The following is a 72,089-nucleotide window of genomic DNA, read 5'->3' on the forward strand; positions in this document are numbered from 1 at the left end:
AGGGTGCAACGTTTGGATTTCTTTCGTAACGTTTATAAATGTTTGGCTTATATCGCTAAAAATTTGAAACGTTTGGATTTGTTTCGTAACATTTGTAAACATTTGGCTTAAATGGCTAAAATGGGGAAACATTTGGATTTGTTTCGTAATGTTTATAAACGTTTGGCTTAAATCTCTAAAAAGGTGAAACGTTTGGTTTTGTTTCGTAACGTTTGGCTTAAATTGCTAAAATGGGGAAACATTAGGATTCGTTTCGTAACTTTTGTAAACGTTTGGCTTAAATCGCTAAAATGGGGAAACGTTTGGATTTATTTCGTAACGTTTATAAACGTTTGGCTTAAATCGCTAAAAAGGTTAATCGTTTGCATTTGTTTCGAAACGTTTGTAAACGTTTGGCTTAAATCGTTAAAAAGGTGAAAACCTTGGATTTGTTTCGTAGCGTTTGTAAACGCTAGGCTTATATCGCTAAAATGAGGAAACGTTTAGATTTGTTTCCTAACGTTTATAAACGTTTGGCTTAAATCACTAAAAAGATAAAACGTTTGTTTTGTTTCTTAACGTTTGGCAGAAATATCTAATAAGGTGAAACGCTTGGATTTGTTTCGTAAACTTTTAAACGTTTGGCTTAAATCGCTAAAATGGGGAAATGTTTGGATTTGTTTTGCATCGTTTATAAACATTTGGCTTAAATTGCTAAAAAGGCGAAACATTTGGTTTTGTTTCGTAATGTTGGTAAATGTTTGGCTTAAATCGCTAAAAAGGTGAAACGTTTGGATTTGTTTCGTAACGTTTATAAACGTTTGGTTTTGTTTCGTAGCGTTCGTAAACGTTTGGCTTCACTCGCTAAAAAGGTGAAACGTTTGGATTTGTATCGTAACGTTTGTCAATGTTTGGCTTAAATTTCCAAAAAGGTGAAACGCTTGGATTTGTTTCGTAGCGTTTATAAACGTTTTGCTTAAATCGCTAAAAAAGCGAAACGTTTGGATTTGTTTCGTAACGTTTTACGTGATTGCTTTTCTTTCGTATCATTTGTAAACGTTTAACTTCAATCGCTAAAAAGGTGAAACGTTTGGATTTGTTTCGTAACGATTGTAAACGTCTGGCTTAAATAGCTAAAGAGGTTAAACGTTTGGATTTCCTTTGTAACGTTTGTAAATGTTTGGCTTAAATTGCTAAAAAGGTGAAACGTTTGGTTTTGTTTCATAACGTTTGTAAACGTTTGGCTTCAATTGATAAAAAGGTTAAACGTTTGGATTTGTTTAGTAACGTTTGTAAACGTTTGGCTTAAATTGCTAAAAAGGTTTGATTTGTTTCGTAACGTTTGTAAACGTTTGTCTTAAATTGCTAAAACGGTGAAACGTTTGGATTTGTTTCGTAACGTTTGTAAACGTTTTGTTTAAATTGCTAAAAAGGTGTAACGTTTGGATTTGTGTTGTAACGTTTTGAACGTTTTGTTTTGTATCGTAGCGTTTGTAAACGTTTGGCATAAATCGCTAAAAAGGTGAAACGTTTCGATTTGTTTCGTCACCTTTGTAAACATTTGGCTTAAATCGCTAAAAAGATAAAATGTTTGGTTTTGTTTCGTAACGTTTGTAAACGTTTGGTTTTGTTTTGTAATGTTTGTAAACGTTTGGCTAAAATTGCTAATAAAGTTAAACGTTTGGATTTGTTTCGTAACGTCTATATATATTTGGCTTAAATCGCTAAAAAGATGTAGCCTTTGGATTTGTTTCATAACGTTTATAAACGTTTGACTTAAATCTCTAAAAAGGTGCAACGTTTGGTTTTGTTTCGTAACATTTGTAAACGTTTGGCTTAAACTGCTAAAAAGATGAAACATTTGGTTTTGTTTTGTAACGTTTGTAAGCGTTTGGCTTACATTTTTAGCGATTTAAGCCAAACGTTAAAAACGTTTCACCTTTTTAGCGATTTAAGTCAAAAGTTTACCTGCATTATGAAACAAATCCAAACATTTCACATATTTAGCGATTTAAACCAAACGTTTACAAACGTTACGGAACAAAACCAAACGTTAGAAAGAAATCCAAACATTTCACATTATTAGCAATTTAAGCCAAACATTTACAAACGTTACGAAACAAAACCAAACGTTTCACCTTTTTAGCGATTGAAGCCAAACACTTGGATTTTAAACGTTTGAAACACTTGGATTGTTTTTGTAATGTTTGTAAACGTTTGCCTTCAATCGCTAAAAAGGTGAAACGTTTGGATTTGTTTCATAATGTTTGTAAATGTTCGGCTTATATTGCTAAAAAGGTGAAACGCTTGGATTTGTTTCGTAACGTTCGTAAACGTTTGGCTTCACTCGCTAAAAAGGTGAAACGTTTGGATTTGTTTCGTAACGTTTGTCAATGTTTGGCTTAAATTTCCAAAAAGGTGAAACGCTTGGATTTGTTTCGTAACGTTTATAAACGTTTTACTTAAATCGCTAAAAAAGTGAAACGTTTGGATTTGTTTCGTAGCGTTTTAAGCAATTGCTTTTGTTTCATATCGTTCGTTTAAACTTCAATTGCTAAAACGGTGAAAAGCTTGGATTTGTTTCGTAACGATTGTAAACGTTTGGCTTAAATAGCTAAAGAGGTTAAACGTTTGGATTTCTTTTCTAACGTTTGTAAATGTTTGGCTTAAATTTCATAAAAGGGGAAACGTTTGGTTTTGTTTCATAACGTTTGTAAACGTTTGTCTTCAAACGATAAAAAGGTGAAACGTTTGGATTTGTTTAGTAACGTTTGTAAACGTTTGGCTTAAATTGCTAAAAAGGTTGGATTTGTTTCCTAACGTTTGTAAATGTTTGTCTTAAATTGCTAAAAAGGTGAAACGTTTGGATTTGTTTCGTAACGTTTGTAAACGTTTGGTTTAAATTGCTAAGAAGGTGAAACGTTTGGATTTGTGTTGTAACGTTTTGAACGTTTGGCTTTGTTTCGTAACGTTTGTAAATGTTTGGCATAAATCGCTAAAAAGGTGAAACGTTTCGATTTGTTTCGTCACGTTTGTAAACGTTTGGCTTAAATTGCTAAAAAGGTAAAATGTTTGGTTTTGTTTCGTAACGTTTGTAAACGTTTGGTTTTGTTTCGTAACGTTTGTAAATGTTTGGCTTAAACTGCTAAAAAGATGAAACAATTGGTTTTATTTTGTAACGTTTGTAAACGTTTGGCTTACATTTTTAGCGATTTAAGTCAAATGTTTACCAACATTATGAAACAAATCCAAACATTTAACATATTTAACGATTTAAACTAAACGTTTACAAACGTTACGGAACAAAACCAAACGTTAAAAACAAATCGAAACGTTTTACATTTTTAGCAATTTAAGCCAAACATTTACAAACATTACGAAACAAAACCAAAAGTTTCACCTTTTTAGCAATTGAAGCCAAACGCTTGGATTTTACACGTTTGAAACACTTGGATTTTTTCGTAATGTTTGTAAACGTTTGCCTTCAATCGCTAAAAAGGTGAAACGTTTGGATTTGTTTCATAATGTTTGTAAACGTTCGGCTTATATTGCTAAAAAGTTGAAACACTTGGATTTGTTTCGTAACGTTTGTAAACGTTTGGCTTAAATCGCTAAAAAGGCGAAACGTTTGGATTTTTTTCGTAACGTTTGTAAACGTTTGGCTTAAATCGCTAAAAAGGCGAAACGTTTGGATTTGTTTCGTAATGTTTGTCAACGTTTGGCTTAAATCTCTCAAAAAGTGAAACGTTTAGATTTGTTTCGTAGTGTTTGTAAACGTTTGGCTTCAAACACTAAAAAATTTAAATGTTTGGATTTGTTTCATAAGTTTTGTAAACGTTCGGCTTAATTTGCTAAAAAGCTGAAACACTTGGATTTATTTCATAACGTTTGTAAACGTTTGGCTTAAATATCTAAAAAGGTTAAACGTTTAGATTTGTTTCATAACGTTTGTAAACGTTTGGGTTTGTTTCGTAACTTTTGTAAACGTTTTGCTTAAATTGCTAAAACGATAAAATGCTTGGAATTGTTTCTTAACGTTTGTAAACGTTTAGCTTAAATTGCTAAAAATTTGAAACGTTTGGATTTGTTTCGATACGTTTTTAAACGTTTGGCATAAATCGTTAGTAAGGTGAAACGTTTAGATTTGTTTTGTAATTTTTGTAACGTTTGGCTTAAATTGCTAAAAACGTGAAATGCTTGGATTTCTTTCGTAACGTTTATAAATGTTTGGCTTAAATCGCTAAAAAGTTGAAACGCTTGGATTTATTTTGTAATGTTTGTAAATGTTTGGCTTAAATCGCTAAAATTGGGAAACGTTTGGATTTGTTTGGTAACGTATATAAACGTTTGGCCTAAATCGCTAAAAAGTTGAAAGTTTTGGTGTTGTTTCGTAACGTTTGTAAACGTTTGGCTTAAATTGCTAAAAAGGTGAAACGCTTGGATTTGTTTCGTAACGTTTTAAACGTTTGGCTTAAATCGATAAAATGGGTAAACATTTGGATTTGTTTTTTAATGTTTATAAACGTTTGGCTTAAATCGCTAAAAAGGTGAAACGTTTGGTTTTGTTTCGCAACGTTTGTAAACGTTTGGCTTAAATTGCTAAAAAGGGGAAACGTATAGATTTGTTTCGTAACGTTTATAAATGTTTGGATTTGTTTCTTAATGTTCGTAAACGTTTGGCTTCAATCGCTAAAAATGTGAAACGTTTTGTTTTGTTTGGAACGTTTATAAACGTTTAGCTTACCTTTTTAGCGATTTAAGCCAAACGTTCACAAACGTTAGGAAACAAATCCAAACTTTTCACCTTTTTAGCGATTTAAACCAAAAGTTTACAAACGTTACGGAACAAAACCAAACGTTTAAAATGTTTCACATTTTTAGCGATTTTTGCCAAACGTTTACAAATGTTACGAAACAAAACCAAACGTTTCATCGTTTTAGCGATTGAAGCCAAACAGTTGGATTTAAAACGTTTGAAACGATTGGATTTGTTTCGTAATGTTTGTAAACATTTGGCTTCAATCGCTTAAAAGGTAAAACGATTGGATTTGTTTCATAACGTTTGTAAACTTTTGGCTTGAATTGCTAAAAACGTGAAACACTTGGATTTGTTTGGTAACGTTTGTAAAATTTTGGCTTAAATCGTTACAAAACAAATCCAAACAATTCACCTTTTTAGCAATTTAAGCCAAACATTTTAAACGTTGCAAAACAAATCCAAACGTTTCACCTTTTTTAGCGATTTAAGCCAAACGTTTACAAATGTCACGAAACAAAACCAAACGTTTCACCATTTTAGCGATTTGAACCAGTTTATAAACGTTACGAAACAAATCCAAACGTTTCACCTTTTTAGAGATTTAAGCCAAACGTTACGGAACAAAAACAAACGTTTCACATGATTTATGCCGAACGTTTACAAATGTTAAGAGACAAAAACAAATGTTTCACCTTTTTACGATTTAAGTTGAACGTTTACAAACGTTACAAAACAAATCCAAACGTTTCCCCTTTTTAGCGATTTAAGCCGAACATTTATAAATGTTTCGAAACAAATCCAAACCTTTCACCTTTTTAGCAATTTAAGCCAAACGTTTACAAATGTTACAAAACAAATCCAAACGTTTAATTAATTTTACAAACATTACGAAACAAAACCAAACGTTTCACATTTTTAGCCATTTAAGCCAAATGTTTACAAACGTTACAAAACAAATCCAAACGTTTCCCCTTCTTAGCAATTTAAGCTAAACGTCTACTAACATTATGAAACAAATCCAAATGTTTCACCTTTTTAGCGATTTAAGAAACACGTTTACAAACATTAAGAAATAAATCCAAACGTTTCACCTTTTTAGCGATTTAAGCCAAACGTTTACAAACGTTACGAAACAAATCCAAGTGTTTCACCGTTTTAGCGATTTAAGCCACATGTTTACAAACGTTACAAAACAAATCAAAACGTTTCAGCTTTTTAGCAATTTAAGCCAAACGTTTACAAACGTTACGAAACAAATCCAAAGGTTTCATCTTTTTAGCTATTTAAGCCAAACATTTACAAACGTTACGAAACAAATCCAAACTTTTCCCCATTATAGAAATTTCACCCAAACGTTTAAAACGTTACGAATCAAATCCAAACATTTTTTAACATTTACAAAGATTATGCAACAAAACCAAATGTTTAGCTTAAATCGCTAAAAAGGTTAAACGTTTAGATTTGTTTCGTAACATTAGTAAACTTTCGCATTCAATCGCTAAAAAGGTGAAACATTTGGATTTGTTTTGTAACATTTGTGAACGTTTCGCTTAAATTGCTAAAAAGGTGACACGTTTGGTTTTGTTTTGTAACGTTGTAAACGTCTGGCTTAAATCGCTAAAAAGGTGAAACGTTTGGATTTGTTTCGCTACGTTTGTAAACCTTTGGCATAAATCGGTAAAAAGGTGAAACGTTTGGATTTGTTTCGTAACGTTTGTAAACGTTTCGCTTAAATGGCTAAAAAGGGGAAACGTTTGGATTTGTTTCATAACGTTTGTAAACGTTTGTCTTAAATCAAAAAAAAGATGAAACGTTTGGATTTGTTTCGTAACGTTTGTAAACGTTTGGCTTAAATTGCTAAAAAGGTGAATCATTTGGATTTGTTTTGTAAAGTTTTAAACATTTGGCTTAAATCGCTAAAAAGGTGAAACGTTTGAATTTGTTTCGTAACATTTGTGAACGTTCGGATTCAATCGCTAAAAAGGTGAAACGTTTGGATTAGTTTCGTAACGTTTGTGAACGTTTGGCTTAAATTGCTAAAAAGGTGAAACGTTTGGATTTGTTTCGTAACGTTTGTAAACGTTAGGCTTATATAGCTAAAAGGGTGAAACGTTTGGATTTACTTTGTAACGTTTGGAAACATTTGGCTTAAATGGCTATAAAGGTGAAACATTTGAATTTGTTTCGTAATGTTTGTAAATGTTTGGCTTAAATCGCCAAAAAGATGAAATGTTTGGATTTGTTTCATAACTTTTGTAAACGTTTGGCTTTAATCTGTAAAAAGATGAAACGTTTGGATTTGTTTCCTAACGTTTGTAAAGGTTTGGCTTAAATCCCTATAAAGGTGAAACATCTGGATTTGATTCGTAACGTTTTAAATGTTTGGCTTAAATCGCTATAAAGGTGATACGATTGGATTTGGTTCGTAACGTTTATAAACGTTTGGCTCAAATCGCTAAAAAGCTGAAACGTTTGGATTTGTTTCGTAATGTTTGTAAATGTTTGGCTTAAATTGCTAAAAACATGAAACGCTTGGATTTCTTTCGTAACGTTTATAAATGTTTGGCTTAAATCGCTAAAAAGGTGAAACGCTTGGATTTCTTTCTTAACGTTTGTAAACCTTTGGCGTAAATCGCTAAAAAGGTGAAACTTTTGGATTTGTTTCGCAACGTTTGTAAAGGTTTGGCTAAAATCGCTAAAATAGGGAAACGTTTGGATTTGTTTCGTAACGTTTATAAACGTTTGGCTTAAATCGCTATAAAGGTGAAACGTTTGGTTTTGTTTCGTAACATTTGTAAATGTTTGGCTTAAATTGCTAAAAAGGTGAAACGCTTGGATTTGTTTCGTAACGTTTTAAACGTCTGGGTTAAATCGCTAAAATGGGTAAACATTTGGATTTGTTTTGTAATGTTTATATACATTTGGCTTAAATCGCTAAAAAGGGGAAACGTTTGGTTTTGTTGCGTAACGTTTGTAAACGTTTGGCTTAATACGCTAAAAAGGTGAAACGTTTGGATTTGTTTCATAACGTTTATAAACGTTTGGATTTGTTTCTTAACGTTCGTAAATGTTTGGCTTCAATCGCTAAAAACGTGAAACGTTTGGTTTTGTTTTGTAATGTTTGTAAATGTTTCGCTTATATCGCTAAAAAGGTTAAATGTTTGGATTTGTTTCGTAACGTTTGTAAATGTTTGTCTTAAATTGCTAAGGTGAAACATTTGGATTTGTTTCGTAACGTTTGTAAACGTTTGGCTTAAATCGCTAAAAAGGGGAAACATTAGAATTTGTTTCGTAACGTTTTAAATGTTTGGCTTAAATCGTTAAAAACGGGAAACGTTTGGATTTGTTTCATAACGTTTGTAAAGGTTTAGCTTAAATCGCTAAAAAGGTGAAACATTTGGATATGTTTCGTAACGTTTGTAGACGTTTGGCTTAAGTCGCTAAAAAGGCGACACGTTTTCATTTGTTTCGTAATGTTTGTAAACGTTTGGCTTAAATTACTAAAAAGGTTAAACGTTTCGATTTGTTTCATAGCGTTTGTAAACTTTTTGATTTGTTTCGTAACGTTTGCAAACGTTTGGCTTAAATTGCTAAAAAGGTGAAACGTATGGTTTTGTTTCGAAACGTTTATGTTTGGCTTAAATTGCTAAAAAGGTGAAACGTTTGGATTTGTTTCATAACGTAATAAACGTATGGATTTATTTCGTAATTTTGTAAACATTTGGCTTAATAACTAAAAAGGTGAAACGTTTGGATTTATTACGCAACGTTTGTAAACGTTTGGTTTAAATTGCAAAAAAGGCGAAACGTTTGGCTTTCTTTCGTAGCGTTTGTAAACGTTTGGCTTAAATTGCTAAAAAGGTGAAACATTTGGATTTGTTTCGTTACATTTGTAAACGTTTGGCTTAAATCGCTAAAAAGGGGATACGTTTGGATTGGTTTTGTAACGTTTGTAAACGTTTGACCTAAATTGCTAAATAGATGACACGTTTGGTTTTGTTTGTTAACCTTTGTAAACGTTTGGCTTAAATCGCTAAAAAGGTGAAATTTTTTGTTTTTGTTTCGTAACCTTTGTAAACGTTTTGCTTAAATCGCTAAAAAGGTGAAACGTTTGATTTTTTTTCATAACCTTTATAAACGTTTGGCTTGAATCGCTAAAAAGGGGAAACGTTTTGATATATTTCGTAACTTCTGTAAACGTTTGGCTTAAATTGCTAAAAAGGTGAAACGCTTGGATTTATTTGTAATGTTTGCAAACGTTTGGCTTAAATCGCTAAAAAAAGGTGTAACGTTTGGATTTGTTTCATAACGTTTTAAACGTTAGGGTTTGTTTCATAACGTTTGTAAACGTTTGGCTTAAATTGCTAAAAAGGTGAAACGCTTGGATTTGTTTCGTAACGTTTGTAAACGTTTGGCTTAAATTGCTAAAAAGGGGAAACATTTGGATTTGTTTCGTAACGTTTGTAAACGTTTGGCTTACATTGCTAAAAAGGGGAAACGTTTGGATTAGTTTTGTAATGTTTTAACAGTTGGTTTTGCTTCGTAACGTTTGTAAACATTTGGCTTAAATCGCTAAAAATGTGAAATGTTTGGATTTGTTTCGTAACGTTTGTAAACGTTTGGCTTAAATCGCTAAAAAGGTGAAACGTTTGGTTTTTGTTTTGTAACGTTTGTAAACGTTTGGCTTAAATCGCTAAAAAGGTGAAACGTTTGGAGTTATTTCGTAACGTGTAATATCCCGTATTCTTATAAATCACGTGTAAGGATTTTATTAGCCGGGAATACGTAAATTAAATTTATGCGTAAATTGAATTATAAGTATCCCTAAAAGTATATCGTAATAATAGAAATTTAAAATTTAAATCGGGGATTTAAATTTTAATAAAGGGATATGAGCGGGACTAATAAAACAGAAAATACGACTGGAGTCGTAAGATAAAAATATATTGATAATTAATATATCAATATACCATTTTAATTGGAGAGTTTAATTTTTCGGATAAAACCCCGAAATTAAAATGTCAAAACTCGGAAGTCCCGACGTGTTATTAAAAAATATAAGTTAAGATATATATATAATAAAAAAAGAGAAAAAAAAAAGAGAAATGAATCATATGTGTGAGGCGGTGGTGAAATGGTGATAAGAAGGAAAAATGTTTCCTTTTAATCCTTTGATGCTTTATTTTAATTAGTTTTAGTTATTAACTAATTAAGTATTATTTGTTAGTTCAAATTCAAATAAAATAATTTATAAGTCCCGAGCGAATAATTTTAATGTCATTATTCGCGAAATAATTTGACGAAACTACCGTCAAATTTTTATAAAATTTGGACGTATTAATTTTTAGTTAAGCGGGACTGATTTGCACCTAATAAATCTTCTAGGATTTATTAAAGATAAAATATAAGTCGGATTTTATATTTTATCAAATTTTTTGGTAAATTTGTACGAAATTCGAAAGCCGCTTCTGTTTGAGTTACAGACGACTATTTAAGAATTTGAGTTAAGTGATAAAATAACCAAAACCTAAATATATATGCCTAATGCATAAGAAATGGTTACAGAAACCATTCTTTCCAAAATTGGAAAGATAAGAGAGCTACTGCTCTCTGAAGAAGATCGCAAAGAGTTAGGGTTTCGGCCGATCCGTCCGTTTTTCGATTCTAACTCCGTTTCTTCGACGATTACTCAAGTAATCGGGGTATTAAACCCGTATTAAACGTTTATTTTAATATATTTCGATATATTTCGAATATATATTCGTTTATAAACGGTTACCGTATCGAACGACCGTTTTATACGTCCGAATTGTGATTGGATTGAGTATATGTGAACTAGGACGTTAAAATAGTGTTTTTGCAGCGTTTTAAAATTTATAGCACGTCGGAATGGGCCGGGAATCGAAATTCCCGAGACTGGCCTGCTATGCGCCCGCACAGCACTAGATGTGCGAACGCAAAGTTAGTCAGCTGTGCGAACGCACAACTGGCTGTGCGAACGCACAGCCTGTCACGCGCGGACGCACAGTGACTTGTCGCGACGCGAACGCGGGGACTTTTTCGGACTTAATTATCGGACTTTCGAGGGGCGATTTTGAGATATTTTCGCCTAGTAAGTCGTCGTGTTGTCTGACCAAACCTAAAATATTTTAAATAAATATTTTTAAACCTAAACCAAAGACTTTTAAAATGAGATTTTAAAAGTAAAGTTAAACGTTTAAAAAGGACTTTAAAAGAGTTAAAGTCGACGTTTAACCGGTTTAAAAGATTTAGCAAATGATGTTGCTAAATAATTAGTATATGTTTGTGAATTGCTTTGACAATAAAGTCTATACTATTAAATAATTTTAATTTGGTATTGCTATACCTAAAATGACTTCTAGAGAGAAGTCAAAACGTTTTCTCGAGGTGAAAACGATCGATATGGTTTTTAAAAATAAAAAGACCATAAGTATTATGTGTTATGAGAATTAAATGTTTTGTCTGGACCTTGGTTTCAGGACCTAGATGTTTATACCAGAAATAGATATTGATGTATTGTCTTGTGTATTTTGTACGTTTGATCCGACTAGCTGTCCAGCAGTCAGACCAGGACTCCAGGGAGTCTGTCACACATACGGCAGGGCTAAGTAGTTACTTAGCAGTACTGTGAGTTTACGTGTTTACTTTTGAATATTAGTGTTCAATTATTTTAAATCCATAAATCGCAGTAGTATAACTAGCCAAGAAAGGTCCATTGGAACGAGCTACCTATTGGGCAGCAATAGGGATGCGTTATCACCAACACCGATTTCTAGATGTACTTCTGTCGAGGTATATAGAGGTATGTCTGTCGTGTAAGTCACTGGGAAAGTAAATGCCCTGACTTCACGGGTAAACCCTGAGACGAGTAGTACAGTTACGGTCGCGGATAAAACCGCGATGGCAGTTTCATGATTACAGTCCAGGTACCAGAGATGCAGAAGTGGACGGCAGTGACTCGGGTCACGGTCTTTATTCTGTTGTCTATAAGCTCGAGATGAGTGTGTCTGTTAGTACAATTGTGGACTAGGGTTTCATATGGATCAACTTATTGGTAATATTTTATATATATAACTATTTTATATATATTATGCGATTTTGGTATTTATTTGTAAACTGTCTACTCACTCAAAAATATTTATATTTCTGACCCCTTTATTGTTTTCCAATTTTTCAGGAAACAAGCTTTGAGGTCAGTCGAGCTTCCACATCCCTTTTTCAGGAAAGGTCTTCTTTGGTAATGTACATAGGATTTTGTACTCTTAGTATGCTGCAATAATATAAGTGTAATGTGCCAGCAGCCGTGCAACTAGTCCTCTGTTTAGAATCTCTGATAGGATCTAGTGCACGTGTGTGTACCTTTTGGGTGGCTGCTTAGTGGCATATTGTATCTAGTTACAGAGTCGGCCCCGTGTGTTTTTGGGAGGATAAAAAACAATATGTTTTATATACGCCGGCTAAGTGTAACCGGTCCGCTGTGTATTTTAATATGTTTAATACCACCGTTGCGAGACGTAGAGGTGTCCGCTATATTTTATTAAACATATTAACAGTGGCGTGTGGTTGGAAACAGGGAAGCATGTGTGTTACGGCAAGCGAAAGATAAGTCCTTGGTTTCCAGTAATCACCACGCCAGGTTTTCAGAAGGAATAAAAACCAGATTTTGCTTATATGTATATTTTTAGAAATGTGTTTGCGTTAAACGAGAAAGGTTTCAACGGTGTTTTCTGAAAACGGATCGCACGCGAGGTGCGATCTTTTAATAATATTTGTGAAATTTTTTTAGAGGTTCTAGGCTTGCTACGGGTTTCGGAACAACCATTCCCATTCCCTAGCGCCGGTCATGACTTGAATTAGAGTGGAATTCGGGTCGTCACAAAGGTGGTATCAGAGCAACGTTTGATGTACTCGACCATCCGAAGTACTGTTGCTGATACTTGTAAGTAAGATGTGTTACTAATTGCGAGGATTCCTAGTATACTATTGCAAAAGCATAGGATTCGAGTCATGTCTTGATCAGTTTTCAGTTGTTGAAAACATTCAACTATAAGTAGCAACCAATACACTATATAGTCTGTACATGTGATGTTTGATCGGGAACATATGAAATGTTCTTGTGTTTGAAACGCGATGCTAACGAGGGAACATGTGAGATGTTCCTGTGTTCGAGACGCACTATTATAGTAGTACGCAATGGTCAGATCAATTGACCAATATTTAAAGAAGTTGATTCTGTTCGAATACAGAACAAGGCGAAGATTCTAGAAGAATTGTTTGTTCGAGAAATAGTTAGATTTCTCTGAACTATATGTGTAATTGTTGTGTGCTTTGTTCTATGTGTTCATGCTGTGTTACTTGTTATATGAAAAATGTGTTTTTGTGAGAGATTTATGAAAGGCTTGGGTCCAAAGTTCGAGGAAGTGTTGGCGGAGCAATCTGACTCAGCGATGTATTTTGCTGGACGTGCCATACAGATTGAGCAGCGATTGAGCTAGTCGTATATGAGCTGCCGCCAAGTGGAACAACCCTTTCTCTGTACAACAAGGAGGGAAAGGAAAACTTGCGCGTAGATGCGGACGAGGAAAATGGTCCGATGATTCGAGAGGCACTACCGCCTCGACAATCATCCTCATGTAACATTTAGATATGTGTCTTATGTTTAAGTTAAGTACATTTATGTGTTTTAGTATGAAATACTAAAACTAGAAAACCTAAAGTACAGATAGAGAATATCCTTAAACAAGAACACATATACTAATGAATAATCATTGTTAATTATCAGCCTGATAATGAATAATAACATAAAATGTTGAATAAAGAATGATAAATCCTAATGTGAGGATTAGGAAACCTTGAAATGACACAGAGAAGTAGTTTGAAAAGAAACTTGTTAAAGTTTTGTTTCAGAGTTGAACGTATAATTGTGCTCAGATGCATTAAAGGTGCATGTTGCGAAAATCACAATAGAAGAAGCATACCTGAATTATATATATATATATATATGATATATATTACATAAAATGATTTTGATTAGGGCATGCATCATATATCTTGATATATCAGTATATCAAAGGAAAATGAATTGAGATAGCAACTCTTTGGGGATGAGAGATGTCATCACCCTGAAGCACAATTGTATGAAAAAGGATTTGAACCGTGAATTTGAGAATTCACAATTTGTTGAAAAGTGAGATTTAAAAAGGCCTGCAGGCAGGGGCAAATCATAATTGTCTTAGAAGGGACAACTTGATTTTTTTAACAAATTGATTTAAAATTGTTGAGCGTCAGTGTACGCGAGACAAAACTGTATTTGTTCAAACAAAAACTCTGTCATAGTGACAAGGTAGATGGGAAAAAGGGGTTAAAGAATAAAGATTTTTACTATAGGAATAAATATTAAAAACCTAAATTCTAATGTTTCATACCGAGACATTAGAGATTAATGAAAGTATGGGAAGAGTAGAGAAAGTGAGAATCTATATTCTTACTCAGAAATTGACTGTTAGAAGTCTAGTAGTGAACTTTTAAGGTAAATAAAAGTTCGAGAATTGACAATAGCGAATTGTCACGATTAAGATAAGAGAGTAGGATCTAATTGAACACGACTTGGTTTGTTTGACTTTAAGTAGCTATATGTGAACGAAGTCATATGTACGTATTTAATTAAACGAATTGAAGATTGGTCCTACAGACAGAGCAGATGTCAGTAATGGACATATCTCTTGAATCCATACGAGTGGTTAGATAAACCACAATTCATAAGTCTGAGAGGAGTAAACCTCAACACTTAAATGATAAATAACAATGAAATATCTAAGAGAAAGATTATGAAAGGAAGTATGAGCATTCTCAGAACCAAGTAGATACACTACTAGTTCTGATATAAGCAAAGAGGATTAATGAATATGTTAACGAATGACGGAGTTGGTTAAGCCGTGTTAACAGATATTCATTAAGAAAAGGGTTAATGTTATAAAAATTCACCAACTTTACACGTTTTTTCATTATAATCACGTAGTTTAAATTTTCTCATTTTCATGCACGAACTACCACTTTTTCTCAAATTCATGTAAGGTGCTGAGGTGTCACGACTCCATTGGTGTAATTCGCTGAGGTGGAGGTCATTTTACATCAATGAATGAGTGCCACCTCAGCGCCATGCATGAATTTGGGAAAAAGTGGTAGTTTGTGCATGAAAATGAGAAAATTTAAACTGCATGATTAAAATGAGAAAACGTGTAAAGTTCGTGATCTTTTTTGACATTAACCCTTAAGAAAATGATTAACAAATCATAAAACGAATAAATAATATACTTAAAAAGTATATCAAACCTTGAACCAACATTAGATGAAAATGTTATCAAGTTGTAACGAAGATGGAGCTAGTAAATTGGACAAGTGAGTTTCAGAAGTTATATGGAAACTAGCAGGGTATAGTAAAACCCTAATAACTTATGATCGAACCGTTAGATCGGTTTGATATTGGGATATGACAATCCCAAGACGGTTATCTAAGTTTTAACTGTTGCGATCGTCGAACAGAGAGGTAGACGATGCTTGATGATGAAGATATTGTCGTGGAACTTGCACGAAATTTTGGCGGTAAATCAAAAGTGCAAGTGACAATGATGAGAAGTGTAAACTTTAATTAACTTCGAATTATCAACATAAGCTCCATATATGCATGTAAATGAATTTGAAAACTATGATGAGATGGTAATTTCAAAAGATGAAAATTCCGAGAACCGAGTCTTATGACTATGAGGTCTAGGCTGCCTGGTAGCGGAATATACATGTAGTGTACATGTATATTGAATGTCGGGCCAGAAATGTGTAAAGTATGGCTGATTAAAAGTGAAAAAATGTTTAATAAACATTTTATTTTCAAAATGAAATGTTTTGTAAATGGAGCTTAAGTTGATAGTCAGTTAATTAAACACGATAATAACAGCTATAATACAGTTATGATAACTATTAGCTGTGAATAAGGAGAGTGTGTGTATAGAAAAGAGGTTAAGAAATCTAATTAACCTTGGATATACCGAAAACTAGTGACGAAACACAGTTTTGTGGTGATTGTGGAGCAAATTAGTAGATGTTCTACGGGGAGATAGTTAGGTTATAACTTACACCTACACCTAGATGATCACATCATTAATGAGAGGAACCCAATAATTCAATCTGTAACAGGAAGTTACTATAGAATGATGAGGAAATAAAAGACATTCTATACAAGATATAGAATCATGAGAGAAGTATATGATGAGTACTTTGTTTTTGGAAGAAGAGTTCAGACAGATGAAGAGGGTAAGGTTAGAGATTAAAATTACTTAACCAACATTACCCTAAAACGAGTAAAAGATATGAAAAATTTATAATAGGATTAAAAATCTTAATTATAAAAGATACAATAAAATGTACAACCAATAATAACAATGAACTAGAAAGTTCAAGGAATAAAAGAAAAAAAAATACAAGTATGGCCAGTAGCTAACTTTTAGGGTGATTTCAAAAACCGAAAAGAGGTCGGATTACGTTCGACTCTTCACGGAAATTGTAGATTGGATGTCAAAATATAGGAATATGAAAACATATTTGGAAAAGACTGGTTTAAATGCTTGGTTCATTGGCTTCGACAACAGCCATGACAGCAGTTTTGCAGTCTTTCAAAATTAGCTCAAAGAGGCAACTTTGAGGTCAATTTCCGATACCGTCGAGAAAGAATCTTTACTCGAAGTCTAAACGGAAGTTTTAGAACGCATTGCTGACTATAGGAATAACAAATTTATTTGGTAAATAGACGCTTCAGAATAAGTGATCCAGATAGCCAAAGTAGGCTCGAAGAGAGGAGACATAAGGGAATAACACGAGGTTAATGAATACCAAGATTTCTGATAACAGAAGTCGAGGTTATAGGTTGAGAACCTATAAATGAAAATACAGAGAGGTGAGATAATTGTGATTGAGAGATATAAGACGCAGTTAGAGGAGAACTGCAAGAGGCTAATGTAATCTTTCGTATACTAGTAAAGAAAAGTATACGGTCTATTAGGACAAGTAAATATGAGATGAAAAGTTAAAATACAAGAAGATAGTGCACAGCTGTGCAATTGTGTCATAGACGACAGCAGTTATGCGACAGACAACGGCGGGAATGTTTATGCTATGAAAGCATAAAACATGATTTAGAAAAAGTATTGTTGGCTGTATAAGTTAAAGAAAAAGTGTATGTAAATTCGAGGACGAATTTATATAAGGGGGAGAGAATGTAATACCCCGTATTCTTATAAGCCACGTGTAAGAATTTTATTAGCCGGGAATACGTAAATTAAATATAAGCGTAAATTTAATTATAAGTATCCCTAAAAGTATAAAGTAATAACAGAAGTTTAAAATTTAAATCGGGGATTTAAATTTTAATAAAGGGATATGAACGGGACTAATAAAACAGAAAATACGACTGGAGTCGTAAGTAAAAATATATTGATAATTAAGATATCAATATACCATTCTAATTGGAGAGTTTGATATTTCGGATAAAACCCCGAAATTAAAATGTCGAAACTCGGAAGTTTCGACGTGTTATTAACGAATATAAGATAAGATATATATATATATATATATATATATATATATATATATATATATAATGAAAAAAAGAGAAAAGAAAAGAGAAATGAATCCTATGTGTGAGGCGGTGGTGAAATGGTGATAAGAAGGAAAAATGTTTCTTTTAATCCTTGGATTCTTTATTTTAATTAGTTTTAATTATAAACTAATTAAGTATTATTTGTTAGTCCAAATTCAAATAAAATAATTTATATTTCCGAGCGAATAATTTTGGTGTCATTATTCGCGAAATAATTTGACGATACTACCGTCAAATTTTTATGAAATTTGGAGGTATTAATTTTTAGTCAAGCAGGACTGATTTGGACCTAATAAATCTTCTGGGATTTATTAAAGATAAAATATAAGTCGGATATTTTTATTCTTTTTATATTTTATCAAATTTTTGGATATATTTATACGAAATTCGAAAGCCGCTTCCGTTTGAATTACGGACGACTATTTAAGAATTTGAGTTAAAGTGATAAAATAACCAAAATCTATATATATATGCCTAATGCATAAGAAATGGTTACAGAAACCATTCTTTCGAAAATTGGAAAGATAAGAGAGCTAGTGCTCTCTAAAGAAGATCGTGAGAAATTAGGGTTTCGGCCGATCCGTCCGTTTCTCGATTCTAACTCCGTTTCTTCGACGATTACTCAAGTAATCGAGGAATTAAACACGTATTAAACATTTATTTTAATATATTTCGATATATTTCGAATATATATTCGTTTGTAAACGGTTACCGTATCGAACGACCGTTTTATACGTCCGAATTGTGATTGAATTGAGTATATGTAAACTAGGACGTTAAAATAGCATTTTTGCAGCGTTTTAAAATTTATAGCACGTCGTAATAGCCCGGGAATCGAAACTTCCGGGACAAGCCTGCTATGCGCCCGCACAGCACTAGCTGTGCGAACGCACAGTTAGTCAGTTGTGCGAACACACAACTGGCTGTGCGAACGCACAGCCTGTCACGCGCGGACGCACAGTGACTTGTCGCGACGCGCACGCGGGGACTTTTTCGGACTTAATTATCGGACTTTCGAGCGGCGATTTCGAGATATTTTTGCCTAGTAACTCGACGTGTTGTTTGACCGAACCTAAAATATTTTAAATAAATATTTTTAAACCTAAACCAAAGACTTTTAAAATGAGATTTTAAAAGTAAAGTTAAACGTTTGAAAATGACTTTAAAAGAGTTAAAGTCGACGTTTAACCGGTTTAAAATATTTAGCAAATGATGTTGCTAAATAATTAGTATATGACTGTGAATTGCTTTGGCAATAAAGTCTATACTATTAAATAATTTTAATTAGGTATTGCTATACCTAAAACGACTTCTAGAGAGAAGTCAAAACGTTTTCTCGAGGTGAAAACGATCTATATGGTTTTTAAAAATAAAAAGACCATAAGTATTATGTGTTATGAGAATTAAATGTTTTGTCTGGACCTAGGTTTCAGGACCTAGATGTTTATACCAGAAATAGATATTGATGTATTGTCTTGTGTATTTTGTATGTTTGATCCGACTAGCTGTCCAGCAGTCAGACCAGGACTCCAGGGAGTCTGTCACACATACGGCAGGTCTAAGTAGTTACTTAGTAGTACTGTGAGTTTACGTGTTTACTTTTGAATATTAGTGTTCAATTATTTTAAATCCATAAATCGCAGTAGTATAACTAGCCAAGAAAGGTCCATTGGAACGAGCTACCTATTGGGCAGCAATAGGGTTGCGTTATCACCAACACCGATTTGTAGATGTACTTATGTCGAGGTATATAAAGGTATGTCTGTCGTGTAAGTCACTAGGAAAGTAAATGCCCTGAATTCACGGGTAAACCCTGAGACGAGTAATACAGTTACGGTCGCGGATAAAACCGCGATGGCAGTTTCATGATTACAGTCCAGGTACCAGAGATGCAGAAGTGGACGGTAGTGACTCGGGTCACGGTCTTTATTCTGTTGTCTATAAGCTCGATATGAGTGTGTCTGTTAGTACAATTGTGGACTAGGGTTTCATATGGATCAACTTATTGGTAATATTTTATATATATAACTGTTTTATATATATTATGCGATTTTGGTATTTATTTGTAAACTGTCTACTCACTCAGAAATATTTATATTTCTGACCCCGTCGTTGTTTCCCAATTTTTGAGGAAACAAGCTTTGATGTCAGTCGAGCTTCCACATCCCTTTTTCAGGAAAGCTCTTCTTTGGTAATGTACATAGGATTTTGTACTCTTAGTATGTTGCAATAGTATAAGTGTAATGTGCCAGCAGCCGTGCAACTAGTCCTCTGTTTAGAATCTCTGATAGGATCTATTGCACGTGTGTACCTTCTAGGTGGATGCTTAGTGGTATATTGTATCTAGTTACCGAGTCGGCCCCGTGTGTTTTTGGGAGGATCAAAAACAATATGTTTTATATACGCCGGCTAAGTGTAACAGGTCCGCTGTGTATTTTAATATGTTTAATACCACCGTTGCGAGACGCAGAGGTGTACGCAATATTTTATTAAACATATTAACAGTGGCGTGTGGTTGGAAACAGGGATGCTTGTGTGTTAAGGCAAGCGAAAGATAAGTGCTTGGTTTCCAGTAATCACCACGCCAGGTTTTCAGAATGAAGCGAGGGTTGAGATAACGAGGTTATCCAACCAGTACTTCTAAAAACCAGATTTTGCTTATATGTATATTTTTAGATATGTGTTTGCGTTAAACGAGAAAGGTTTTAACGGTGTTTTCTGAAAACGGATCGCACGCGAGGTGCGATCTTTTAATAATATTTGTGAAATTTTTTAGAGGTTCTAGGCTTGCTACGGGTTTCGGAACAACCATTCCCATTCCCTAGCGCCGGTCATGACTTGGATTAGGGTGGAATTCGGGTCGTCACAAAGGTGGTATCAGAGCAACGTTTGATGTACTCGACCATCCGAAGTACTGTTGCTGATACTAGTAAGTAAGATGTGTTACTAATTGCGAGGATTCCTAGTATACTATTGCAGCAGCATAGGATTCGAGTCATGTCTTGATCAGTTTTCAGTTGTTGAAAACATTCAGCTATAAGTAGCACTGTACATGTGATGTTTGATCGGGAACATATGAAATGTTCTTGTGTTTGAAACGCGACACTAACGAGGGAACATGTGAGATGTTCCTGTGTTCGAGACACACTATTATAGTAGTACGCAATGGTCAGATCAATTGACCAATATTTAAAGAAGTTGATTCTGTTCGAATACAGAACAAGGCGAAGATTCTAGAAGAATTGTTTGTTCGAGAAATAGTTAGATTTCTCTGAACTATATGTGTAATTGTTGTGTGCTTTGTTCTATGTGTTCATGCTGTGTTACTTGTTACATGAAAAACTTGTTTTTGTGAGAGATTTGTGAAAGGCTTGGGTCCAAAGTTCGAGGAAGTGTTGGCGGAGCAATCTGACTCAGCGATGTATTTTGTTGGACGTGCCATACCGATTGAGCAGCGATTGAGCTAGTCGCATATGAGCTGCCGCCAAGTGGAACAACCCTTTCTCTGTACAACAAGGAGGGAAAGGAAAACTTGCGCGTAGATGCGGACGAGGAAAAAGGTCCGATGATTCGAGAGGCACTACCGCCTCGACAATCATCCTCAGGTAACATTTAGATATGTGTCTTATGTTTAAGTTAAGTACATTTATGTGTTTTAGTATGAAATACTAAAACTAGAAAACATAAAGTACAGATAGAGAATATCCTTAAACAAGAACACATATACTAATGAATAATCATTGTTAATTATCAGCCTGATAATGAATAATAACATAAAATGTTGAATAAAGAATGATAAATCCTAATGTGAGGATTAGGAAACCTTGAAATGACACAGAGAAGTAGTTTGAAAAGAAACTTGTTAAAGTTTTGTTTCAGAGTTGAACGTATAATTGTGCTCAGATGCATTAAAGGTGCATGTTGCGAAAATCACAATAGAAGAAGCATACCTGAATTATATATATATGATATATATTACATAAAATGATTTTGATTAGGGCATGCATCATATATCTTGATATATCAGTATATCAAAGGAAAATGAATTGAGATAGCAACTCTTTGGGGATGAGAGATGTCATCACCCTGAAGCACAATTGTATGAAAAAGGTTTTGAACCGTGAATTTGAGAATTCACAATTTGTTGAAAAGTGAGATTTAAAAAGGCCTGCAGGCTGGGGTAAATCATAATTGTCTTAGAAGGGACAACTTGATTTTTTTAACAAATTGATTTGAAATTGTTGAGCGTTAGTGTACGCGAGACAAAACTGTATTTGTTCAAACGAAAACTCTGTGATAGTGACAAGGTAGATGGAAAAAAGGGGTTAAAGAATAAAGATTTTTACTATTGGAATAAATATTAAAAACCTAAATTCTAATGTTTCATACCGAGACATTAGAGATTAATGAAAGTATGGGAAGAGTAGAGAAAGTGAGAATCTATATTCTTACTCAGAAATTGACTGTTAGAAGTCTAGTAGTGAACTTTTAAGGTAAATAAAAGTTCGAGAACACGACTCGGTTTGTTTGACTTTAAGTAGCTATATGTGAACGAAGTCATACGTACGTGTTTAATTAAAGGGATTGGAGATTAGTCCTACAGACAGAGCAGATGTCAGTAATGGACATATCTCTTGAATCCATACGAGTGGTTAGATAAACCACAATTCATAAGTCTGAGAGGAGTAAACCTCAGCACTTAAATGATAAATAACAATGAAATATCTAAGAGAAAGATTATGAAAGGAAGTATGAGCATTCTCAGAACCAAGTAGATACACTACTAGTTCTGATATAAGCAAAGAGGATTAATGAATATGTTAACGACTGACGGAGTTGGTTAAGCCGTGTTAACAGATATTCATTAAGAAAAGGGTTAATGTCATAAAAATTCACCAACTTTACACGTTTTCTCATTATAATCACGTAGTTTAAATTTTCTCATTTTCATGCACGAACTACCACTTTTTCTCAAATTCATGTAAGGTGCTGAGGTGTCACGACTCCATTGGTGTAATTCGTTGAGGTGGAGGTCATTTTACACCAATGAATGAGTGCCACCTCAGCGCCATGCATGAATTTGGGAAAAAGTGGTAGTTTGTGCATGAAAATGAGAAAATTTAAACTGCATGATTAAAATGAGAAAACGTGTAAAGTTCATGATTTTTTTGACATTAACCCTTAAGAAAATGATTAACAAATCATAAAACGAATAAATAATATACTTAAAAAGTATATCAAACCTTGAACCAACATTAGATGAAAATGTTATCAAGGTGTAACGAAGATGGAGCTAGTAAATTGGACAAGTGAATTTCAGAAGTTATATGGAAACTAACAGGGTATAGTAAAACCCTAATAACTTATAATCGAACCGTTAGATCGGTTTGATATTGGGATATGACAATCCCAAGACGGTTATCTAAGTTTTAACCGTTGCGATCGTCGAACAGAGAGGTAGACGATGCTTGATGATGAAGATATTGTCGTGGAACTTGCACGAAATTTTGGCGGTAAGTCAAAAGTGCAAGTGACAATGATGAGAAGTGTAAACTTTAATTAACTTGAAATTATCAACATAAGCTCCATATATGCATGTAAATGAATTTGAAAACTATGATGAGATGGTAATTTCAAAAGATGAAAATTCCGAGAACCGAGTCTTATGACTATGAGGTCTAGGCTGCCTGGTAGCGGAATATACATGTAGTGTACATGTATATTGAATGTCGGGCCATAAATGTGTAAAGTATGGCTGATTAAAAGTGAAAAAATGTTTAATAAAATAAAATGTTTTGAAAATGGAGCTTAAGTTAATAGTCAGTTAATTGAACACGATAGTAACAGCTATAGTACAGTTATGATAACTGTTAGCTGTGAATAAGGAGAGTATGTGTATAGAAAAGAGGTTAAGAAATCTAATTAACCTTGGATATACCGAAAACTAGTGACGAAACACAGTTTTGCGGTGATTGTGGAGCAAGTTAGAAGATGTTCTACGGGGAGATAGATAGGTTATAACTTACACCTACACCTAGATGATCACATCATTAATGAGAGGAACCCAATAATTCAATCTGTAACAGGAAGTTACTATAGAATGATGAGGAAATAAAAGACATTCTATACAAGATATAGAATCATGAGAGAAGTATATGATGAGTACTTTGTTTTTGGAACAAGAGTTCAGACAGATGAAGAGGGTAAGGTTAGAGATTAAAATTACTTAACCAACATTACCCTAAAACGAGTAAAAGATATGAAAAATTTATAATAGGATTAAAAATCTTAATTATAAAAGATACAATAAAATGTACAACCAATAATAACAATGAACTAGAAAGTTCAAGGAATAAAAGAAAAAAAAATACAAGTATGGCCAGTAGCTAACTTTTAGGGTGATTTCAAAAACCGAAAAGAGGTCGGATTACGTTCGACTCTTCACGGAAATTGTAGATTGGATGTCAAAATATAGGAATATGAAAACATATTTGGAAAAAGACTGGTTTAAATGCTTGGTTCATTGGCTTCGACAACAGCCATGACAGCAGTTTTGCAGTCTTTCAAAATTAGCTCAAAGAGGCAACTTTGAGGTCAATTTCCGATACCGTCGAGAAAGAATCTTTACTCGAAGTCTAAATGGAAGTTTTAGAACGCATTGTTGACTATAGGAATAACAAATTTATTTGGTAAACAGACGCTTCAGAATAAGTGATCCAGATAGCCAAAGTAGGCTCAAAGAGAGGAGACATAAGGGAATAACACGAGGTTAATGAATACCAAGATTTCTGATAACAAAAGTCGAGGTTATAGGTTGAGAACCTATAAATAAAAATACAGATAGGTGAGATAATTGTGATTGAGAGATATAAGACGCAGTTAGAGGAGAACTGCAAGAGGCTAATGTAAGCTTTCGTATACTAGTAAAGCAAAGTATACGGTCTATTAGGACAAGTAAATATGAGATGAAAAATTAAAATACAAGAAGATAGTGCACAGCTGTGCAATTGTGTCATAGACGACAGCAGTTATGCGACAGACAACGGCGAGAATGTTTATGCTATGAAAGCATAAAACATGATTTAGAAAAAGTATTGTTGGCTGTATAAGTTAAAGAAAAAGTGTATGTAAATTCGAGGACGAATTTATATAAGGGGGAGAGAATGTAATACCCCGTATTCTTATAAGCCACGTGTAAGGATTTTATTAGCCGGGAATACGTAAATTAAATTTAAGCGTAAATTTAATTATAAGTATCCCTAAAAGTATATCGTAATAATAGAAGTTTAAAATTTAAATCGGGGATTTAAATTTTAATAAAGGGATATGAACGGGACTAATAAAACAGAAAATACGACTGGAGTCGTAAGTAAAAATATATTGATAATTAATATATCAATATACCATTCTAATTGGAGAGTTTGATATTTCGGATAAAATCCCGAAATTAAAATGTCGAAACTCAGAAGTTTCGACGTGTTATTAACGAATATAAGATAAGATATATATATATATATATATATATATATATATATATATATATATATATATATATAATGAAAAAAAGAAAAAAAAAAAAAGAGAAATGAATCCTATGTGTGAGGCGGTGGTGAAATGATGATAAGAAGGAAAAATGTTTCTTTTAATCCTTGGATTCTTTATTTTAATTAGTTTTAATTATAAACTAATTAAGTATTATTTGTTAGTCCAAATTCAAATAAAATAATTTATATTTCCGAGCGAATAATTTTGGTGTCATTATTCGCGAAATAATTTGACGAAACTACCGTCAAATTTTTATGAAATTTGGAGGTATTAATTTTTAGTCAAGCAGGACTGATTTGGACCTAATAAATCTTCTGGGATTTATTAAAGATAAAATATAAGTCGGATATTTTTATTCTTTTTATATTTTATCAAATTTTTGGATATATTTATACGAAATTCGAAAGCCGCTTCCGTTTGAATTACGGACGACTATTTAAGAATTTGAGTTAAAGTGATAAAATAACCAAAATCTATATATATATGCCTAATGCATAAGAAATGGTTACAGAAACCATTCTTTCGAAAATTGGAAAGATAAGAGAGCTAGTGCTCTCTGAAGAAGATCGTGAGAAATTAGGGTTTCGGCCGATCCGTCCGTTTCTCGATTCTAACTCCGTTTCTTCGACGATTACTCAAGTAATCGAGGAATTAAACACGTATTAAACATTTATTTTAATATATTTCGATATATTTCGAATATATATTCGTTTATAAACGGTTACCGTATCGAACGACCGTTTTATACGTCCGAATTGTGATTGAATTGAGTATATGTAAACTAGGACGTTAAAATAGCATTTTTGCAGCGTTTTAAAATTTATAGCACGTCGTAATAGCCCGGGAATCGAAACTTCCGGGACAAGCCTGCTATGCGCCCGCACAGCACTAGCTGTGCTAACGCACAGTTAGTCAGTTGTGCGAACACACAACTGGCTGTGCTAACGCACAGCCTGTCACGCGCGGACTGAAAGTGACTTGTCGCGACGCGCACGCGGGGACTTTTTCGGACTTAATTATCGGACTTTCGAGCGGCGATTTTGAGATATTTTGGCCTAGTAACTCGACGTGTTGTCTGACCGAACCTAAAATATTTTACATAAATATTTTTAAACCTAAACCAAAGACTTTTAAAATGAGATTTTAAATGTAAAGTTAAACGTTTAAAAATGACTTTAAAAGAGTTAAAGTCGACGTTTAACCGGTTTAAAATATTTAGCAAATGATGTTGCTAAATAATTAGTATTTGACTGTGAATTGCTTTGGCAATAAAGTCTATACTATTAAATAATTTTAATTAGGTATTGCTATACCTAAAACGACTTCTAGAGAGAAGTCAAAACGTTTTCTCGAGGTGAAAACGATCTATATGGTTTTTAAAAATAAAAAGACCATAAGTATTATGTGTTATGAGAATTAAATGTTTTGTCTGGACCTAGGTTTTAGGACCTAGATGTTTATACAAGAAATAGATATTGATGTATTGTCTTGTGTATTTTGTATGTTTGATCCGACTAGCTGTCCAGCAGTCAGACCAGGACTCCAGGGAGTCTGTCACACATACGGCAGGTCTAAGTAGTTACTTAGCAGTATTGTGAGTTTACGTGTTTACTTTTGAATATCAGTGTTCAATTATTTTATATCCATAAATCGCAGTAGTATAACTAGCCAAGAAAGGTCCATTGGAACGAGCTACCTATTGGTTAGCAATAGGATTGCGTGATCACCAACACCGATTTCTAAATGTACTTCTGTCGTGGTATATAGGTATGTCTGTCGTCTAAGTCATTGGGAAAGTAAATGCCCTGACTTCACGGGTAAACCCTGAGACGAGTAATAGAGTTACGGTCGCGGATAAACTACGATGGCACTTTCAAGATTATAGTCCAGGTACCGGAGATACAGAAGTGGACGGCAGTGACTCGGGTCACGGTCTTTATTCTGTTGTCTATAAGCTCGAGATGAGTGTGTCTGTTAGTACAATTGTGGACTAGGGTTTCATATGGATCAACGTATTGGTAATATTTTATATATATAACTGTTTTATATATATTATGTGATTTTGGTATTTATTTGTAAACTGTCTACTCACTCAGAAATATTTATATTTCTGACCCCGTTGTTGTTTCCCAATTTTTCAGGAAACGAGTTTTGAGGTCAGTCGAGCTTCCACATCCCTTTTTCAGGAAAGCTCTTCTTTGGTAATGTACATAGGATTTTGTACTCTTAGTATGCTGCAATAGTATAAGTGTAATGTGCCAGCAGCCGTGCCACTAGTCCTCTGTTTAGAATCTCTAATAGGATCTAGTGCACGTGTGTGTACCTTCTGGGTGGCTGCTTAGTGGCATATTGTATCTAGTTACCGAGTCAGCCCCGTGTGTTTTTGAGAGGGTCAAAAACAATATGTTTTATATACGCCGGCTAAGTGTAACCGGTCCGCTGTGTATTTTAATATGTTTGATACCACCGTTGCGAGACGCAGAGGTGTCCGCTATATTTTTTTAAACATATTAACTGTGGCGTGTGGTTGGAAACAGGGCTGCCTGTGTGTTAAGGCAAGCGAAAGATAAGTCATTGGTTTCCACTAATCACCACGCCAGGTTTTCAGAAGGAAGCGAGGGTTGAGATAACGAGGTTATCCAACCAGTACTTCTGAAAACCAGATTTTGCTTATATGTATATTTTTAGAAATGTGTTTACGTTAAACGAGAAAGGTTTTAACGGTGTTTTCTGAAAACGGATCGCACGCGAGGTGCGATCTTTTAATCATATTTGTGAAAAATTTCTAGAGGTTCTAGGCTTGCTACGGGTTTCGGAACAATCATATTCATTCCCTAGCGCCGGTCATGACTTGGATTAGGGTGGAATTCGGGTCGTGACATAACGTTTGTAAACATTTGGCTTATCTCGCTAAAAAGGTGAAATGTTTGATTTTGTTTCGTAACGTCTGTAAACATTTTTCTTAACTTGCTAAAAAAGTGAAACGTTTAGTTTTGTTTCGTAACGTTTGTAAACGTTTGGCTTACCACCTTTTGAGCTATTTAAGCCAAACATTTACAAGTGTTAATAAACAAATCCACACGTTTCACATTTTTAGCGTTTTAAACAAAACGTTTACAAACGTTACGGAACAAAACCAAACGTTTAAAACGTTACGAAACAAATCAAAACGTTTGACATTTTTAGCTATTTTAGTCAAACGTTTACAAACTTTACGAAACAAAACCAAACGTTTAACCTTTTTAGCGATTTAAGCCAAACGTTTACAAATTGTATGAAACAAATCACAAAGGTTTCAACTCTTTAGCAATTTAAGCCAAACGTTTACTAACGTTCGAAACAAAACCAAACGTTTCACCTTTTTAGCGATTTGAGCCATGTTTACAAACGTTTCAAAACAAAACCAAACGTTTCCCCTTTTTACCGATTTAACCCAAACGTTTACAAACGTTACGGAACAAAAAAAAAACGTTTCATATTTTTAGCGATATAAACCAAACGTTTAGAAACGTTACGAAAAAAAACCAAACGTTTCACCTTTTTAGCGATTTAAGCCGAACATTTACAAACGTTACAAAATAAATCAAAACATTTCCTCTTTTTAACAATTTAAGCCAAACGTTTACAAACATTTTGAAACAAATCCAAACCTTTCACCTTTTTAGCAATTTAAGCCAAATGTTTACAAACGTTACAAAATAAATCCAAACGTTTAATTAATTTTACAAACGTTACCAAACAAGACCAAACGTATCACCTTTTTAGCGATTTACGCCAAACATTTACAAACGTTACAAAACAAATCCAAACGTTTCACCTTTTTAGCGATTTAAGCCAAAAATTTTATAAACATTACGAAACAAATCAAAATGTTTCACCTTTTTAGCGATATAAGCCAAACGTTTATGAACGTTATGAAACAAATCTAAACGTTACACCTTTTTAGCGATTTAAGACAAACGTTTACAAACGTTACGAAACAAATCCAAACGTTTTCCCATTTTAGCGTTTTAAGCCAAACGTTTTAAAATTAAACAATACGTTTCACCTTTTTAGCGATTTAAGTCAAACATTTACAAACGTTAAGGAACAAAAACAAATGTTTCACCTGTTTAGAGATTTAAGCCAAACGTTTAAAACGTTACGAAACAAATCCAAGCGTTTCACCTTTTTAGCAATTTAAACCAAACGTTTACAAACGTTACGAAACAAATCAAAACGTTTCACCTTTTTAGCGATTTAAGCCAAACGTTTACAAACCTTACGAAACAAATCCAAACGTTTTCTCATTTTAGCGATTTAAGCCAAACGTTTACAAAAGTTACGAAACAAATCCAATCGTTTCACCTTTTCAACGATTTAAGCTAAACTTTTATAAACGATAGGAAAGCAAACCAAACGTTTAAAACGTTACGAAACAAATCCAAATGTTTTCTATTTTTACGAATTTAATCCAAACATTTACAAACGTTACGAAACAAAGCCAAACGTTTACAAACGCTACGAAAAAAATCCAAGTGTTTCACCTTTGTAGCAATTTAAGCCAAAGGTTTACAAACGTTACGAAACAAATCCAAACGTTTCCCCATTTTAGTGATTTAAGCCAAATGTTTAAAACGTTACGAAAAGAATCCAAACATTTTCCCTTTGTAGCAATTTAAGCCAAACATTTACAAACGTTAAGAAACAAATTCAAACGTTTCACCTTTTTAGAAATTCAAGACAAACGTTTACAAACATTACAAAACAAATCCAATCGTTTCACCTTTTTATCATTTTAAGCAAAACGTTTACAAACGTTAGGAAACAAATCCAAGTGTTTCACCTTTTTAGCAATTTAAACCAAACGTTTACAAACATTACGAAAAAATCTAAATGTTTCACCTTTTTAGCGATTGAAGCCAAACGTTTACAAACGTAATGAAACAAAGCCAAACGTTTACAAACGTTACGAAACAAATCCAAGCGTTTCTCCTTTTTAGCAATTTAAGCAAAACGTTTACAAATGTTACGAAACAAATCCAAACGTTTCACCTTTTTAGTGATTTAAGCCAAACGTTTTTTAAATTTTTAGTGATTGAAGCCAAACGTTTACAAACGTTACGAATCAAATCCAAACGTTTCACCTTATTAGCAATTTAAGCCAAACGTTTATAAACGCTACGAAACAAATCCAAACATTTCCCCTTTTTAGCGATTTAAGCAAAACGTTTACAAACAAATCCAAATGTTTCCCCATTTTAGCGATTTAAGCCAAACGTTTACAAAAGTTACGAAATAAATTCAAACATTTCACCTTTCTAGCGATTTAAGCCAAATGTTTACAAATGTTACGAAACAAATCCAAACGTTTCTCCTTTTTAACGATATAAGCCAAACGTTTACAAACGTTGAGAAACAAAAGCAAACATTTAAAACGTTATAGAATAATCCTAAACGTTTCACATTTTTAGCGACTTAAGCCAAACGTTTAGAAACGTTACGAAACAAATCCAAACGTTGCACCTTTTCAGCGATTTAAGCCAAACGTTTACAAACGTTACGAAACAAAACCAAATGTTTCACCTTTTTAGCGATTTAAGCCAAACGTTTGCAAACGTTACGAAACAAATCCAAACGCTTACAAACATTACGGAACAAAAACAAACGTTTCCCATTTTTAGCAATTTAAGCCAAACGTTTACAAACGTTACGAAACAAATCCAAATGTTTCACATTTTTTGCGATTGAAGCCAAACGTTTACAAACGTTACGAAACAAATCCAAATGTTTCTTCATTTTAGCGATTTAAGCCAAACGTTTATTAACGTTACGAAACAAATCCAAATGTTTCACATTTTTAGCGATTGAAGCCAAACGTTTACAAAAGTTACGAAACAAATCGAAATATTTTTCCATTTTAGTGATTTAAGTCAAACGTTTAAAATGTTACGAAAAGAATCCAAACATTTTCTCTTTTTAGCAATTTAAGCTAAACGTTTACAAATGTTACGAAACAAATCCAAACGTTTCACCTTTTTAGCAATTTAAGCCAAACGTTTACAAACGTTACGAAACAAATCCAAGCTTTTCACCTTTTTAGCATTATAAGCCAAATGTTATCAATCATTACGAAAAAAATCCAAATGTTTCACCTTTTCAGCGATTGAAGCCAAACGTTTACAAACGTTACGAAACAAAGCCAAATGTTTCATCTTTTTAGCGATTTAAGCCAAACATTTACAAACATTACGAAACAAATCCAAACATTTCAAATAGCAATTTAAGCCAAACGGTTACAAACATTACGAAACAAATCTAAACGTTTCCCCATTTTAGCGAATTAAGCCAAACGTTTAAAACGTTACGAAAAGAATCCAAACCTTTTCCCATTTTAGCAATTTAAGCAAAACGTTTACAAACGTTACGAAACAAATCCAAACGTTTCCCCTTATTAGCAAATTAAGCCAAACGTTTACAAACATTACAAACAAATCCAATCGTTTCACCTTTTTAGCATTTTAAGCCAAACGTTTACAAACGTTAGGAAACAAATCCAAGTGTTTCACCTTTTTAGCAATTGAAGCCAAACCTTTATAAACGTTACAAAACAAATACAAACGTTTAACCTTTTTAGTAATTTAAGCCAAACGTTTACAAACCTTACGAGACAAATCCAAATATTTCACCTTTTTAGTGATTTAAGCCAAACGTTTATAAATTTTTAGTCATTGAAGCCAAATGTTACGAAACAAATCCAAACGTTTCCCCCTTTTTAGCAATTTAAGCCAAACGTTTATAAAGGTTACGAAACAAATCCAAACGTTTCGCCTTTTTAACGATATAAGCCAAACGTTTACAAATGATAAGAAACAAAACCAAACATTACGAAACAAATCCAAACGTTTCACATTTTTAGCGATTTAAGCCAAATGTTTACAAACTTTACGGAACAAAACCAAACGTTTTATATTTTTAGCGACTTAACTCAAACGTTTACAAACGTTACGAAACAAATCCAAGATTTTCACCTTTTTAGCGATTTAAGCCAAACGTTTACAAAAGTTACGAAACATATCCAAGCGTTTCACCTTTTTAGCAATTTAAGCCAAACGTTTACAAACGTTACAAAACAAATCCAAACGTTTCACCTTTTTAGCGATTTAAGCCAAACGTTTACAAACGTTAGTAAACAAAACCAAACGCTTAACCTTTTTAGCGATTTAAGCCAAATCTTTAAAACGTTTCGAAATAAATCCAAACGTTTACAAACATTATAGAACAAAAACAAACGATTCCCATTTTTAGCAATTTAACCAAACGTTACAAAACAAATCTAAATGTTTCATATTTTTAGCAATTGAAGCCAAACGTTTACAAACGTTACAAAACAAATCCAAATGTTTGCCCATTTTAGCGATTTAAGCCAAACGTTTATAATTGTTACAAAAAAACCAAACGTTTACAAAAGTTACAAAACAAATCCAAATGTTTCACATTTTTAGCAATTTAAGCCAAACTTTTACAAACGTTACGAAACAAAGCCAAACGTTTACAAACTTTATGAAACAAATCCAAGCGTTTCACCTTTTTAGCAATTTAAGCCAAACGTTTACAAACGCTATGAAACAAATCCAAGCGTTTTCCCATTTTAGCAATTTAAGCCAAACGTTTAAAACGTTACGAAAAGAATCCAAACGTTTTCCCTTTTTAGCAGTTTAAGCTAAACGTTTACAAACGTTTCGAAACAAATCCAAACGTTTCCCCTTTTTAGCAATTTAAGCCAAACGTTTACAACCATTACGAATAAAATCCAAGTGTTTCACCTTTTTAGCATTTTAAGCCAAACGTTTGCAAACGTTTGGAAACAAATCCAAGCGTTTCACCTATTTAGCAATTTAAGCCAAATGTTTACAAACATTACGAAACAAATCCAAACGTTTAACCTTTCTATCGATTGAAGCCAAATGTTTACAAACATTACGAAACAAAACCAAACGTTTACTGACGTTACGAAACAAATCCAAGTGTTTCACCTTTTTAGCAATTTAAGCCAAACGTTTACAAACGTTACGAAACAAATCCAAACGTTTCACCTTTTTAGTGATTTAAGCCAAACGTTTAAAAAATATTAGTGAGTGAAGCCAAACGTTTACAAATGTTATGAAAGAAATCCAAACTTTCGCCTTTTAGCAATTTAAGACAAACGTTACGAAACAAATCCAAACGTTTCCCCATTTTAGCGATTTAAGCCAACCGTTTACAAACGATACGAAACAAATCCAAACATTTCATCTTTTTAGCTATTTAAGCCAAATGTTTACAACTGTTATGAAACAAATCAAAAAGTTTCCCCATTTTAGCGATTTAAGTCAAACGTTTACAAACTTTACGAAATAAATTCAAACGTTTCACCCTTTTAACGATTTAAGCCAAACGTTTACAAACATTAAGAAACAAATCCAAACGTTTTAAACGTTATGAAACAAATCCAAACGTTTCACATTTTTAGTGATTTAAGCCAAACGTTTTCAAACGTTACGGAACGAAACCAAACGTTTCAAATTTTTAGCGATTTAAGCCAAATGTTTACAAACATTACGAAACAAATCCAAGCGTTTCACCTTTTTAGGGATTTAAGCCAAACGTTTACAAAAGTTACGAAACAAATCCAAGCATTTCATCTTTTTAGCAATTTAAGCCAGACGTTTATAAATGTTACGAAACAAATCCAAACGTTTCACCTATTTAGCGATTTAAGCAAAACATTTACAAACGTCATGAAACAAGAGCTTAAGATGGAGGCAGGAGTCGCATGTAATTAAGAAGGAGCTTCCATTGCATATACTCTAAATATATTCTAAAGTACAAAAAAATTATAAAAACATTTTTGAACCGGCTGGTTCAATTTCAAAAAAAAAACCTAGCGCCAGCTCGATGGTGGCTACCGCCATTCACCCCTCTCCGTCCAGTTTTCCGATTCCAACAGCCGGTCATCTTCAACAACAGCGAGGGATACATCAATCTGATGTGATTTACTTTGCAAACTATCCTAATAATTGGTTATACGATGACATTGAAAAAGCTTTCGCCAAGCTGAACATTCATGGAAGGGTTACTCTTGCAAGGAGAAGAAATCGGGCTAACATGAGATTTGGTTTCCTTCGTATTTATGCTGAACAGAATTATGTGTTTGTGTTACGTAAATTGAATACCATATTTGTTGGTCCATGCAGAATTAGGGCTTTTCCTGCTAGGTTTCAAAACCCTAAGCCTCCTGCTATAACCAAACGTGAACCTGTGTCAACTGTGAAACCTAAAAGTGTTTCCCATGTTTTCAAGGAATCAATCAGAGACAGCAGGTCTTATTCTGAAGTTGCAGCAATCAATCTGATAGTCTACAATACTAAGAACTCAGCACAGTTGATTAATCGATCTTTATCTCTGATTGTTTCAGTCCCTAACATTCAGAATCTACCCCATATCAATAGCTATTTAAAGGATATTGAAGTACCTTTTGAATCCTTATCCTTTTTAGGAGGTGCTCGTGTGTTGATTTTCTTTCATAATGAAGAGTATCTTATTCGATTCAAAAGGGATTTCGCTAGCATGAATGCTTTTTTTGATTCTTACATTCATTGTGAGGATTTTTTCATCTCCAAAGAACACTATACATGGATTGATATTGTTGGAGTGCCTTTGATTGCTTGGACTAAGGACTTCTTTTTACAGCTGGGAAATAGTTTTGGTAGATCGATCTCTGTTCATCCCATGGTTCTTTCGAGAGAGCGTTTGGATTCGGGTTCAGTGCTTATTTCAACTTCTAGCACCCATATCAATTGTAACCTGCCTGTTTTGATTAATGGTGTAGAATTTAGCATTCATGTTTGTGAATCATCTGTTCCTATTTTGATCTCAAACAGTCTTCATAACTCGGATTCTTCGTCAGAATCAGCTTCTATCTCAGAATCAGAATCCCTAAGTGTGCATAGGGATAGTCTTGATGATCATGTAGAGGAGCATGAGCAGGGCGGTAAGCAGGATGATGTTTACCCAATAGATAAAGCATATAACGAAACAGAAATTCCGGAAGTGTCTCTTATTCCATCTGCCCAGTTGAAGGAACCGTTTACAACTCCAGATATGACAAACATTACTATCAGACGTAAGAAGAAACTTCTTGACAATAAAGGGAGCTTGATTTCAGTAACTCAAAAGTCGGGGCACAGTAACTCATCAACAGATGTAATTATAAACAACAGGAATAAACAGATTTCAGCGGAAAGGCGTAGGAAATCCACTGCAGAAAATCCTTCACTTCAGGAGAAAAATGAAGCGCAGAAAACCTGGGATATTGGAGTACAGTTGGGTCTGTTTGATAAGGATCATGAGGGTGAAATTATTGAACTTCTTTCTCAAGGGATTGCTAAGGAGCAACAGAATCACTCTTAAGGTGATTTTCTATCAAGGTTAATTGTATTTTTATGTCTTATACATTTAATTTTGTATCGTGGAATTGCCGTGGAGGTATATCTCAGTTTCGAAAACAACGTTCTATTTGTTCTTTTGTCGCTTCACATAATCTTTCAATTATGGGTTTGGTGGAAACAAAGAAAGAGGATATTGATGATTTTACAATTCGTAGACTTTGGCCGAATTTGGATTTTGATTATTGTTATTCTAGCTCAGTGGGTGCTTCGGGAGGCCTACTTTGTGTTTGGAATTCTAGTTTGATTTCTCCGACTCGAATCAACAAGAATGATAGATGGATTTCTTTGGATTTTAATTGGTTTTCTAAATCAATTCGGTTCATATTGCTTTACGCTCCTAATTGTCCTAATGAAAGGGCTGTTATATGGATGGATCTCCAGCAGGAAATAGATTGTGAGGGTTTATGCTTCCTTTCAGGCGACTTTAATGAGATTTTGAGTCCTAATGAGAGATTGAATTGCACTACTTTCTCTACTTCCATGATTGCTTTTGCTGAGTTTATTAATATGGCGGGGTTGTTGGAGGTTCCATTACAAGGCCGTTTTTTCACTTGGCAAAATAGAATTTCCAAATCAAAGATCGATCGATGTTTCGTCTCTCCGTTGGTTTTTAGTACTTGGCAAGATTTACACTTGAACGCTTTATCAAGATCATTCTCAGACCATGTTCCTATTTTGTTTTCTTCGTCAGGAAAAATTGATTGGGGCCCTCGTCCTTTTAGGTCAATAAATGCTTGGTGGGATCATCCGAAATTTTTAGATTTTGTTATTTCTGCTTGGCATTCTATATCTACTTCTAATCAAAATTGTTCATTAGTTTTTAAACTTCGTGATCTCAGGAAAACAGTTAAGGACTGGAATACGAGTGTTTTTGGTGATCTGAATTCCAAGGCTGCTTCTATTCAGCTTAATATTGAGAAAATTGAATCTGCTTCTGATTCAAGACAGCTTACAGCGGATGAGTCTCATTCATTGGGTGTTCTTCATTCGGATTTATTTGCTGTCACAAAACAATAAGAATCATTATGGCTACAGAAGGCGAGACTGAACTGGAATCTCTTAGGTGATAAGAACACTTCGTTCTTTCATTTAGCTGCCAACATTCATGCTAAAAACAACTTGATTTCTGAAATTTGGGTGGATGATAATCGGTATTACAGACCTGCAGAAATCAGACTTAACATCTGTAACTATTTTTGTTCTTTTTATAAGAAGAGCACGCAGATTAATTTCAGCCTTCAGACTTTCAGTTTTAGAACGCTTCCTTGGGAGTCAGGCCTTTCTTTGACAGCAACTTTTGACGAGAGGAGGAAGTGTATAATGCTCTTAAGAGTTGCGATCCTAACAAAGCACCGGGACCAGACGGATTCAACATGTTCTTCTACTCTAAATCTTGGCAGTTTGTAAAGCAAGATGTTATGAACATTTTTCACGAATTCAGCATTACAGGAAGATTTCCGAAAGGATTAAATACGGCATTTTTGGTTTTGATTCCTAAAATTAAAGGAGCTAGTAACATTAAAGATTTTCGTCCGATAAGTCTTATTAATGGTATTTAAAAGCTTCTTTCAAAGGTTTTATCTAACAGATTAGCTCCGCTTCTTCCTCGTGTAATTTCGGATAACCAGTTCGGTTTCATCAAGGGGCGTAGTATACATGAATGCCACTCTATTGCTTCTGAAATTATCCATTTATCGTCAAGGCGTAAAGAGAAAATTCTTCTTCTCAAATTAGACTTCCAAAAGGCTTTTGATAGCGTCTCATGGTCGTTTATTTTGACTGTTCTTAAGCAAATGCAATTCAGCAATACTTTGGTTGATTGGATATCCTGTCTTTTAAATACATCACAGCTTTCGGTTCTCGTTAATGGGAGCCCCTCTGATAGATTTTTCATGGAACGTGGTGTTAGGCAAGGTGACCCTCTTTCCCCGATGTTGTTCGTCATCGCAGCTGAGGGATTTAAAATTATGATGGACAAAGCAAAGGAGTTGGGTCTTATTGAAGGTATTTCTATCCAAGATTATCATGAATCTTTATCTTTACTGCAGTTCGCAGACGATACTCTGCTTTTTATTCCGTATAATTTGGAAATGGTGAGAAATTTGTTACGTATCCTTCGTTGTTTTGAGCTTGTTTCTGGACTTCGTATCAACTTCCAAAAGAGTTCGATTATTGGGCTGAATGTCTCAGATAATGATCTAAATGCAGCTGCGATGATATTGAATTGCAAAACTGAGAAGTTGCCTTTTGACTACTTGGGAATGCCTTTGTCTAATAAGCCACTGAAGATTGCTCACTTAGCTCCTCTAAGACAGAACTTTTGTAATCGTTTCGCTCAATGGAAAGGTAATCTCCTTTCTCCAGCGGGTCGTTTGGTTATGATTAAATCAGTCCTTGCAAGTTTACCTGTTTATACAATGTGCAATTTTGCTATTCCTTCGGGTGTTATTGCTTCTTTGGAAAAATTCATGCGATCATTTCTTTGGTCTAGCTCTTCTTCGGGTAGGGGATTGTGAAAAGTTGATTGGGGAACAGTTTGTCTACCTATCCGTTATGGGGGTTTAAACATTCCATCGCTCTGAGCTAAAAATCAAAGCTTATTGTTGAAATGGGTTTGGAGGTTGATTTCTTGCGATAAGAATTCTTTGTGGTATTTAGTGGTTCGAGAGAGTTCTAATCTTAGTTCGTGGCATGTTTTGTCTAATACAAACCAAGCTAACTTATCGTCAATGTGGCGTGGGATTCGCAAGATTTGCGTTAACAATACGGATATTTGGAACCTGTTTTGTGGTAATATTCATTTTAATGTGGGGAATGGAGAAATGATTAAATTTTGGAAGGATTTATGGATTAAGGATCAGCTTATCCCTTTATACATTTCTCATGCTCAGTTGTTTATTCTTTCCATGAACAAAGAGGCCTGCCTGCGGGATGTAGCTGATGTAAATGGAGTAATCTCGTCGTTCACTTGGAAGAGGAGGCTTAGAATTGGAGAGGCTGATAGTTGGGAAATTGTTTGCGGGTCTTTTAGTCGGATTTACCTTCATCAGAACAAGTTAGATTTTGTAAGATGGAGTAACAAAGATGTCAGCTTCAGTCCCGCAAGTTTCTGCAGATTATTAAGCAACAATTCAGCTTTTGACAGCAGCTTCTTGTCCGGTCTTTGGAAGCAGAAAATTCCACCAAGATTTCAGTTCTTCATTTGGCTCTTACATAAGGAGCGGATTGCTTCAAAATGGCACCTGTTCCAGCGTGGTGTATTAACTGTAGATCAGCAATTTTGTGCAAATTGCAGTGAGAAGGAGACGGGAATTCATATAGTTTTGCACTGTAATAATGCTTGGGTTTTTTGGTGTAATCTTCTTGGTCGCATTCAGATTACAGGTTGGTCGGCACCTTCGGATATCGAAAGTTTCTACTTTGAATGGATTTCTCTAGCAAAAGTTCAATACAGGAAATTATAGGGTACGATTTGGTTCTTTAGTGTTTGGGAACTTTGGAAAGCGAGGAATCAAAAAGTTTTCAAAGAGACGACGTCGGACTACAGAGACTTAGTTTTTCTTTGTGTTTCCAAGGGTGTGATTCACTATAAATATCACAATCCTTCTTTTCCGTACAGTGGTAATGATGTTTTTAGGAGCCTTGATTTCATTTTCCGGTCTTAATCTAACCGATTTTCTTGTAGCCCTGTTTTTTGCCTGCCGCACTTTGCGGCAGTGCTAATATATTTATCATTTAACAAAAAAAAAGTCATGAAACAAAACCAAACGTTTAACCTTTTTAGCGATTTAAGCAAAATATTTAAAACGTTACGAAATAAATCCGATCGTTTACAAACATTACGGAACAAAAACAAACGTTTCACATTTTTAGTAATTTAAGCCAAACTTTTACAAACGTTAAAAAACAAATACAAAAATTTCACCTTTTTAGCGATTGAAGCCAAATGTTTACCAACGTTATGAAACAAATCCAAACGTTTCCCCATTTTAACGATTTAAGCCAAACGTTTATAAACGTTACATAACAAAACAAAACATTTACAAATGTTATGAAACAAATCTAAATGTTTCCCCATTTTAACGATTTAAGCCAAACGTTTATAAACGTTACATAACAAAACAAAACGTTTACAAACGTTACGAAACAAATCCAAACGTTTAAAAATGTTATGAAACAAATCCAAACCTTTCCCCGTATTAGCGATTAAGCTAAACGTGGACAAACGTTACAAAACAAATCCAAACGTTTCCCCTTTTTAGCGATTTAAGCCAAACGTTTACAAAAGTTTAAAAACGTTACAAAACAAATCCAAATGTTTACAAACATTACAGAACAAAAACAAACTTTTCACATTGTTAGCAATTTAAGCCAAACGTTTACAAACGTTACGAAACAGATCCAAACGTACCTTTTTAGCGATTGAAGCCAAACAGTTACAAACGTTACGAAACAAATCCAAACGTTTCCCAATTTTAGCAATTTAAGCCAAATGTTTAAAAACGTTACGAAACAAAACCAAACAATTACAAATGTCACAAAATAAATCCAAATGTTTACAAACGTTACGAAACAAATCCAAGCGTTTCACCTTTTTAGCGATATAAGCCAAACGTTTACAAAAGTTACGAAACAAATCAAATCGTTTCACCTTTTTAGCAATTTAAGCCAGACGTTTACAAATGTTACGAAACAAATCCAAACGTTTCACCTTTTTAGCGATTTAAGCAAAACATTTACAAACATTACGAAACAAAACAAAACGTTTAACCTTTTAGCAATTTAAGCCAAATATTTAAAACGTTACGAAATAAATCCAAACGTTTACAAACATTACTGAACAAAAACAAACGTTTCACATTTTTAGTAATTTAAGATAAACTTTAACAAACGTTAAAAAACAAATCCAAATATTTCACCTTTTTAGCCATTGAAGCCAAACGTTTACAAACGTTACGAAACAAATCCAAATGTTTTCCCATTTTAGCGATTTAAGCCAAACGTTTATAAACGTTTCGAAATAAAACCAAACGTTTACAAACGTTATGAAACAAATCCAAACTTTTTCCCATTTTAGCAATTTAAGCTAAATGTTAACAAACGTTACGAAGCAAATCCAAACGTTTACAAACATTACAGAACAAAAACAAACTTTTAACATACGTTTACAAACGTTATGAAACAAATCCAAACTTTTTCTGATTTTAGCAATTTAAGCTAAATGTTTACAAACGTTACGAAACAAATCCAAACGTTTACAAACATTACGAAACAAATCCAAATGTTTCACCTTTTTCACGATTGAAGCCCATAGTTTACAAACGTTAAGAAACAAATCCAAACGTTTCCCAATTTTAGCGATTTAAGCCAAATGTTTATAAATGTTACGAAACAAAACCGAACGTTTACAAACTTTACGAAATAAATCCAAACATTTCACCTTTTTAGCGATTTAAGGCAAACATTTACAAACGTTATGAAACAAATCCAAAAGTTTATCCATTTTACCGATTTAAGCCAAATGTTTACAAACATTAAGAAACAAAACCAAACGTTTCCTATTTTTAGCGATTTAAGCCAAACGTTTACGAACGTTATGGAACAAAACCAAACGTTTTGCATTTTTAGCGATTTAAGCCAAACGTTTACAAACGTTACGAAGCAAATCCAAGCGTTTCACCTTATTAGCGATTTAAGCCAAACGTTTACAAACGTTATGGAACAAAACCAAACGTTTCTCTTTTTTACCGATTTAAGCCAAACGTTTACAAACGTTACGAATTAAATCCAAGCGTTTCACCTTTTTAGCGATTTAAGCCAGACGTTTAATAAGGTTACGAAACAAATCAAAGCGTTTCACCTTTTTAGCAATTTAAGCCAAACTTTTACAAACGTTACAAAACAAATCCAAACGTTTAACCTTTTTAGCGATATAAGCCAAATCCTTAAAAACGTTACGAAATAAATCCAAACGTTTACAAACATTACAGAACAAAAACAAATGTTTTCCATTTTTAGCAATTTAAGCCAAACGTTTACAAACGTCACGAAACAAATCCAAACGTTTCGCCTTTTTAGCTATTGAAGCCAAACGTTTACAAATGTTACGAAACAAATCCAAAGGTTTCCCCATTTTAGCGATTTAAACCAAATGTTTATAAACGTTACGAAACGAAACCAAACGATTACAAATGTTACGAAACAAATCCAAATGTTTACAAATGTTACGAAACAAATCCATATGTTTCCCCATTTTAGCGATTTAAGCCAAACGTTTACAAACATTACAAAACAAATCCAAACGTTTCATCTTTTTAGCGATTCAAGCCAAACGTGTACAAACGTTACGAAACATATCCAAACGTTTCCCCATTTTAGCGATTTAAGCCAAACGTTTACAAATGTTACGAAACAAATCTAAACGTTTCTCCTTTTTGCGATTGAAGCCAAACGTTTACAAACATTACGAAACAAATCCAAACGTTTCACCTTTTTAGCAATTTAAGCCAAACATTTACAAACGATAGGAAACAAATCCAAAGCGTTTCACTTTTTTAGCAATCTTAACCAAACGATTACAAACGTTAAGAAACAAATCCAAACATTTCACCTTTTTAGCGATTTATGTCAAATGTTTACAAACGTTATGACACAAATCCAAGTGTTTCCCCATTTTAATGATTTAAGCCAAACGTTTAAAACGTTACGAAACAAATCCAAACGTTTAACCTTTTGAGCAATTGAAACCAAACGTTTACAAATGTTACGAAACAAATCCAAATGTTTCCACTTTTTAGCGATTTAGGCCGAACATTTACAAACGTTACGAAACAAAACTAAATGTTTAACCTTTTAAGCTATTTATGCCGAACGTTTACAAACGTTACGAAATAAAACCAAACGTTTCTGCTTTTTAGCGATTGAAGCCGAACGTTTACAAACGTTACAAAAAAAATCCAAATGTTTCACCTTTTTAGCAATTTATACCAAATGTTTACAAACGCTATGAAACAAATCCAAGCGTTTTACATTTTTAGCAATTTAAACGAAACGCTTAAAAACGTTACAAAACAAAACGAAATGTTTCACCGTTTTAGCGATTTAAGCCAAACGTTTACAAACGTTACAAAACAAATCCAAACGTTTCACGTTTTTAGCAATATAAGCCAAACGTTTACAAACGTTACGAAACAAAACCAAATGTTTCACCTTTTTAGCGACTTATGCCAAATGTTTACAAACGTTACGAAACAAATCCAAACGTTTACAAACATTACAGAACAAAAACAAACTTTTCACATTTTTAGCAATATAAGCCAAACGTTTACAAACGTTACCAAACAAAACCAAACGTTTCACCTTTTTAGCGATTGAAGCCAAACAGTTAGAAACGTTAAGAAACAAATCCAAACGTTTTCCAATTTTGGCAATTTAAGCCAAATGTTTATAAACGTTACGAAACGAAACCAAACGATTACAAATGTTACGAAACAAATCCAAATGTTTACAAACATAACGAAACAAATCCAAATGTTTCCCCATTTTAGCGATTTAAGCCAAACGTTTACAAACGTTACAAAACAAATCCAAACGTTTCATCTTTTTAGCGATTCAAGCCAAACGTGTACAAACGTTACGAAACATATCCAAACGTTTCCCCATTTTAGCGATTTAAGCCAAACGTTTACAAATGTTACGAAACAAATATAAATGTGTCCCCTTTTTTGCGATTGAAGCCAAACGTTTACAAATATTACGAAACAAATCCAAACGTTTCACCTTTTTAGCGATTTAAGCCAAACGTTTCCAAACGATAGGAAACAAATCCAAGCGTTTCACTTTTTTAGAAATCTTAACCAAACGATTACAAACGTTAAGTAACAAATCCAAACGTTTCACCTTTTTAACGATTTATGTCAAATGTTTACAAACGTTATGAAACAAATCCAAATGTTTCCCCATTTTAGCGATTTAAGCCAAACGTTTAAAATGTTACGAAACAAATCCAAACGTTTAACCTTTTGAGCGATTGAAACCAAACAATTACAAATGTTACGAAACAAATCCAAACGTTTCCACTTTTTAGCGATTTAGGCAGAACATTTACAAACGTTACGAAACAAAACCAAACGTTTAACCTTTTAAGCTATTTATGCCGAATATTTACAAACATTACAAAACAAAACCAAACGTTTCCCTTTTTTAGCGATTTAAGCAGAACGTTTACAAACGTTACAAAACAAATCCAAATGTTTCACCGTTTTAGCGATTTATGTCAAATGTTTACTAACGCTACGAAACAAATCCAAGCGTTTCACCTTTTTAGCAATTTAAACGAAACGCTTACAAACGTTACGAAACAAAACCAAATGTTTCACCTTTTTAGCGATTTAAGCCAAACGTTTACAAACGTTAGAATACAAATCCAAACGTTTCACAGTTTTAGCAATATAAGCCAAACATTTACAAACGTTACGAAACAAATCCAAACGTTTTACCTTTTTAGCAATTTAAATCCAAACGTTTCACCTCTTTAGTGATTTAAGCTAAAAGTTAACAAACATTACGAAATAAATCCAAACGTTTCACCTTTTTAGCGAATTAAGCCAAACGTTTCACCTTTTTAGCGATTTATGCCAAACGTTTACAAACGTTACGAAACAAATCCAAATGTTTAACCTTTTAGCGATTTAAGCCAAACGCTTACAAACGTTACAAAACTAACCCAAACGTTTAAATAGTTACTGATGGATATCACACCTGAAACAGTACCAGAAGACTACAACAAGACGCAGGTCACGAATAATAAGACCAGTCGCAGATCCCTAACCCAGAATCCAACAGTAACCAACTAGTAATGCGGATAAGTTAGTCCTCCCTAAAGATCAGGGATAATGACAAAGAATAGCTCATCATAACAAGAAGATGAGATCAGAATAAAGGAGAAGACTCCTAACACATTACAAGGAATGTGATATATATAAACTAAGTCCTAAGTCAGGTAAACCCTAATTTCACTCATATTCACTCTTAAAACTACTCCAATCTATCTGACTTAGGCATCAGAGGGTATTCGAGCCAACACCGGCTCTAATCCTTCTAACCTATTTTCCTTTGTAGGTTGGATCAAACTCGGACCGGCAGATCAAGAATCATTATTTGGCGCCGTCTGTGGGAATGATTAGTTCGTTTTCTACGTACTTAAAAATTCTTAATTTTGGTTTCCTGCCGAGAGGATGAATAACGAGGAAGAACCACCGCCACCAAGAGTGGTGGTAACGACGGGGGCTCTGCCCATAAGCAGCGGCCCAATTCTTCCCCCCATAGCCAGCACCGGAGGAGGAGTCGCACCGGGAATCAACCTCATTCCACCAACAACAGGAGTGCCGTATGACATTACACCACCGCCCCTAAGGAGAGGAATCCCGGGGCGGACGCAGTCACCGTGGGGTTATTACACCCCCCAATATCAAGCGCCAATGACGTATCCGCAATCGGGATGGTACCCATGATATCCTCCTTGGAGTCACCCCAGTTATCAAGGATACCAGAGGCCAATCAACCCCATTTCTTTCCCGTCTTTAGACACAGAAGGAACAGTGACATCGACTACGACCGTTCCGCCGTACGTACCACAAGGCGTACCACTGCCACCATTATACCATGAAGCAGTAATGAAAAGGGTTAATGATTTTCAGGATTACTTGGTGGGACTGGCCAACCAGTCAGCAGAACGACATGCAGGGAAGGAAGCACAACCTACGATCCCCGCAGAGAGGCGCAGACCCGAAGCTCCGACGCAACGAAGAGGAGCGAGAGAAGAGGGAGCAAGAAGAGGGCGGTCTGAGCCAGTGCCTCAGCGGAAAGACGCAGACAAAGATAAAGGGGATGCTCCTCCACGAAACAAAGAAGGAGAATTGGGGAATAAAGAGAAAGGCGCAGGAGCAGAGATAATGAGAAGCAATCGGATCCATATCGACGATGACCCCGTATCCAAGGAAGCCGTCTCGGCGCAGAAAAAGAAGAAGGCTGGAGAGAAAGACAGAGAAAGCCACTCCTCAAACAAAATAAGAGGAGTAGAGGAGAAAATAGACATTGACGAAAAAATCAATAACGCCGTGAGAAGATTTCGGGAGGAAGGAAAGGGAGGAGACGAAGACAAGGAGGATGAGGACTCCCCCCTCAAGTCTGAAATTCAATTGGTACGATTCCGTTCAAAGTTTAAATTACCAACATTTGACTCTTTTGATGGAACAGGAGACCCGAAGAGCCACATCTCTAAGTTCAAAACAATTATGATGCTACAAGACGTGACAGACCCAATGCTCTGTAGAGTGTTCCCAGCAACACTGCAAGGTTCGGCACAGAAGTGGTACTCACATCTCAAAGCTGGCTCAATCGGTTCCTTTTCCGATCTGGCCACAGGATTCAAAGCGCGCTTCCGGACCAACATCCCAATGCAAAAAAGTTCCAGCGACTTAAGAAAATGCAAACAAGGAGACCAGGAAACATTGAAGAATTTCGTAGAAAGATTCAATAAAGAGGCGGTCCAGATCGAGAATCTCAATCACGACACAGCCATAGAGGCCATGAAGATTGGGACCCGATTTGAAGAGCTCCGAGACAAAATTCTGATGAAAAAGCCAACCACCTTCCAGGACTTAATGCTGATAGCACACAAATATGTTGAACTAGATGAAGCGAGGAGAACTTTAACCAAGCAGTCGGAGACAACGAAACAAGACAACTCCAAGTATCGAGGAAAGAAAGAAGAGGAGAGACCCCGGACGCAGAGATTTGGAGGATTGAGCAGACTTTATGACTTCACGCCACTGAACCGAGCCCCAGTCTATATACTCAGCTGGATGAAGCAAAATCGGGTGATGTTCAATACCCCCAGAAGGATGGACCCAGACAAGGAACGAGACAAGAGCAAGTACTGTCGTTTTCATGAAGGCTATGGCCATGACACAGATCGTTGCTGGGATCTTAAAAGAGAGATAGAACAACTAATCCAATCTGGCGTGCTGAGGAAATTCGTCCACGAAAAGACAGGAGAAAAAAGGAAAGGAGACACCACCAAAAAAGAAGAACAGAACAAGAAAGCCAAAGAGGTCACATGCGTAATACATGTTATCGATGGAGGGGAGCCTTACAGCAACTCCCAAAAGAAGAAAAGGAACAGAAGAGGTTCTGCAACAATCTTCACAATCGAGAGGGAAATAGCTCAAGAAGTCTCATTCGGCCCAGAAGATGGAGGACACGTACGAGGACCTCACAATGACGCATTGATGATAGAGGCAGTGATAAGAAACCACCTGGTCAAACGTATCTTAATAGATGAAGGAAGTTCTGTGAACTTACTAACCCTGGAAGCCTTTAAGGAGATGAAAGGATCGATCACAGACTTACGAAAAGCGTCTGTCCCACTCATCGGACTGGGAGGAAAGCCGATTCGGCCGGAAGGAACTGTGAACCTGTATGTAGAGCTAGGGGAGAAGACCGAGGGACCACTCAAGAAACTACATGCCCAGTTCAATGTGGTAGATTTACCCCTAGCATATAACGGAATCTTTGGCAGACCTTTCTTATACCAATCAAGCGCAGTAACTAGCATCAGGTTACTAACTTTAAAGATACCCACCCCGGAGGGAACAGTGGTAGTAAGGGGAAGCCAAGAAATGGCCAGGGAGTGCTGTATGATAACAACGGAAGAAGGAGAAAGGCTACCGATCGCCACTTTTCCTGGGATAGTCGTAGACGAAGAAGAAGTAGGAGGCGCAGAACCAGTCGGAGACATGGAGGACTTCAAAATAACTGCGACCAAAGTAGTAAAGGTAGGGACAGATGTCCCAAAAGAGGTGAAAGAAGGAATACAGTCCATCCTAAAGAACAACGCGGAGTCGTTCGCTACAGAACCAGCAGAAATCAAAGGAGTCGATCCAAAAATAGCTTCACACAAGCTAAACATAAAACCAGGGAGCAGGCCCGTGGTATAGAAGAAGCGGCGATTCACAAAGGAGAGGCAGAAGGTTATCGCAGACGAAGTTAGAATACTAGAAGTGGCTGGTTTCATGCGAGAAGTGTATTACCCAGACTGGTTAGCAAATGTTGTCCTAGTCAAGAAGTCAAATGGGAAATTTCGAATGTGTGTAGATTTCACTGACTTGAACAAAGCTTGTCCCAAAGACAGTTACCCGCTCCCAAGCATAGACCAGTTAGTAGACTCAACCGCATGCTACCTCTTGTACAGTTTCATAGACGCGGCGCAAGGGTACCACCAGATACCCATGGACAAGGAAGATCAAGAGAAGACTTCCTTTGTAACAGACCAAGGGACATATTGCTACAACGTCATGCCATTTGGACTAAAGAACGCTGGAGCAACGTACTAGAGATTGGTAAATTTCATGTTCAAAGATCAATCAGGAAGGAACGTGGAGGCCTACGTGGATGACATAATTGTAAAGAGCCTCACGAAGGAGACACACGCCCAAGACCTAGAAGAGACCTTCTCAGTCTTAAACAAATTCAGAATAAAGCTCAACCCAGCCAAGTGCGCCTTTGGAGTCAAAGCAGGCAAATTCCTAGGATACCTGATCAGCCAATGAGGAATAAAGGCTAACCCTGAAAAGATCCAAGCCATAGCGGACATGAAGGCTCCGCAAAATATCCGAGAAGTGCAGAAGTTAAATGGCCGCATCACAGCACTGGGACGCTTTATCTCTTCATCAGCTAAAAAACGTTTGCCATTTTTTAAGCAACTAAGGAATATCAAAAAATTCACTTGGGATGAAGATTGTCAGAAAGCGTTTGAAAATCTGAAGTCTTTCCTGACTCAGACGCCATTACTAAGTAGACCCATCGCGGGAGAGATGTTATACCTCTACCTCTCAGTATGAAAAGAGACGATCGCCTCCGTTCTTATCCGAGAAGAAGGGGAAGAACAACAACATATCTACTATGTCAGCAGGACGCTTAAAGGCGCAGAGCTCAACTACCCAACCATTGACAAATTGGCGTTAGCTGTAGTGGTTACAACAAAGAAGCTCAAACCATACTTCCAAGGGCACATAGTCATCGTCCGAACAAATCAACCCCTACGCAAGGCTCTCCATCGCCCGGAAACATCCGGGAGACTGGTAAGCTGGTCAGTACAGCTAGGAGTGCACGATATCAGATACGAGCCAAGGAAGACGCTGAAAGCACAGGCACTGGCAGACTTCGTCGCAGAAATGACTGAGAAACCACCCGACTCAGTCGCAGAGGACATAACCTGGAACCTGTTCGTGGATGGAGCTTCCAGTGAACAGGGGGCAGGGGCAGGAATAGTATTACTCGGACCTCAGACGGTACTCATAGAGCATGCATTACATTTGAAGTTGAAAGCTACCAACAATATGGCAGGTATGCGAGTACGCAGATATTTTTTCTATTGCATAAAATTACTTAGATGCTCATGTCTTGCTGATGATGTAGCAGAATATGAGGCCTTTCTAACAGGACTCACATTAGCGAAAGAAGTAAAAGCAGAAAGGCTGAGGATCCACAGCGACTCCCAGCTGGTTACAAGCCAAATTTTGGGCCAATTCCAAACGAAAGATGCCAACATGGCAAAATACATGGAAAGAGCAAAGGTGATGCTGATGGAAATAGAAAGGAACGGTGGGCAATGGGAAATAATCCCAATACCCAGAGAAAGAAACATGCGAGCAGACGCCCTAGCAAAAGCAGCCGCGACAAGAAGTTCTCTGTATCTCTCACTCTACATGAAAGAGGAGAGGATGAGTCCCATAATAGACGAGAAAGAAATTCTACCGATCACAGAGATAGATCCTTGGATGCAACCCATTGTCGAATACCTAAACGATGGAACAGTCTCAGAAGGAAGAGCAGCAGCAGCGAAACTGGTACGAATATCGTCTGTCTACTCCATGATAGAAGGTACCTTGTACCGGATCTCGGTCACACACCCATGGTCCAAATGCATTTCGGTAGAAGACGGAGCTTATGTACTGAAGGAGATCCACGAAGGGGAACGTGGAGCACATGAGGGACCAGCCTCTCTGAGCAGGAAAGCACTACTCCTGGATATTATTGGCCAACTATGAAGAAAGACACAAAAGCTATGGTGAAAAAATGCGACAAATGTCAAAGATTTGGCACAATCATAAGAACCCCGGCAGCCCACCAGTCAGCAATCGGAAGTCCCTGGCCTTTCATGACATGGGGAGTGGACATACTGGGACCATTCACCCCAGCTCGAGGACAAGTCAAATTCATCGTGGTCGCAGTGGATCATTTCACCAAGTGGATGGAAGTACAACCAATGAGCACCATAACGTCCCAGAAGATCATCAATTGGATTTCTAATGAAGTCATGAGCAGGTAAAATTTCAAAGTTATATGAATAAAAGCCTTTAAAATAAAAGTATACTAATACGCAACAGGTTTGGGACACCACATACCCTAGTCACAGACAACGGGAAACAGTTCGATTGCGCCAAGTTCAGGGAATACTGCGCTGAGTTGGGGATCAACCTGAAGTTTACTTCCGTAGAACATCCGCAGACCAACGGACTCACCGAAGTCACCAATCGCACTATCCTATCCGGAATCAAGAAGAGACTTGGAGACTTGAAAGGGAGATGGATAGACGAGCTATACCATGTCATATGGGCTTATAGAACAACTCCCAGAAGGGCCATAGGGGAACACCTTTCCGGCTCACTTACGGAACAGAGGCTGTCCTTCCTGTAGAAATAGGAATGCCCACACTAAGGGTACAAGTCATAGACGAAGAGCGCAACGAAGAAGCACTGAAGCTGTGCCTGGATCTGCTAGAAGAGAGAAGGCACCAAGCAGCCATACGCGCAGAAGCTTACCGCAGACAAATGACTAAGTATCATAATGCTAGAGTCAAGGAACGAAGCTTGTCAGAAGGAGACTTAGTCCTTAAAAAAGCTGAGATAGGGAAAGGAGCTGCAGGAGTGGGAAAGCTCGAACCTAACTGGGACGGTCCTTATCGAGTCACTGAAGTCATAGGGAAGGGAGCATATAGAATAGCTCATTTAGAAGGCACGCCATTGCCTAGAACCTGGAATATCGAGAATTTGAAGAAATATTTCCAGTGAAAGATGTAACAAATGAATAATGAATAAAGTTGCATCTCGTACTCTTTCCATTTTTAAACATATCTATTAAATTATCATGCATGACCATGACTCAGTGAAAAGATCCAACGAAAAGCAAACGAAAACGCCATTCATAAAGTAGCAAAAATGTTCAGAAATACCAAAAAAGGAGAGTTTCCCATGAAACCCTCCAAGCAAAAGAAACAAACGAACAGAAGTACTATAGCAAAAGTAGTACAGAAATTAGAAAGATAGCTAACGGCCCAACACACGGCCAATTACACTTCCTCTGGACGGGTCGCTCCCTCCTTTGGACCAATCATATCTTCTGAAATCTTATCCTCCATATTCTCCTCGACTAAGTCAGAGGCTAAGGGATCTTGATCCTGAGCATTAGAAAGATGAGAGTCCTTGACTAAAACCAAAGTTGTCTCTGACGCAGAGGTTTGACCTGAGGGTCCCTTGTCGCTACAAACATCTGGGTCAAAACCCGATAACTTCTCGTGGGGATCTACAACATCTCTCACACCCTCGCTAATAACATCAGAAGGAAGCACTGGTGACACAGGTAATCCAGCCTTCTTAGCAGCAACCTTAGCCGCAACACGCTGACCCATAGCCCAGAGATCAATGGAAAGAAATTTGTTGATATCATAATCCGGATAATCTTCCCGAACTATCTTGATCACCGTGGCACAAAAGTCAGTCAAGCATCCACTCATATAAATGTTTGCATCTCTTTTGTTGTTTTGCTGCTCTTAAGTCAGCCTCTCACACGAAGCTTGAAGTTGCAACAGGGTAGCTTCACGGTCAGAAACCTTCTTTTCTAGGATCTTGACACGATCCAGAGCTGTTTGATTTTGCTTATTCAACTTCATCCTCTCCGCAGACATAGAGTCTCGTAACAAGGTCATTTCTTTCTCATGCCTCAACTCCAACGACGCAGTTTCCTCCACCTTGCGAAGAACTAAGGCATTTCCTTGAATAAGCTAAAAACAGAAACACGAAGTAAGAGAAAAAAGAACACACAAACAAAGACACGCCAAAGAGTCACAAAGGAAAGAAACAACAAGAAATGATTACCTGCAGCAAGGCAGAATCGATCCGGTCACAAGCACCAGACCCAGTACAACTATCCCAAACTTCCATGTCCTTCGGAAATTGCACAAATTGAGAAAATAAAGCACCCACCTCAGGAGAAGAAGCAGACAACCCCTCGACGTTTTGCTCCAACCATTCCTCTAGGATTAGGGCAGGAATCCAAGTTCTTCTTAAGACGTTTCGCAAACCCCTGTCTGGTCCGTTCATGAATATCACGCCCTTTCTTACTAGAAGAAGAAGCCAATCCAGACTCAATACCCTTCTCAATCTTGACAGATGGACGAGGAGGTAGTGACAACGAAGCTGTCACGACCCAATCTCAGGGCCGAGACCGGCGCTAGGGAATGGGAGTGGTTGCTCCGAAACCCGTAGCAAGCCTAAAAACGTAAAATAATTTTTCGCGAAATGTAAACGTCATGCATGACATAAGCAAACACGTGTCATGCAGAAGCACACATGCCAGGCACACATATCCTCTGGCAGTCACCATATATAAATAACGCAGCAAGCGTAAAACGTTTAAAACTTTAAAACGTTAGAGTAATATTTACATAAAACTATATATTACAGCTGACTCACAAATTACTTATCTACTGCAGCTCTAAGAGTAAAGTACTGTTTCTTTACATACTCAAAAATACAGACTTCTGGAAGTAGGATAGAAGTCCGTTGCTTCAAAGCGTCTTTATCCTGAAAGGAAATCTGTGAAGGGTCAGTATATTGGGATATACTGAGTGAGTTCATACATTTACTAGTAAGTATTCAAATAAAACATAAAATCGTAATCAATCATATGCAGCCAAGTACAGGATCCGATTGAAACCTTAATCCTCAAACATACTAATAATCAATCGATCAACCCAATCATAAATATCAATCGCGAGTCCAACTCGCTGGTGGCCCAGCCACTAGATACGGGGACTTCCAGGCTACACCGTAGCCGAGTTCACTCTGCGTATCTAAATCATAACTCAATCGTAAATTTCATATTCATCATCAGCTCCCAGCTGAGTTATATCAAAACTGGTGATCACACAGTCCTATTGTCGCCCAATAGGTAGCACGTTCCATCGGATCAATACTGGTTTCAAATCCAGCATATGCAATTCATAAAAAGAATTCGCATATAAAACATGCAATTCAAATATAAAGCAATATGTAATAATTGCTTAAATAAATACTTTAAAAGCAAATCGTATAAACTCACTGAAAACGCTTATCCAAAAATACGTCGGGGCTTTAGAAACGTCAAGCTTCCCGAGCTCCTGGTCCAGCTCCTTCTTGCCTCGCTGGATCTAAAACAATTTCAAAATATTTGACTCACATCAGAATCCTATTCTAAGATTGACTCTAGACTCGAGACTCGACACATTTTACTTTCATTAATCGTCGTGCTTCTCACGCATATCCCACTAAACGATACCAACTCGTTTACGGATCGCAAATTACTTCCAATTCAATCTTCTTATAACCTCATTAGGTTAACTACTATTCGATTTCCGATTCAATACGCGTAATTAATTCAATCAAAGTACGAAGACTCAGGGTGCGAGAATCGAAGGGTGCACGCTCGTGCAGGGAGGTACACGTTCGTGTACCTTGGTACACGTTCGTGTACCAAATGATGGTACACGTTCGTGTACCACAAGTACACGTTCGTGTACCACAGTACACGTTCGTGTACCACAGTACACGATCGTGTACTGTCGTGCACGATCCCCCGGAATCGATTTCCGGGGTTTCCGACCTGCTATATACGCAAAAACGCTCCAAACTCAACCAAAACGCATATTCCAAGCCCAAAACGCTATATATCAATCCTATACTCGATAAAACGATAAAATCGTTTCGTGGCCTAAAACTTTGAATCGATATAACTCAAAATATAATCAACGAAACGGTAAAACGTCAAGCTTACCGTGATTACCCGTCGAAATACGATCGTTTGGAGTTATAGAACGTCGGAAACGGACGAGAAACGGAATCGAGCGATGGAACCGTAGTCGATCGCCGTTAAGAACGAAAGAAAGAAAGAAAAGGAATGAAGGTTCTGATCCCTTCTTCATTCATCTCAATCTCATATATATCCTGGCTAAAGTACGCTTTGGTCCTTGAAACTTTTCAAAAGTTTCAATTTAATCCAAAACGTATTCAATTAATCTTTCTATTAATTCAACTACGTATTATTTATCTCCGAATAAATAATATCAACTTAAAATATAGATTTTCATCGAGAATCCTCAAATCTCTATTTTCGGGCTTAATTGGCTAATTTGCACTTTAGCCCCTAAACTTTTCAAAATTTACAATTTAGCCCTAAAATGCTTCCACATCCAACTTTTCATAATAACTCCTTTAATCCCGCTAATTGACTCATCAAATTTTTATTCTGAATTTCCGATATAATCAAATTAAATTCTCCTTAATTTAATTTATCGGAAATCTCGACACGTGGCACGACTTAATTACCTTAAAATATTTTGGGGTATTACATTCACCCCCCCTTAAAATAAATTCGTCCTCGAATTTAAAATTTAGCCACGTACCTTGAGTAAACAGATATGGATATTTCTGCCTCATATCCTCTTCTGTCTCCCACGTGCACTCTTCTATAGATTGACTTCTCCAAAGAACTTTCACCATTGGAATTCTTTTCGTTCGCAATTGTCGTATCTGCGTATCGACAATCTGCACTGGCCGTTCTTCGTAAGTTAGTTCCTCGCTCACGTCCACCACTTGTGGTTGAATTATTCGAGAAGGGTCTGATACATACTTCCGAAGCATGGAAATATGGAAGACCGGATGAACTTGCGACATCTCCTGTGGCAAGTCTAGCTTATAGGCAACTGAGCCTATACGTTCCACGATCTGATACGGTCCGACATATCTCGGAGCCAATTTACCCTTCTTTCCGAAACGAATTACTCCCTTCATCGGTGATACTTTGAGAAACACGTAGTCTCCGAGCTGAAATTCGATATCCTTCCTTTTGGGGTCCGCGTAACTCTTCTGTCGACTGGAAGCAGTATTCAAACGTTGCCTTATCAACGGTACTTTTTCTGACGTAATCTGGATGATCTCTGCTCCAGTGAGCTTTCGTTCACCGACTTCATCCCAACAGATAGGAGATCGACACTTGCGACCGTATAATGCTTCGTAAGGAGCCATCTCGATGCTCGAATGATAGCTGTTGTTGTAAGCGAACTCGACTAAAGGTAGGTACATGTCCCAACTACCTCCGAAGTCTAATACGCAAAGTCGAAGCATATCTTCTAACGTTTGAATCGTCCGCTCAGACTGACCGTCTGTCTGAGGATGAAACGCAGTGCTAAAATTCAATCGTGTCCCTAACGCATCTTGTAAACTCTTCCAGAAATGAGAGGTAAATACGGAACCTCTATCTGAAACAATTGACACGGGAACTCCGTGTAGGCTCACGATCTTATCGATATAAATCTCTGCCAACTTTGCTGCAGAATACGTCGTCTTGATAGGTATGAAGTGTGCTGACTTCGTCAAACGATCCACGATTACCCAAATAGAGTCGAACCCTTTCTGCGTCTTGGGTAAACCGATTACGAAATCCATCGTGATCTGCTCCCACTTCCACTCCGGGATGGGTAACGGCTGAAGAAATCCGTAAGGTCGCTGATGCTCCAATTTGACTTGCTGACAAGTCGGGCATTTCGCCACGAACTCTGCGATGTCTTTCTTCATTCCGCTCCACCAATACGTTGATTTGATGTCGTGGTACATCTTCGTGGAACCAGGATGAACGCTATAGATCGTTCCATGAGTTTCCTCCCTGATCTTCTGTCTTAAGTCTTCCATATCTGGAACGCACATTCGACTGCCGTATTTCAAGATTCCGTTGACGATACTGAAATCTTGACTCTTTCCTTGTTGAACTTCTTCAATTAGATGCTTCAATTGAGGGTCGTCTGCTTGCAACTCTTTGATCTGGTCTATCAACGTCGATCGTATCGTTAACTGAGCCATTAGGTTTCCGAGAGATGAGATTTCGAACTCCATTCCTTGGCTAAACATCGTATGTATCTCGTTGATTAATGGTCTCCGCCATGTCGTTGTAACGTGCGCGAGACTTCCAGCTGACTTTCTGCTTAAGGCATCTGCCACTACGTTGGCCTTGCCTGGATGGTATTGTATCGTGCAGTCGTAATCTTTCAGTAATTCCATCCATCTCCGCTGTCTGAGGTTTAACTCTCGTTGGTCAAAAATATATTTGAGACTCTTATGATCTGTAAAGATCTCGCACGTAGCGCCGTATAAATAATGTCTCCAGATCTTTAGCGCGAAGATCACCGCTGCTAATTCTAGATCATGCGTCGGATAGTTCACTTCGTGCTTCTTGAGCTGTCGCGAAGCGTATGCAATCACTCGACCGTGTTGCATAAGGACACATCCTAGTCCAACTCTTGACGCGTCACAGTAAACTGTGAATCCTTCCGTTCCTTCTGGTAACGCTAAGACTGGTGCCGTTGTCAGACACTTTTTCAGTTTCAGAAAACTGAGTTCACATTGGTCCGTCCAATTGAATTTCGCGTTCTTTTGAGTTAGCTTCGTCAAAGGTACAGCGATCTTTGAAAAATCTTGTACAAATCTTCTGTAGTACCCTGCTAAACCAAGGAAACTTCTAACTTCTGTAACCGATTCAGGCCGCTTCCATTCTATCACAGCTTCAATCTTCTTTGGATCAACCTTAATGCCGCTTTGTGAAACCACATGACCTAAGAAAGCCACTTCCGTTAGCCAAAATTCACATTTAGAGAATTTGGCGTACAGCTGATGCTCTCTTAGCTTCTGTAGTACTATCCGCAGATGTTGAGCGTGCTCTTTTTCTGTACTCGAATAGATTAAAATATCGTCGATAAATACGATCACGAACTGATCCAAGTATGGTTTGAATATTCTATTCATCAAATCCATGAAGGCTGCTGGGGCGTTCGTCAATCCGAATGACATAACGAGGAACTCATAATGTCCATATCGAGTTCGGAAAGCAGTCTTTTGTATATCATCATCGCGAATCTTTAGTTGATGATAGCCTGATCTCAGGTCAATCTTGGAGAAAAACTTCGCTCCTTGTAACTGGTCGAACAAATCGTCGATTCTAGGTAACGGATATTTATTCTTGATCGTCACCTTATTCAGCTGTCGATAATCGATACATAGTCGAAGCGATCCATCCTTCTTTTTCACGAACAACACTGGTGCACCCCACGGGGATACACTCGGTCTGATGAAACCACGATCAAACAATTCTTCTAGCTGATCCTTAAGTTCTTTGAGCTCTGCTGGTGCCATTCGATAAGGAGGTATCGATATCGGCTTCGTGCCAGGAGCCAATTCGATACAAAATTCAATCTCACGATCTGGGGGTAATCCAGGTAATTCCTCTGGAAAAACGTCTGGATATTCCGATACAACTGGTACGTCGCTTAAGTTTACACTTTTCTTCTCCACGTCTCGTACTACTGCTAAGAATCCTTGACATCCCTTCTTCAACATACTACAAGCTTTAATAGTTGAAATGATACTCGTAGAAGATTCCATCTTATCGCCCTGAATTAAAACCGCTTCCATTCCAGGCGTGTTAAACGTCACCGTCTTCTTTCGACAATCCACATTGGCGTAGTGTTGAGCTAGCCAATCCATTCCCAGTATGACGTCAAAAGCTAAAACCTCAAGTAAAATCAAGTCGACTAACAAATCTCGTCCTTGAACTTTCACAGGACAAGACGGGTAAACGATACTAACTTCCACACTTTCTCCAACTGGGGTAGCTACGGATAAGGGGTTCCTAAGATACGCTGGTTGCACTCCTAACTTACTAGCGAAACTAGGCGAAACAAACGAATGCGTAGCGCCCGGATCAAATAAAATTAATGCGTCTTGAGAAGCGATAGGAAAGGTACCTTGCACCACCGCATTGGAAGCCTGAGCCTCCTGAGGATTCAGTGCAAAGACCCTAGCTTGACTTCCGCCAGCCTGCGAGGTCTGACCAGTTCCACGTCCTCCGCCATTTCTTCCTCCACGATTTCCATAGCCACGGCCTCTCTGGCCAGTAAAGGTACTTCCAGTCTGATCATATCCCGACGCTATCTGCTGCGCAGTTCTCTGCTGCTGATAAGAAGGTTGTACTACAGTAGTCATCGAACCTGGAGGCATCTGCCTCGGACAATCTCTAGCGAAATGGCCCCGTTGACCACAATTAAAACATGCTCCACTAGCAGTATAACACGCGCCATAGTGCCTCCTATTACAGTTCAAACATAAAGGAACTCCGCCTCCCATGTCACTCATTGATCTGGCACTAAATCCAGTGCCTGAAGTACTGACTCTAGTTCCATACCGAGCTCTCTTATTTCTCTGCTGACGTGATGGAGGTCGAGAATAACTCCCAGTATATGATCGGGTAGGTGCGCTCTGTACGCTGCGAAACGTAATATCTCTCACAGGTGCAACATTGGAAGGGTCAGGAATTCTTCCAAAACGGATAAGAGAAACTTCCATTTGCCTAGCATTATCAATCAGTTGCACTAAGGTTCTTCCGATATCAGACGTCAGACTCACAAATTCAGCTCCTAGACCCTCTACAAACCTTGAGTTCACTCTGACTGGGTCTGTAGTCAGGTCTGGTGCAAACCTACTCACTCTAGTGAACTCCGTCACATACTCCTGCACAGACTGATTGCCTCTACTCAGGGTCAACCACTGACTACGATAACTCTCCGTTACCGCATAAGGTAAAAAGTATTCCCTAAAGTGGTTTGCAAATTCAGCCCAAGTCATAGTATCCATAGTTGGCTGAATATGCTGCTGAAACCAATCTTTCGCAGGTCCTTTCAATGACATTTCCACCATAATGATGGTCTGTCTCTCATTAGCTTGCAGGCGTCGAGCATTACGTTCTACTTCTTCGAGGAAATCGAGAGCATCGCCTGTACTGTCAAACTTAGTTGGTTTGAGACGCATATAAGCCAAGACGATATCTCGATCAGTGAAAGCCACGTTACGCAACTGTTGCTGCTGTAGTTGCTCACGATGCATATTCTGCACCTCAGCCTGATTGGCTTGCATAGCCGCAATTCCCGTAAGAAACTGATTCAGATCAAACCCCACAACATTAGGTTGCTGGGCTTGCGCTTGCACTCCAGGTGCCTGCGCCTGGGCCTCTTGGCCACCACCTCCTTTGTGAACAGAAGACTCATCTTGAGCTTCTGGATGGACGTCATGCGCCCCTTCTATAACATTACGTGCTGCAGCGGCAGCTCGCTCTACTTCTTGTCGTTGGTCAGACATCCTGACCATGACAAACAGCGTTACTTAGCCACTTAATCACATGTTATCGCAAACGCATACCGTATAAAACGCGCATCTCATCACATGCGAACACACACGTAAGACAGACTCACAACCTAGAGGGAAAGCTGAAAGTTCGAAAATCAAATGAATACGTAACAAAGACAAGACTTGAGTCCTATGTGCTGCAGTAGACTCCTATAAAAATCAATCACTCTTCTGACATAAGCAATGGTAACTGGACCATGCTCTGATACCAACATTGTCACGACCCAATCTCAGGGCCGAGACCGGCGCTAGGGAATGGGAGTGGTTGCTCCGAAACCCGTAGCAAGCCTAAAAACGTAAAATAATTTTTCGCGAAATGTAAACGTCATGCATGACATAAGCAAACACGTGTCATGCAGAAGCACACATATCCTCTGGCAGTCACCATATATAAATAACGCAGCAAGCGTAAAACGTTTAAAACTTTAAAACGTTAGAGTAATATTTACATAAAACTATATATTACAGCTGACTCACAAATTACTTATCTACTGCAGCTCTAAGAGTAAAGTACTGTTTCTTTACATACTCAAAAATACAGACTTCTGGAAGTAGGATAGAAGTTCGTTGCTTCAAAGCGTCTTTATCCTGAAAGGAAATCTGTGAGGGGTCAGTATATTGGGATATACTGAGTGAGTTCATACATTTACTAGTAAGTATTCAAATAAAACATAAAATCGTAATCAATCATATGCAGCCAAGTACAGGATCCGATTGAAACCTTAATCCTCAAACATACTAATAATCAATCGATCAACCCAATCATAAATATCAATCGCGAGTCCAACTCGCTGGTGGCCCAGCCACTAGATACGGGGACTTCCAGGCTACACCGTAGCCGAGTTCACTCTGCGTATCTAAATCATAACTCAATCGTAAATTTCATATTCATCATCAGCTCCCAGCTGAGTTATATCAAAACTGGTGATCACACAGTCCTATTGTCGCCCAATAGGTAGCACGTTCCATCGGATCAATACTGGTTTCAAATCCAGCATATGCAATTCATAAAAAGAATTCGCATATAAAACATGCAATTCAAATATAAAGCAATATGTAATAATTGCTTAAATAAATACTTTAAAAGCAAATCGTATAAACTCACTGAAAACGCTTATCCAAAAATACGTCGGGGCTTTAGAAACGTCAAGCTTCCCGAGCTCCTGGTCCAGCTCCTTCTTGCCTCGCTGGATCTAAAACAATTTCAAAACATTTGACTCACATCAGAATCCTATTCTAAGATTGACTCTAGACTCGAGACTCGACACATTTTACTTTCATTAATCGTCGTGCTTCTCACGCATATCCCACTAAACGATACCAACTCGTTTACGGATCGCAAATTACTTCCAATTCAATGTTCTTATAACCTCATTAGGTTAACTACTATTCGATTTCCGATTCAATACGCGTAATTAATTCAATCAAAGTACGAAGACTCAGGGTGCGAGAATCGAAGGGTGCACGCTCGTGCAGGGAGGTACACGTTCGTGTACCTTGGTACACGTTCGTGTACCAAATGATGGTACACGTTCGTGTACCACAAGTACACGTTCGTGTACCACAGTACACGATCGTGTACTGTCGTGCACGATCCCCCGGAATCAATTTCCGGGGTTTCCGACCTGCTATATACGCAAAAACGCTCCAAACTCAACCAAAACGCATATTCCAAGCCCAAAACGCTATATATCAATCCTATACTCGATAAAACGATAAAATCGTTTCGTGGCCTAAAACTTTGAATCGATATAACTCAAAATATAATCAACGAAACGGTAAAACGTCAAGCTTACCGTGATTACCCGTCGAAATACGATCGTTTGGAGTTATAGAACGTCGGAAACGGACGAGAAACGGAATCGAGCGATGGAACCGTAGTCGATCGCCGTTAAGAACGAAAGAAAGAAAGAAAAGGAATGAAGGTTCTGATCCCTTCTTCATTCATCTCAATCTCATATATATCCTGGCTAAAGTACGCTTTGGTCCTTGAAACTTTTCAAAAGTTTCAATTTAATCCAAAACTTATTCAATTAATCTTTCTATTAATTCAACTACGTATTATTTATCTCCGAATAAATAATATCAACTTAAAATATAGATTTTCATCGAGAATCCTCAAATCTCTATTTTCGGGCTTAATTGGCTAATTTGCACTTTAGCCCCTAAACTTTTCAAAATTTACAATTTAGCCCTAAAATGCTTCCACATCCAACTTTTCATAATAACTCCTTTAATCCCGCTAATTGACTCATCAAATTTTTATTCTGAATTTCCGATATAATCAAATTAAATTCTCCTTAATTTAATTTATCGGAAATCTCGACACGTGGCACGACTTAATTACCTTAAAATATTTTGGGGTATTACAGAAGCAGGACGAGACCAAGTGATGACGGCCGAGTCATCGTCAAAGGTGAGAGTCAAAGCATCAAGGAAATCATCCCCCATTCCTGCAAAGGCAATATGGATAAGTGAACATTCAAACAGGACAAAGGCAAAATAAAAGACTAACAAGAAGCATACCCTGAGACGCAGACGTCAAATCTACAAAAGATAGAGGTGAAGGAGAACGGCAAGACTGAGACAGTGTACCATCACTCTCAAGAGGCCCCTCAATCACAGTATGAGGAGGCAACTCAATATGAGGAAACTTACGATACAAGTATCTATCCACTAAGTCACAACAATCGAATAAACGAGACTGGGCATCATCTACTAAGGAATCTATTGCCTCTGAGTCAGTAGCACAAAGTGGGGGAAAAGATAGGGACTCAGAGTCATCTACCCAATCAGAGGGGAAGTCAACGAAAGCACTATCATGACCCACAACAAAGAAAGAACGCTGCCAATGTTTAGTAATTTTAGGCAAAGCATCAATCAGACGCTTGCCTCGATGAGCAGCCAAACGATGGTAAAATTCATTACTCCTACGAGTTATAAAGAAAAGCTCGTTCAAAAGACCCAAAGAAGGAACCAAACCCTTGTCACAGACCAACTCAATAAAGCAACACAAGACTCGAATTGCATTCGGACGGATTTGACCTAAGGCAATCCCATATTCCTTAACAAAAGACTCAATCAAAGGATCTAAAGGGAAACGCAACCCACAACGGAACTATTCTCTATAAATGACTACTTTCCCATCACCCACATTCTCGTTAGCACTCATACGAGCACCGCAGACAGAAAGGGAATATGCCACTGGAATCCCATAATCATCACGAATTTCACCCAAAGACTCTCTATCAATATTGGTAACAAACAAACTTAAAGAATTACGGTAATCAACGGCAGCGCCGGACGAAGGGAGAGACACAGAAGACCTAGTACGAGTCATACCTAGTACGAAAAATCAAGAAAGAAGACGAAACTTTCCTGGAAACCTCAAGGAAGAACTAAGGCGAAAAGTAACAATGGCGGCGAATAAAAGCAAAGAAATTTTTGAAATAATCGGTGAAAAACAAACTAAAAGAAAACGGGAAGAAAAGCAAAGAAATTTAAAGGACCTAGGTAACCGCGACAGCAGTTACTAAGATAGAAACGTGGCGGACATTCAGGAGCGTGAAATGATGGCAGTTTAAATTTTGAAAAACGAAATTGAAAAGACAAGTGAAGAGACAATTACTCCTAACGGGTAAAAAGAAAAAAGGAGCACAGCGTGAAACAGGCCCAAACAAATGGCCTAGACCAACAAACATAAATGCTTGAAAGACACAATCTTGTGGGAGGGACTAATGATGGATATCACACCTGAAACAGTACCAGAAGACTGCAACAAGACGCAGGTCACGAACAATAAGACCAATCGCAGGTCCCTGACCCAGAATCCAACAGTAACCAACTAGTAACGCGGATAAGTTAGTCCTCCCTAAAGATCAGGGATAATGACAAAGAATAGCTCATCATAACAAGAAGATGAGATCAGAATAAAGGAGAAGACTCCTAACACATTACAACGACTATGATATATATAAACTAAGTCCTAAGTCAGGTAAACCCTAATTTCACTCATATTTACCGTCAACACTACTCCAATCTATCTGACTTAGGCATCGGAGGGTATTCGAGCCAACACCGGCTCGAATCCTTCTAACCTATTTTCCTTTGTAGGTTGGATCAAACTCGGACCGACAGATAAAGAACCATTAGTTACGAAACCCTTTTTAGCAATTTAAGCCAAACATTTACAAATCTCAAGAAATAAATCCAAACGTCTCACCTTTTTAGCGATTTAAAACAAACATTTACAAACGTTACGAAACGAATCCAAACGTTTCACCTTTCTAGCTATTTAAGCTAAACGTTTACAAACGTTATGAAACAAAACCAAACGTTTCACCTTTTTAGCGATTTAAACCAAACGTTTAAAAACAATTTAGAAACAAATCCAAACGTTTCACCTTTTTAGCGATTTAAGCCAAACGTTTACAATTGCTACAAAACAAATCCAAACGTTTCACCTTTTTAGTGAATTAAGCCAAAAGTTTACAAACGTTATGAAACAAATCCAAGCGTTTCACCTTTTTAGCGATTTAAGCCAAATGTTAAAAACGTTACCAAACAAATCCAAACGTTTCACCTTTTTAGCAATTTAAGTCAAATGTTTACAAACATTAAGAAACAAATCCAAACGTTTCACGTATTAGTGATTTAAGCCAAACGTTTACAAATGTTACGAATCAAATCTAAATGTTTCCCTTTTTTGCGATTGAAGCCAAACGTTAACAAACATTACGAAACAAATCCAAACGTTTCACCTTTTTAGCGATTTAAGCCAAACGTTTACAAATGTTACGAAACAAATCCAAGCGTTTCACTTTTTTAGCAATATTGACCAAACGATTACAAACGTTTAGAAACAAATCCAAACATTTCACCTTTTTAGCGATTTATGTCAAATGTTTACAAACGTTACGAAACAAATCCAAATGTTTTCCCATTTTAGCGATTTAAGCCAAACGTTTAAAACGTTACGAAACAAATCCAAACGTTTAACCTTTTGAGCGATTGAAGCCAAACGTTTACAAATGTTACGAAACAAATCCAAACGTTTCAACTTTTTAGCGATTTAGACCGAACGTTTACAAACGTTTCGAAACAAAACCAAACGTTTAACCTTTTAAGCTATTTATGCCGAACGTTTACAAACGTTACGAAACAAAACCAAACGTTTCACCTTTTTAGCGATTTAAGCCGAACGTTTACAAACGTTACAAAATAAATCCAAATGTTTCACGTTTTTAGCGATTTATGCCAAATGTTTACAAACGTTACGAAACAAATCCAAGCGTTTCACCTTTTTAGCAATTTAAACGAAACGCTTACAAGCGTTACGAAATGAAACCAAATGTTTCACCTTTTTAGCGATTTAAGCCAAAAGTTTACAAACGTTACAAAACAAATCCAAACGTTTCACGGTTTTAGCAATATAAGCCAAACGTTTACAAACGTTACAAAACAAATCCAAACGTTTTACCTTTTTATCAATTTAAATCCAAACGTTTCACCTCTTTAGCGATTTAAGCTAAAGGTTTACAAACGTTACGTAATAGATCCAAACGTTTCACCTTTTTAGCGAATTAAGCCAAACATTCACCTTTTTAGCGATTTATGCCAAACGTTTATAAACGTTACGAAATAAATCCAAATGTTTCACCTTTTTAGCGATTTAAGCCAAACGCTTACAAACGGTACAATACTAATCCAAATGTTTATATAGTTACGAAACCCTTTTTAGAAATTAAAGCCAAACATTTACAAATCTTAAGAAATAAATCCAAACGTTTCACCTTTTTAGCGATTTATGTGTTGTTGTCGATTTTTTATGCGGCCTATTAAAAAAGCTACAAATATTAGGGAAATGTAATTGAATTCTAATACAGTTTTTTTTGTATTATAGGATAATAACTAGCTTTAAATTAAATTTTCAATCTAGATTTGCAAATAAGTAATTGATACTTTTTTTATGTGGATTACAAAATAGAGTGTTTGAGATCTAGGAGGAAATGACTTATAAACTTTGACTGTTTAGTATCCAAAAAAGCATACACGCATTGAATTCTATGCATAGGTTAACAATTTATGTAGTGTGCTTAGTCTTAACATATTTATTTTGTATTATGAATTGTTATGTTGATGCTTCTTTGCTTTTAGGGTTTTACTGAAAAATTCAAAGAGAGATTCTACGTACTCGTGTTCGATTACTTTCACCTTTAAAAACTTTATGCTAACTGTTCTGCAATGTTTTGATAAATTGTGTACTTTATCTTTTCAGATTGGATCAATATGCCATAGTTAAATTTGAGGTATTTAAATAGAGGTCTCATTTACTTTCTATTTGTGAAAATTTTGTTTAAATGACATCTAATAGTGCCTCTACGTTAATTTGTTTGTATATAGATGTCTCATTTACTATTTCTATGAACGATATATGGCAATGTCTCTGAACTTTTAGGTATTTAAATAGAAGCCTCATTTACTTGTTATTCTTATTGTAAGATAATAAATAGTTATTTTAGAGAGAGCATCAATATTTGAAGGAGACCAACGGACGTGTCTTCCTTGGACAGCTTCAATTTCATTGGTGTCCTTACATTATACTTTTTGGTTCTTTTATGTTTATATTGTACCGTTTTTTCATGAAATTTTGAAGCATGTGACAACGTTTACAAACATTAAGAATGATTAGTATTTATGATATGTATCTGACAGTTTTCTTTCTTTGCAGTGTACACCTACAAATAAAGTACTCCACGTGCTTCCCTTAATTGTTGCCATCCCCATTGCCATTACGACCACTGCTTCTGTTTGCTTTGTTTCTTTCCTCCACCGCTAGTTGTTGGTGGTTTCTTAACTTTGACTTGTACAACAGTTATAGGGACGAATGTATTTTCGGTTTTAATTTTATGTAGTTATATAGTTAGTATAGAATTTAGGCCAAATGTCGTAGAAAAGACAAACCTTTCACAAAAGTTTCACAAAAGTCCTGACCTTTCAATTTTGTCGATTTTGGCCAAAAACTGATTATTTGGTTTCACAAAAGTCCTGACCTTTCAATTTTGTCGATTTTGGCCAAAAACAAATTATTTGGTTTCACAAAAGTCCTGACCTTTCAATATATGTGCATGCCACGTAGGCGCCACATAGGCAAAATTGAAATCAAATTGAGAGTTGGCCACAATTGAAACCAAATAATCTGTTTTTAGCCAAAATCGACAAAATTGAAAGGTCATGACTTTTATGATACTTTTAACGGCCGTTTTACGATATTTGGCCTAGAATTTATAGTTGAAAATTATTCTACTTGCTTTCTTGAGTTATCCAAAGTTAAATACAATATATTTTTTAAATTTTTCTCGAAGCTTTGATGGAAAATAAAAAAAATTCCTTTTAATGTATCTATTTATAAGTATTGTATAGATACCCTATAACTATAATAATTGCCATATTTGGATTAGTGACCAGAGAAGTGAGCAACAAAATTAATATTAGTGGTATATATTTTATTGCCACCATTGTTATTTTAGTTAGTGGCAATAAAAATATTACCACAGAAAATTACATTTTATGCAAAATAATTTTGCCACTATAGGTTCTTTCATTAGTGGCAAAATATTTTTGCCACTAAAAAGTTAATAAAATTAAAAACTTTATTTAAATAATTTTTTTATTAAAAAAATATAAGGAACATAAAAAATAAAGTATTAAATTTTATTTCAAATATTAAGTATCTATAATATATTTTTTGTACTTTATATATTTATGTTTTCTCATATCAGATTTAGTTTTTTTCTCTTCAATGATTTTATTTTATTTGGTCTCAATTTTACGTGCAATTATTTTCTAGCCACAATGGATATCTGAAACCCTAGTCACAATGGATCTATCCATCCATTCATTATTTTTTGGTATCAAATCGTTAGGGATTGAGAACCGAATTTTCTCAGGAACCCTAGCAGTATCAGATACCAAGTAATCCGATGCAGGTGCAGTGAAACCTGTTGCTGGTGCAGTTGATTCTGTTGCAGGTGTTATGACTTGCTTGTATGATCGGTTGTCTCTGATGGACGGAGAAGAAACTGATGCTGATCTGGGTTGGCTAACAATCATCTGTTTGATCGGTTGGACGTTGGTTTTTGGGTCAGGAAACCTTGAAACAAAAGCACGAAGTTTGAACTTCCCGATGGATATCATATTCAGTCGTTCAATAATCCATGGCATCGACCTAACTGATTCTGGCCTTAAAAAACCAAAGCTGACATTGCGCTTGGTCAGTTTTGTTGCCAAGGAAACTTTGCCTTTTACTCCATATCTGGCGAATACCTTTTCTAGATCATGATATCTCCAATTTTTAGGAAAATTTTTGAAGTAAACCACGTTAGAAATATTCCTTGCCTCCTTGCTGTTGACGTCTGCAGAAGTCTGCATACCATGAGCTTGTTGCCGGCTGTGGATGGTGGATGGAGCTAGGGTAATGGTGGTTTAAGGTTTAGGGTTTTGCGGGTGAAGGGGAAGGGAGAACATCGGGTCTTTTTGTTTTTAACACTTGACATCATTACAATGATTTTTATTTTTTTTCTTTTGAATGTCAAATGGTACTACCATAATAATGTTCATAATGCTTCTTTATTTTCTTGAATAATTTCGAGTCATTTACTCTTTTAATAATGTAACATTTCTAAACATGGTAAATGTTTTAATAGGAGAATTGTTTAATTATTGTCAATTATCTTTCCTAATTACCAATAAGAAAATCCCACACTGAAAAAAAACTCTTCTATTCTTTTCTTAACAAAATTGGTAACATGTTAATGTCATTAAATTTGTAAATAATAAGCTCCAATTTAGAGCAATAAATATTTATAATTTATTCAATACTATGCAAATGATATTCTTGTACTTAAAAATTAAAATCCCTCCTATAATTTTTTTTCCTTTTAAACGTTTGATCTCCATATTATACTAAGTTAATGCACAATTTAACAAGATAATAATAACCTTTTGTAATATACTAAATTAAATGCGTATCCAAACCTAACTAAAGAAAGAAACTCATTTCAAATGTCAAATATTATAAATTGACATATGAACTCAACCAATTGCCAATTACATATCTCTTTTGAAAAAAATGGTGGGAAGGTTCAATATACCATCGAATGGGAACACACATATAGGAAAGTATTGGACCTAGATGAATATGAAAAAGAAATGTCCTTGTGCTTTTCCAACATTCTTATTAAGGTGCGTAATTTTATTAAAATTATTTATTATTTATTCATGATTACTATGTCTTATTAAAAATGCAGGTGATTTAGTTTAAATATTTGAACTTTTTATTGAATTGAGTAAATAATTCTGTATTAATCTCCAAAGGTATGTGTGGAGTTATGAACTTTTTTTCTTTAAGATTTGATCTGATTTTTTTTATTGTTAGTTTAATATTGTTACTTTGTCATATATTTTTTTTGGTCAAATCACCAAAAAGGAGCAACATATATTGCTTAAAAAAGGCCAGATTACAAGACCTGGGCTTACCCAGGAAACAAATTTGTTTTATCTAATAAATTAAATTCATGTCAAATTTCTTAATCATATTTTGATAATATTTATCGTTGAGCATGTCATAGTATTATTATTCTTCTTTGTGAAACTTAAAATAAAAAGTATACATCTAAAGTTTTGAAAAAACATGACTTTTGACAATATTTCATTCAAGCATTTGGTATCAGTTGCCATTTAAAACAAAATTAATTATTGATGTATTATATAGTATTTTTTTAATTTTTTAATAGCTAGCAAATGAAATTAATATAATAAATTTTGGTGACAGTTAAAAATTAAAAGTTGTAGTTGATAATTTCTTTTCTTTTATTTTATTACGAAATTAGTTTTATACGTAAAATGATGAATCAAGTTGTATAAATAAAAAAGAAACTATTAAAAAAAAAAGAATAAACAATATATAATTTGAAATGAGTTGTTTTCTTTAGAAAATGAACAAAAGAGCAACAAAAATAGCCTATAAAGCAGTCATTATATATAATATAAAATATTAAAATATATTTTTTCATTGCTCCATCCTTTTATCAGAAAGAAAATAATTTAAAATATAATTAAAATGCATATATACTATATATCTTTCTAAAATAAGTTATTTTCAAAAATAATCAATGCCTGAACATTAATGAGAATATTTTCAAAATAATATATTAAAAATTAATTTAAAAACCTCCTCAATTCAATTGATAGCTTTAATTATGATTTACTAATTTAAATTAATAGCTTTTAAAGATAAAATAACTGATAAACAATATATAGTGGACTAATTTATCTGATAACAGTTTTATTATGCTTGCCTTATTTTTGGATTTGATGTTGAAGCAATTAAAAAAAATTAAAAGGTTAGAATACAGATTTATAAAATTCAATTCTTTGCTACAAAATATCTTTAGATTTGTATAAATATTATGTTTTTGATTTTGCAGGTTCATCTCTTAATCAAACAAAGAGGTATAATCTTGATTAATTTTATTTCAGTTTATCTTTTCAATATATAGAAATACTATTATAAATATAGAATTTTAGAGTTTTAATAGTGTTTTATTTTCTGAAAGTCAAGAATTATTCATGCAAAATTATATTGGAGCTTCTATTTACTGTTATTTAGTGATTCGAACTATATTATAATATTTTTAGTGTCTGAATACTAAAACTATCATTATGTATACATGATCGATTTAGGTGGCTTAGAAGTGGAAAAAGCACTTAAGCCCCCAAACTGGCTAAAAGAATTATATAAAATTTTGTGGAAATTTTTGTCCTTGAAAAAACGACGAGGATCTGATTTTGGGTTTTATTTGAAATGCTATTGGTAATTTTCAATTTGTCTTACTTTTTTTATGAGAATTATCTTTCTTCCTATTTTAAAAAAAATCTAATTAAAGAAAAAATTCTCTTTATTTTCTTCATTACGATTTTACAGTTTAGTATTTTTCACGGTTCGATGTATTCTAAGCATATGTTTAGGTATAATTACTTACTAGGGTGTAGTCTTAAGTCTTAACATAAAATATTTTTCATAATAAAATTATTTCATTGATTAGTGGAATTAGAATAATTGTAGAAACACATTTGGGAATAAGTGTTAATAATAATGTGAAATATATTTCATTGAGATTTAGAGTGAGATTGCGATAATTGCCATGACAATTGAAAACAATATCAATTCATTGTTAAATTATTTTACAATGTTATTGAGAAAGCATGCCGAATTAGAGAAATTCTTAGGTAGACTAAATCTATCACGTCATCCGTGTACTAAACCTATTACATTATAACACGTCATTAAAATGATGACACTATCGTAATATTACTATTTAAAAGTGTAAATAAATAATAAACAAAATTACAATAGTGCCACTATTTTAATGACGTGTCATATTGCAATAGGTTAGTCCACGGATAACGTGTTAGACTGAGTCTACCTAAGAATCTCTCGCCAAATAAATTACTAGATTGTGATCATGTATATTAGATATATGTATATATCATGTTGTACACTAATGATCATTATGTATCATGTTGTATATATTATTAATTTATAAATAAATATAAAACCTTTAAAAAATTAATAGCTAGCATATAATTTATTATGGAAATAATTCATCACTAACGTTTTTTTTTACAAAATTAATGTTTAATTTGTTAACATTATTGACGATTGATGATTAATTTTATATTTGGTAATCTTTCTTTGTATCAACATAAAATTAATCAAAACAAATATTGAACATTTTTATATTTAAAATTTTAAAAATTGACAATAGTATTTCTTTTTAGTGAATATCCGATTTGAGACCTATTAATATTAACTAATTAATGAAATAGCAAATAATGTTTTTATTAAAAATAAAAGATACATATAATATACATTGACAAAATATTTTTTTAATAAAATCGTGCAACGCACGGGACTAAAGCTAGTATGATAAATATTATGGACCAAAAAAAAGATGAAATATTTTTAATATTTTTTAAAATTGAGTATAATTTAAATTTTTCTTTTTTTGGATAAATGATGATTTATTAAGCACTACCACAAGAAGTGGAAGGCAAACGATCTAAAAAAGATCAATCAAAACAAAGTTAAAAAAATATCCAAGCATCTAAAAACGTCATTTCCGTTATATGGAATATGAGGATGAAAAGAAGAGTAAAAGTGGACCGCCTTGCTAACACACAAAAAAGCTAAAGACTCATGCGAACTCTCCAAAGAATTAAACACCCTGTTATTCCGAGCTTTCCACAGTTCCCAAATGCCGAAAAATCAAATTAGACGCCAGATATCCTTAAAAGAATTTAAATCCTCATATAAGCACTCACTCCTTAATTATAAAAAAAAAATATCATGCTGGACTGGTAAAAAATTGTCGAATCTTTTAGAGGTACATAAATTTTATGTATCCCGTGTTTGACTCATAAGGCTGTTTAATTACATCCAAATTTAATTACGAAAAGTTGGTTGGTTTAATTTTGTAGATGAGCAAATTAAGCATAAGACTGTCGCATAAAATAAGTATATTCTATATTAATGTTGAATCAAATGCTATCTCATTAAATTTTAACTTCATACTAAAAACAATATTACTTCAAATAGATTGCAAAATTTTAAATAGTATAAAATTAAACAGATTATACAAATTTTTCTCAAAAATAATTTTATCTTATAATTTTTTTTAAAGTAAGTATAACTCAATAATTTGAGGTAAACAAGAATAATGTAGCCTATCTATTAATAAAAAAGTTATTATATATCAGTTTTAATGAAGTATAATAAATGAATTTAATTAAAATACATGAATTTAATTATTTCAATTAAATCAATTATTTTTACTAGCAAATTATCTTATTTAAAAAACAATTTATTAAATATAACATGTTATTGAAATTTAAAATAGTATAAAAAATTAATATTTAAATGAATTGTTGATATTGAATGATAATTTAATTAAATTTGAAATGTCAAGTAGCTATCCTAATTTTGGAATGTAAAACTGACG

General features: G+C 35.5%; 2 protein-coding genes across 2 annotated transcripts; both read left to right on the plus strand.

Moving 5' to 3' along the window:
* The first annotated feature begins 35,524 nt into the window (after positions 1–35,524).
* Positions 35,525–39,087, plus strand: LOC126677214 (uncharacterized). Its single transcript, XM_050371728.1, has 5 exons — positions 35,525–36,400; positions 36,458–36,825; positions 37,011–37,924; positions 38,081–38,806; positions 38,927–39,087. Exons 1-5 carry the CDS (start codon positions 35,525–35,527, stop codon positions 39,085–39,087), a joined length of 3,045 nt encoding a protein of 1,014 aa, XP_050227685.1.
* An 8,988-nt stretch (positions 39,088–48,075) lies between these two features.
* On the plus strand, positions 48,076–49,533 carry LOC126677221 (uncharacterized). Its single transcript, XM_050371743.1, has 2 exons — positions 48,076–48,299; positions 48,396–49,533. The coding sequence occupies exons 1-2, from the start codon at positions 48,076–48,078 to the stop codon at positions 49,531–49,533; spliced, it is 1,362 nt and encodes a 453-aa protein (XP_050227700.1).
* The last annotated feature ends 22,556 nt before the right edge of the window (positions 49,534–72,089 follow it).

Source organism: Mercurialis annua, linkage group LG4 (genome assembly GCF_937616625.2).
Source record: "Mercurialis annua linkage group LG4, ddMerAnnu1.2, whole genome shotgun sequence".
NCBI classification, from domain to species: Eukaryota; Viridiplantae; Streptophyta; class Magnoliopsida; order Malpighiales; family Euphorbiaceae; genus Mercurialis; species Mercurialis annua.

Excerpts from the sequence above, each read along its gene's own strand:
- LOC126677221 (XM_050371743.1), top strand. The coding sequence starts at position 48,076 with ATGAAGGCTCCGCAAAATATCCGAGAAGTGCAGAAGTTAAATGGCCGC. Across the intron at positions 48,300-48,395 it reads AGACCCATCGCGGGAGAGAT|GACGCTTAAAGGCGCAGAGC; the intron begins GTTATACCTCTA and ends CTATGTCAGCAG.
- LOC126677214 (XM_050371728.1), top strand. The coding sequence starts at position 35,525 with ATGGGTTTGGTGGAAACAAAGAAAGAGGATATTGATGATTTTACAATT. Across the intron at positions 36,401-36,457 it reads ATGAGTCTCATTCATTGGGT|AAGGCGAGACTGAACTGGAA; the intron begins GTTCTTCATTCG and ends TTATGGCTACAG. Across the intron at positions 38,807-38,926 it reads TGGTCGCATTCAGATTACAG|CGAGGAATCAAAAAGTTTTC; the intron begins GTTGGTCGGCAC and ends AACTTTGGAAAG.